Below are 72089 nucleotides of genomic sequence, written 5' to 3' on the forward strand. Positions count from 1 at the left end.
TGGGGTAATTCTTCAACCCATCGGGGGCTGCCTCCTCCCTCCACGCCCAAGGTGGAGCCGGCACCGCCCCGTGAGCTAGGTGTGCGTGGGGGGCGGGTCCGGGGGCGGGGCAGAGAGCCCTGCCGAGGCAGCGGGAGGAGGGGGAGGAGCTCGGCCGCCCGCGAAGTGGCGCCCAGGGAGGCAGGGGGCGGAGCCTGGGAGGAGGCCGGGAGACTAAGTGCAGGCAGTAGCTAAGTGAGCGGGGGAGGAGCTCGGGCCGACGCGAGGGAGGCGGGCCGGCAGACGAGAGAAAGTGGGGCGGGCTCGGGCTCTCTCCAAGTGGTTCCCAGTGTTGTGGCGGAGTGAGGGAGAAGAGCGAGGGAGAGGAGAGCAGAGGAGAGGAGAGAGGGAGGGCGAGGAGCAGGACGAGCAGGAGAGCGCGCTGCAGCGCTGAGCCTGCCGGGAAGGAAGGAAGCGGGCTCGGCCGCGGCCGCGGCAGGGGCAGCGGCAGGAGCGAAGGCTGCACCGCGCGTAGCCCGGCGCCTGCCCCGGCTCGGGTTCCCACTCCCGCGCGCCAGCCCGCACGCTCACACGTTTCATGGACTCGGCGGTCGGCCCCCGCCAAGTGTTCCGCGCGCCCCGCCACTAAGAGCGCCCCGCAGCTCCCCGCACCCCCTCGCACCCTCTTCCCAGCCCGGGCTTCAGCCCTCCCGTCCCGCGCCGCCCTCCGGGCGGACCATGGATGACAAATCCAACAAGCTGCTCCTGGCTCTGGTGATGCTGTTCCTGTTCGCCGTGATCGTTCTGCAGTACGTCTGCCCCGGCACCGAATGCCAGCTCCTCCGCCTGCAGGCGTTCGCCTCGTCCCATGCTGACCCGTACCGCACCGAGGACGAGAGTCCGCCCCGCTTCGTGGCCCGCCTCAATTTCACCGATGCCGAACTCCTGCGGAAGGTCGACTTCAACATCAAAGGGGACGACCTCATCGTCTTCCTGCACATCCAGAAGACCGGGGGCACCACTTTTGGCCGCCATCTGGTGCGCAACATTCAACTGGAGCAGCCGTGCGAGTGCAAAGCTGGCCAGAAGAAATGCACTTGTCACCGACCCGGCAAACGCGAGACCTGGCTCTTCTCCCGCTTCTCCACTGGCTGGAGCTGCGGCTTGCACGCTGACTGGACCGAGCTCACCAACTGCGTGCCCTCCATCGTGGACAGCAAGAAAGAAGTCAAGCTGCGACCGACCAGGTGAGCCAGGCAGGTCCGCACGCGCGGCCCGCCGCCGCGACTGCCGGGGCCCCGAGCTTGCAACTTTTGTCCAAGGGGGGCGGTGGGAGTGGGGGTGTGGAGGTGGCCAGCGCGACTCCCAGCGCCTTTCCCGGGGCTACAATGAATGCATTGTCTCTCCTCCCCTCCCTCCCTAGTTCTAGCTTTGTCGGGGTGGGGGCCCTTTGCTTTTCTGGGGGGCGGGTGACATCCCCTTTGATCGCGGGAAGCATGCAAAAACAATTCCCACCGAGAGTGACCGCAAACCGCCACCGCGGGCGAGGAAATTGCCTTCATACAGCTGCAGTAATTGTCCGCCGTCTGCGCGCTTCTCCCTCCCTCCCGTTCCCCGCCCCCCCCCCCCTTTTCCCTCTGCAGAAACTTGATGGGAAGGGGTATCCAGTCCATGGCGAGAAAAGACCATCCAGGGCCCTTTGGAACGGGTATAGTGGCAGGGACTGGTCATAGGAGTGGGGGTTGTAGCTGGACAGCTGTTTAGGCTGGAGAGGGAGGGGGACAGAGCTCGAACTGATTGCTATCTAAATACTGAAGCCGACCACCCCCCTCCCCGCCGACCCCCCACAAGCTCAGGAGAGCATCGCAAAGACGAGCTCTCCAGACACAATTTGATTTTTCTCTGCAGGTGTTTCTGGACAGCCCTACAAATAGCTCTCACTTCCCAGCTTGCTTCGTTGCAAACTCTAGTTATTTGTAGCAAACCACTTCTCCTGGTTGGGGGTGAAGAGGGGTGCCCGCAGCCTGTACACTGGAGGGCCTCGGCGGGGCTTCCTCCGCAAGCGTAGAATTACTTCACTGTATTAATGTGATAAGATAGCCGGGTGTCACCTGCGGGGATCAGCTGGCTTCGTGCCTCCCCTGATTTTAAGACTCCTCTCTGCCCAGTGGGATCGGGCCGGGGTGGGGGGTGAGCCTCCGAGGCTCTGTGGAGTCTGGGCAATATTGAAGGCACACAGCAAACCATCCTCCAGGAGAAATTCAAATGGAGGGCTCGCCAGAGGGTTGTAGAGTAAAGTTGTACAGTATTGGAACAAAGGTTCTCCCCTTTCTTTAACGTACCCTTTTATTGCTTGGCGGTTAAGTGGGGAGGGGGCCGGTTTCCTCTTCTCATCTTGGCAGGTCTAAGAGGCTGTGAACGAATTTGGTGGAGCCAGTGCTAAGGGGTTTTTTGGGAAAAAAAAAGCAGCTGCCTCCAGCCACTAATGGCCCTGGCTTTGAGGACCTCTGCCCTCACATCCTCCCCAACCTAAGCCAGCAAGAGAAGGGTGTAGGTCTTGGCTGTACTGTCACTCTTCTCCTTTCACCCTCCTCTCCACCCCAAGCGGATTACTTCTCCGTCTTCCATGATGTTATAACGTTTGGCAGATGGTTCTCTGAACTCCACAGTGAGTGATGGACCTTCTGTCTGATCGGAGCCAAATTTTGCCGTCAGGACTGAGCGACTAGACTGTTTCTGGAGAGCCAGTGGGAGGTCACCTAAATAGACTTCTTGGGGACAAGTTTCAACCTCCCCCAGTCCCCAACCCTTTACCCTACCCATAACACTTTTTCTCTTGTGCTTGAGATCCCCGGGAGTCTTTAATGTGCCGAAAATGTACGGGAAAGGGGCAAGAGGCATGGTCTTGAAGGATCAGGGAATTGGCTGCACAGACCTGGGGCCCTTGTGAGGTTTTTCTCCAAATCCTGTTGCCCTATGGGCTCTCAAAGGAGCTGGGGATGATAAAGATCACCACTTACACTGCCGCCTGCCTGAGAAGCTAGTCCTAGCCTTGTCTCTATGCTCAGTGCATGGCAATTTCAAACGAGATCTTCTGGGCAGACATAGCATTCCCAGCCATTGCCCCCTGGATGGCAGGGGGCCTAGGTCCTTATTATAGCCCAGCTCCTGAGAAGTTCTACAATGTATTCCTGTTTAAAAAGCTTTCTGAATGGGTGGGCCAGGGGTCTATGCGGTTGGTCCTTGGACACACCATTATTAATGCCCTACGGATTATTTACTTAATTGACCTTTGAAGAAATCAGACTATAGGAGCCTTTGTTGCGATTAGTCTTAACAGTCAGGACCTTTCAAGTAAGGGTTTTCGTCTATGGGGAGAACAGCTTCTCTCACTCAAATAGAAGCAAAAAAATGTGTTTGGAATAGAATGGAATGGAATTTCTCTGTAGTTTTTTTTTTCCGTTTTTACAAAGGGTGACACTACTGCCATCTAGTAGGGGGAAGAAGGTTTCTATCATTTTTCCTTTATCAAAGATGACTCTTTTTTGAAAGTCGTGGTTACGGGGTTACATGCTATTTTCAAGAAATGAAAATCTACCAGAAGCATTTCCACTTTCAGTCTCTCTCTCTCTCTCTCTCTCTCTCTCTCTCTCTCTCTCTCTCTCTCTCTCTCTCCCTCCCTCCCTCCCCCTTTCTCCCCCTCTCCCCCTCTTCCCCTCTTTCCCCCTCTCTCTCGCCCTCCTTTCCCCCTTACCCCCCTCCCTCTGTCTGTCTCTCCTCCCCCAGTCCCTCATTCTGAAAAGAAAGCTAACCTGAGAACTCCAGGATCTGGGATTTCCCACCATTCTGAGGTTGTCTCCTATTTGGGGGACTAATTCTCTCTGTTTTGACAACCTAGGTGAGCCCTCTCTGTGTGTCTTGGTGAATGTGGAATTCACAACTAACCAAAGGGTACTCTATTGACAGCCATAGCTCCTTAGATTGTGCCCCCCCCAATACAGAGAGATTCATTGATTTAAGACAGTAGTGGAAAAACCCTTCTACTGAAATGAACTGAGGACAGTCTCAGCAAGCCAGTGTGCATTGAAGTAGCAGTTAGGGCACCTGGGTTCTACTGCCTTTGCTAGCCTAGTCCTTAGGCAAGATGTTTTACTTTTCTGGGCCCCAGCTTATCTGTAAAATGGGGTTGTTAATATTGCTTTACATTAGTGGCTCATGTTTCCCTCGAAAGCTTGCAAAATCCTAAGTGAGGTAAGCAGTGCAAGCAAACATTCTTATCCTCATTTTATAGATAAGGAACCTGCCAGAAGCACAATGTCTTACCCAAGGCCACCCAGCTAGTAAGTGGCAGAGGCTGAGTCCACGTTTCCCGACTTCTGGTATGCTGCTAATTTACTCCACCATGTTGCTTCCTCCTTTAAGAGGAGGGCTCCTGCTGGAGAAGAGGCTGCCATGACTGCTTGATGGACCAGGCAGGCCTTCAGGATTGCCTGGGTGGGAGCTCTAGGTTAGCTAGGGCCGTGGAGTAGCAGCGAAAATTCCCCAATTCTTTTCCTTCTGATGTCAGGGATGTTCTCTGTGCACAGGGCCCATGCTTTTGTCTCCTTGGGCCTCAGGTTGACAATCAATCAGTGAACATTTATTAAATCTACCAGAGACTGAGCTAGGCATACAAAGACAAAAGTGACAGTTCCTGACCTCAAGGTCCTTATGTTCTATCCCGGGAGACTGCTTTACATAAGGGAGTATATAGGGAATAGATGCAAGCTAAATACAAGATACTTTGGGGAGAGAGGACAATAGAAGCCGGGAGGATTAGGAAAGGGGGTGCCTCTCTTAATGAGGCCAGCCAGCCTCAGGGAGTTGATGGGAGAATCCTTGGGTGCTTTGGAACTGCCAAATGGAAGAGAATGCCATCACATTGCCTGCCACAAGACAAAGAGAGTGCTCGGCCCGCCAAAGCCTCAAGATGTTCATTAAGGGGATTTTTTTTGTTTCCATTAGAAATGGCTGTTGAAGTATCTGTCACCATGTCATTGGGGGTTAGCAAATGGTCCTGCTCCTCTTAAAGCCACTAATAACATTTTTGAAATTGCATCCAAACACCATTGCCCAGCAGCTGTTGAAACTCCAAATCCTTTCGGCTGTTCAGGGCCACATTCACAGCTGTCTATCTAAGGGCGTTGACTTGGTGTAAAGAATTCAAGAGGGGGGCCTGCAGGGCTAGAATGATCTTCCTTTTCCCCATAAGGGAAATTTCTATTGGCAAAGACCTGGCTCTAAAAGCAATAAAATGTTTCTACTTTTAATACTCATAATCCAATTTGTAGGACCCTCATTCTTTGGTTTATTTTTTTAGACAACCTAACTGAGGGATATTTAATTGGCATGTGAAATTGGGTGGAGTATTGTGGGCATCAGATAGGGACTAGCCTCAAATTTAGGTGTGGATGATAATATTCAGAACCGAGGGCCTTAGAGATCAAGTGTAATGGTTCCAAACGCATGGGCTATTGTGGTGAGGGATCTATTTCGCCATTTCATTGAATAACACGACATATTCTATAGGCATCCATGATTTCTATGGGCTGAATAAGCAATAGATGTCAATACCCATGTATATGTGTTTCTGCTTTTCAAACCTTCATAGATGATGCTGTGTTTAATAAAATACAAACTCATTTCAAAGCTTTATTGAATTCTGAGTTGTCTTTTGTGGATATGGGTTTTCTCATATCAAAAGAAACTAATAACATTATTATGAGGGAAAGTACATGAAATGTTTCTGACTTTAAAAAATCCTCATGTACAAAAAAGGTTTGAGACTCCCAATTTAGTCTGATCCCCATCATTTTATAGACTGATCATTCACCAAGTCTTAGGAAGCAAGGACTAGGGCCCAGCTGCTGTGGTAGGTGCTGGCCTCAGGGAGCTAATATTCTATTGTTCACATGTTCACAGGATAAGTAAATGCAGATGAGGAAAGCTGCCATAGGAGAAATGATTTGCTGAAGGTAGACAGTGGCAGAGCTAGATCTCAAACCTAGACTCTCTGCCTCAAAACTGAATGTTCTTTTCACTATTTCATACTACCTTGTTCTTGATTTGTTTTTTTTAAATTTTTGAGCTAATTCTATTTGGCAAGAACATGAAACTTTCACATCTCAGATTCATGTGTACAGATCCTGAGCTTAATTCTCTCTCTTTTTTTCTTTTTTGCAAGAGTAGATTCCCTCATGCAACAAGCTGGGGATGCAGTGATTTGGAAAAGCTGGTATAGTCCTGTTTCATCTTGAGTTCAATGACTCTGCCTTTGTCCAGCTGTCTTTAGTGGGAGCTGTTGGAGCTGGGGGAGCTTTCCTCTCTTTCCACTGGCCCAGTATTTATTAGAAGGAAGAGAATTCATCATGGTAACACCTGAGGGACTAGATGGGTACCTAATATCATTTCAGGAAAGTCAAATAGCTGTAACTGGCCAGGCTTCTTCTACCTGGACACATTTAGGTTCACAAGGTAGCCAGTATGAGGGACACTCTAAACAAATAGTTCTTAAAAAGTTAGTGTAGAATGAGCCAGGCAGGGTTAAGAAATATTTATTTCAAGATCCGTAGCATGACCTTACATATATTACCATAAATTTAGGGCTGGAAAGGATTGTAGAGATCATCTAGTTCAACTCTCTCATTTTACAGCTGGAGAAACTGAGTCCACCAGCGGTTAAGTGATTTGTCTACAGTCACACAGGTAGTGAAAGCCTTGAGGCTTGAACTGAGGTCCCCTGCCTCTGAATCTAGCACCTCCCCCCACCCCTTGAACACACTACCTCCTCAATTTAGGCAATTTTGATGGTCAGAGACTTATTTTTAAAGAATACTTTGTTTAGAGAGAGAGTCCTCAAGTGAGGGAAATGGATTTTTGGTTGCACATGTCTTTTAAATAAATAATTAAAATAATTTAGATGTGCTTTGCAATATATTTCAGCCTGCAGTAAGTTGTTTGTAAGATTTAGGATTTTTTATAATGGAAAGAACACAGGATCTGGAGTTGGGTTCAAATCTCAGTTGTGTTCTTACTGCCAGCGTGACTCCATTTCTCTCCAGTAAAGGAGTGGGACTAGATAACCCCTAAGGTTCTTTCTGTCTTTAGAGTTATGGCCTAGAATAATTCCAAAACCACTATGGCCACCCCTGGTAAACTGGAGCTCTCAGCTAGAAGATCTCAAGTTTGCCCCCCCAGAACTGTCTTTTGCTTTTAGGCAAAAGAGAATAGTTTTAAGGTAACTTTGAGAGATCTTATGGATATACACTATGGTCTGGCCTCAGACACTGACTAGCTGTGTGACCCTGGACAAATCACTTAACCCTGCTTGTCTCAGTTTCTTCATCTGTAAAATGAGCTGGAGAAGGAAATGGCAAACCATTCCAGTATCTCTGCCAAGAAAACCCCAAATGGGGTCACAAAAAGTCAGATAGGACTAAAAAATAACTCAACAACAGAAGACCTGGAAGGGTCTTTAAAGATCATCTTACCCATTTTCCTCATTTGACAGAGGAGGAAACTGAGGCCCAGAGAGGGGAGGGAAGTTGCCCATTGGGCAAAGAACGAATTAATAAATGAACAATTATTAAGTGCTTATTATGTTACAAAATGATGCTAATTGCTAGGCATACAAAGACCACAATCCAAGACAGTCCATGCCTTTAAGGAGCTTACATTCTGATAAAGAGCTTTTCTTCGTCTGGCCAGCTCTTTTTTCGAGAACTTCTGAAACATTCTGCATTTTACCCAGAATTGGGGAAGTTCTTAACAATAACAGTAACCCCCCCCAAATTCTAGGTTTATTTCTTTAGGCATTATAGATAATTACAAATTTTTTACCTTCTCAAGACTTTCTTCAGAAGATGCTGATGCTAGAGGGTAATAGTATTGTTGTTAGATTGAAGATATATGATTAGTAAAGAGTAGTATCTAAGGTCCTTCTCAGCTGTAAATTCCTAAGAGGTGTAATTGGCTAGTGTGGCCTCCAGTATAGATTAGGAGAGCACAGACATTAGATTTTTCTATCCAGGTATTAGAATGTGCTGTCACTGATTAATACACATATAATGTACATATCATACATATATATGTATATGTATATACACATATATGTTGGGTTATATATTATAGATATATATATATTGTGAAATTTCATTTCATTGGTTAGATCTACTGTAGAGGGTTTCCTTCTCTAAAGCAGATCATCACCTGCTTATGACTTAGTATTTAAGTTCTACGGTTAGGGTTACCTGAGGCACTTAGAGGTTAAATAATTTGCCTAGGTAGGATACCATTGCTAGTCACTTGATCAGTTGATCAGTCAATAAGCATTTGTTGATCACCTACTAAGTGCCAGGCACTGTGTCAGATGCTGAGGATAAAAAGACAAAAGTGGACCAGTCCTTTAAGTGTCAGAGGTGTGATTTTGTTCATGGTCTTCCTGATTCCAAGGCCAGCATTCTGTCTGCCATAACACACTGCCTTTATAAACCATGATTCCTTTAGAATTGAAGTTACGTGACGACAGGGACCATTTCCCTTTTGTGTTTGTATCTCCAGGGCTTGGCACATAGTAAATGCTCAATAAATGCTCGATTGAATAGATTAACTTAAAAAATACACAGTAGCAGAATTAATATGAGTTTGACAAGAGGCAAAGGTATGTGATTGTGAGGAGGTCATTTGATCCCAGTAAATCTCAGTTTCCTTTGTAAAATGAGAGGTTGGACTATATTATAACTCTCTAAGATCCCTTCCACCTCTAGATTTTATTATGGAGAGTTCAACAAATACTGTGCACATCTTCGAGAAGTTCCCAAGGCTCAAAGGCAATCTTTCCTTCTTTGGCCTTTGCCTGGAGCTTCCTTGACCTTAGTGGTTGCATTGCCTGAACGAATTTACATTGTTTTAACCAAAAAAATTCAGCTGATCAGCAGACAATCCTGTTTCCTTCACATCCTCCTTAACTGAGGCCTTGCTACATGTTGGACGATTCATGATCAGCCCCCCAATTGACTTGCCATTGAAACAACATGGGTGCGTACAAGGGATTTTACAGCTGATAAATGAACCCTGACACTTCTGGATAAATAAACAAAATAAGATTATTTAATCACTGATGTTAAATTTTTTAAAAATTAGTTGTTTTTTTCTCCCCTTCTTCTAAATCATCATGGCTAATAAAGACGCTTAATGGTAAATGGCTCTTCTATTATCATTGTAAGCTCAGAGAAATGTTTATGTCTGGATGCTAGTAAAATATTTATTGGCCAAGTCACTCCTGTAGCGGGTACGAGGTATTGAGTGAAGTTCACGAATTCTTCAGCGCTCCTTATTTCATCTCATTTGTTGTTTCTGCTCCTTTGTCCCCAAGAAGGTGGCTGAAGGAAGGCTTGGCCACATTTTAGAGAGCTGGGCTAAGGAAAGCCAGCTGGGACATTCAACTTGGCCTTTTCTGGGATGCTCTACAACATCAAGTATAAGCACCAATGCAAATTCAGTCTATGAGATTCATATTTATAGCTCTGCAATCCTTTTGAACTGGTTATCCTGGGAGAGATATGGAAAGAACCAGGAAACAAAGCCTGTGCTAGAGAGATGTCAACTATGAGAGTTGAGGAAGAGGATAGTGATTGATATTCCTTTTCTGATGAAATATGGGAAGGTTGTAAGTCATAACTCAGGCGTCAGTGCTGAGGTATATTAACTGAGATTAGTTTGTACCTCGCTTATTTAATCTGAGCTGGTATGAAACCTGTTCTCCATTGACGCAGATGTCTGCCAAAAGGACGTCTCAGTCGATTTGATTGCTTTTGGAATTTCACTAGCGGAGATGCCATGGCGAGTCTAAGTGAATTGGTCTGATTCTTGTGTTGTGTTCAGTGTCTAATGAATCACTTCCATAGACTTTTCTGAAGGAATGGGTTGCGATTGAAATATGCGACACATTGATTTACATCAAATGAATTAGGCCCGCGTGTGCAATCCCTTGTATTAATTGCCTTTCTCCGCCAATTGTAACAGACAATGCTTCAGTACAGTATCAGCTTAGGTTCGCTCGTGCAGATCGTTGTGACTTGACTAGAAAAGGGAATGGTATGCTGTAGTACAAGAGACTGAACAACAACAGAAATCCCTGGGGTTTAGAAATCACTAATGTTGACCCATCTGCAAATGAGGGCATTCATAGGAGCAGAGATGTAGAACTGGAAGGGACCTTAAAGACCATCTAGGCCCACCCCCTCCTCATTTTACAGAGGAGGAAACTGAGGCCCAGGGAAGGAAAGTGACTTGCTTGAAGTCACACAGGTAGCAAGAAGCAAAGGAATGTTTCTCTGACTCCAAATCCAAAACTCTTTCCATTAAATCAACAAACATTTGTTAATTTATTTTGCTTCTTAAAGAATGCTTGGGTTATATGAGAATGGATTGTCAAAGCTGTAAGGACCATTAGAGATCATTTGATGCACCCCTCTCCCTGTCATAGATGGAAGAAAACTGAGGCCCAAAGGGGGGAAGTGATTTGCCCAAAGTTTGTGGTAGAATCAGAGAAGAATTGAGCCTTGTTCTGGCTCTTAGCTCAGTGCTCCTTCTGTGTCAAGAGGATGGTGTTGTCTAGTTGGCAAGTCAGTCAATAAGCATTTATTAAGTGCCTACTATGTGCCAGACACTGTGATATGTACCGAGGATGCAAAAAGAGGCAAAAGACAGTTCCTACTCTCAAGGAGCTCATATTCTAATGGGAGAAGACAACAAGCAAACAGATAAGTACAAATAAGCTATAAAAGGATAAATAGGAAATAGTTAAAAGAGGGAAGACACTAGAATAGGGATTGGGAAAGACTTCCTGTAACAGATGGGATTTTAGTTAGGACTTAAAGGAAGCAAGTAGGTGGAGATGAAGAAGGACAGCATTCCAGGAGTGGGGAACAGCTAGAGAAAATACCTGGAGCCAAGATATGGAGTGTCTTATATGCAGAACAGCCTGGAAGCCAGGGTCACTATATCAAATAGTAGGAGGTGGTATAAGAAGACTGGAAAGGTAGGAAGGAGGTAGGTTATAAAAGACTTTGAATACCAAGCAGAGGATTTTGTATTTGATCCTGGAGGCAATGGGGAGCCATTGGAGTTTATTGAGTGGGGGTGGTGGTGACATGACTAGCCTTTCACTTTAGGAAAATCACTTTGTTGGCTGAATGAAGGATGAATTAGAGTGGGGAGAGACTTGAGGTAGGCAGACCCACCAGTGGCTATTGCAGCAGTCCAGGAGTAGGTGATAAGTGTCTGCACCAGAGTTGTGACAGTGTCAGAGATAAAAAGGGGATGGATTTGAGAGATATTCCAAAAGTGAAATAGCCAGGCCTTGGTAATGGAAGTTGAACTTCTGCTAATAACCTTCCAGTTATCTGAATGCTTTACCTTGCAGCAAGGATATGTAGACACAGTCTTTGAGCCAAAGTCAGTGAGTTCAACCATCATCTCTCATTTAATCTGGGAGGTCGAGCATCTAGCGAAATCAGAGGATTGTAGGTTTAAAGCTAGAAAGGACTTCAGAGATCATTTAGTCCACTACTTCATTTCACAGCTTAAAATGTATTCTCTAAAAGTGAAGCAAAATGAGATAAGCAAAACAGTAATGCCCGTCACAGAATTTCAGAGTCGGGAGCTCAGAAGCCATTCTAGTCCAACCCATGCATGAACAATGTCTTAGCCAAGCAGTCATTCCGTCTTTGCTTGAAGGCCTCCTGTAATGGTGAAAACCAGTATCTCCCAAGGTTGCCCATTTCACTTTTGGTAGCTTTCATCGTTAGGAAGGTTTTCCTCACACCAGTCTAAATCTGGCTCTCTGCTACTTCTATCCAAATGGCTCCCTGGACTGCCCTCTGAGGCCCAGCAGAACTCTTTTTCAAATATTTGAAGACAGCTGTTGCATTACACCATCCTCCCAAAGTCTTTTTTTCCCTTTAGTCTAAACATCAGTTTTATAAACTGATCCTCATATGGTACAATATTGAAGTCCTTTTCTATCTTAGTCACCCACCTCTGATTGATTTCTAACTTGTGCTCTCCTTAATGTGTGGCACCTAGAACAAATTCAGTGTTCAAGATGTGGTATTCCCATGACAGTGATACTCTCAGTCTTGGACCTGGACCCTGTACCTTTCTTAATGGAGCCTTGGACAACATTAGACTTGTCTATATGATATCATTTGATCTCTTCATCAGCCTAAGAAGTTGGTAATTCCAGAGGTTGGTAAATCCCATTTTACAGATGAGGAAACTGAGTCCAAGAGAGGGGGGAGTGATGTACTCAAAGTTATCTACCTAATAAATAGAACTTGGATGTGAAAACAGGTTTCCTCACTCCGTATTTAGCACTTCGCATGCTACACCATGCTGCCTTGACCTGGGGCCCCTTTCAAATGAACTCATCAGGAAGAAAAAAATACCTAAAACATGTGTCTTAAGTGGAAACAGCTACCCAAAAGGGAGCTGTCCAAAATGGTTGGGCTTCTTTGAGATGTGGTGGGTTTCCCCTCCTCAGAGGTCTTTAACCAGAGCCTGGGTGAGCACTTGTTTGAAGGCATTAGTCAGTCAATAAACATTTATTAAGCATCTGCTTTGTTCCAGGTACTATCGCAAGTGCTAGGGATACAAAAACAAATAAAACCAGTCTCTGCCCTCAGGGAGTTTACTGTTTAAGGGGGGGCCACAAAGACACGATAGGAGAGGATGCTGAAAAAAGGGGAGCTTGGGGGGCATGATGGGGAGTTCTGAAGAATCCCGAAGCAGTGAAGCTGGTGGTAAATGAGGAGAAAAACTGATGAGCTCCCTCTTTAAATAGAGGTCCTAAAGCCCACGGCCCTTGCCCTCTATTCAAAGAGTTCAATCAGAGAGGGCAGAGGGTACTGAGGAGATGTGAGGATCAGGCAGATTCAATCTGGCAGCATAATAACATTTCCCAATGACGAGTTTGTTGGGGAAGGAAGGCGTGATAGAGAGGTCCAAAGAAGTCCAAAAGCAGTATAGCTTATGTTAAATGGGGGAATAAACTGTACTGAGCCCCCCTCTTTAAACAGAGACCTTGGCCCTGCCCTCCAGCCAAATAGCATTGGTTGCACTAGATGGCCATTGACGTCCCCTCCGACTGAAATTCCTTGATCTTATGAAATAGCCAGTAATCATAGCACTTTCCCTTGATAGCTACTGTTCATCAAAATTGATCCAGGAAGATTTTTTAAAAAGCACCAATTATAAAAGGGTGCACAAATGAATACCCTCTGGGTCTGGCTAACACTATTAGGGCAGATTTCAAAAAGATTAGTCAGAGAGCAAGGAAAACGGACAGCAATATTTTCTTTCTTGGACCTCTGATAGTGCTCTGTATTTCTCATTTCTTCACTGCATTTCTTTTGCATACATCAAGTGGGATGAGAATGGAGATGGGATCATGTTATCCGTTCCAACAAACATTAAGGAGCATCTGCAGGCTCTCGCCATGCCTTCCACTGAGACTTGGCCCTAGATCTGCACCATGACAGTGGTTGACACCTTTAGCAAGTATACCATCTTCCCATTTTATGCCTATCTGATAAGAATGATGAAAGGGGTCATTGAAAAAGATTATCCCTGTTATATATCTTTCAAGGAATCTTGAATATTTTGATGTATGGAGTTTGACCTAACCATCCACACCAGGGGGAAAAATAGAAGTGGATGAAAAATGCCTGTTGTCCAGATTGACATTCAATTCGAGGGACAACCTATGGAATTCATCCCTCGTTGTATGTATCTTGAACAGACAGTGCAAATAGACCATGAGCTCAGCTCAGAATTAAGCAGGAGGAGGAGAATAGGTTAGATTGCCTTTAAGAAATTACAAAGCTCCTTTAATGATTCCAGATTTTTCCCATACATGAAGGCACACCTTTTTAATACCAGTATATTCCAGGTTTTGTTGAATGGATGAGTTATGGAGCACTTCAGTCTCTAAAGAATTAAGGCATATGATCTTGGGTGTGAGCAGGCCGCAATACTTAACAAATGATGAACTACCAAAATAAATTGGGGTAAAGGATATCATCCGAGAAATATATGATGAAAATAGAAAATGGGCCTGTTATGCTCCATTGGTATCCCTCATGATGTCAGGAAAAAGCAGGAAGGCTCCCCGCATGTTGGGTGGACTTCATACGGTAAACTTATGTGAGTGTATGGACAAGCGTTGTGCGAGATGGGCCAGTAGGTATAGTGGATTATGATCTGTATTGTTGGAGGGAACATGCATATTAATGAGGTCACAGGTCCATCCCAGTGTGTTCAAGGCACCCATGCTAAGAACTGGTCCTGTTTAGAGCGACAGTGGCAAAATTAAAAGAAAAATCCCTGTCCTCAAGAAACTTACTTTCTGCTAGGCTGAGACATGATATTAGCATGTGAACAGAAATATATAGGCATGAACATTTGAGAAGGGGGAGAGCTCTAACTACCGTGAGAGCTGAAAAAGCCTTCCCCAGAGATAGAACTGAAACTCTGATTTTGAGCCCAATGGAAGTTCCCTGAGGGCAAGGATTGGTTTTGGTTTTATATCCCTAGTACTTTGCCTTGTGGCCAGCACATAGCAAGCACTTAATAAATGATTATTGAACTGAAGGAACTCAGAGATTCTGAGAGGTAGAGGAAAGTGAGGAGGGAGTCCATTTTAAGCTCTGGAGACTACCTGCACAAAGGTATGGAGGCAGGAATTGGAAAGTAGAGTTTGGAAAATCACAAGTGAGTCAATTCAGTAGGAATACAGAACGTGTGAAGCCATTACTTGGAAGCCTAATTTGGAGCCAGATTGTGAAGGGCCTTAAATACCAAGCAGAGGAGAGGGTTTTTTTAATCCTGGATATAGTAGGGAGCCTCTGAAGCTTCTTGACCAGGGGAGTGAGATGATCAGACTTTTACTTGCGGAATGTTATTTTGGAAACTGTGTGGAACATGGATTAGAGTCTAGAAACAGGCAGACCAATTATGAAGGAGGGATAATTCAGGTGAGAGGCAATGAGGGACTGAACTAAGTACAGTGGTAGCTTTATTAGTGGCAAATAGGATAAATGCTTGAGATGTTTTGTTGAGGTAGAATCAACAGGATTCCCATTTATCTTTTCTTCTCCATCACTTCGGAAGACTAGGCCCACATTGTGTTCTAGAAATTGTCCCTACCTGAGAGTCAATAAGACCTAGCTGTGACATTTCCTAGCTGTGGGACTGTGGGGGAGCCATCCCACTTTTCTAAGCCTTCCTTGTCTTACCCACAAAGTAGGGTCAGTAATCTTTGTATTCTCTACCCTATATCCTTATTGTAGTGAAAGTGTTTTCTAAGCCATAAAGTATCATAGAAATGGGCATGGTAATTAATGATAATCAGATTTGAATGAGGGCTTTCTCCATGGCCCCAAGGACCTATTCTATCTTAATTCAATCTCTGGCCAGGTGCACTGTTGTCAAGATTTTGGTAAATATGAGCGTAGCCAGCAAGAGTCACCTGGAGTTAAGATTTGAGGCAGACTTCTTTAGTATTGGGTGGGCTTGCTTTGCTAAATCTAGTTCAGTGTGTTCAGAGAGAGAGTCATGGGGCGGCCCTGAATCATTGACGTGGTATCACAGTGCAGCAGCATGTTGGGCTGGGTGATATACAGCCGGCTAGTGCTGAATAATTAACTCCATAAAGCCTTTTAAAATGGATATGTCGGAATGATTTTACTCCCTGAACACGAGGCAGAATTAATGAAAGATAATTAGTCTGACTAATAGGAGAATATGAAGCTGGAGCAACATTTTCTTTTTGCATCCTTGAAGAAAATGGTATGGGCATGTTCGACCTCTCTGGGAGGGTCTCTGCTCAGCTTCCACCATCGTGGATGTGGCCTTCTCTGGGTTCAGGATCTTGCTGGATTGGCTTCTCCCACCCACCAGTACAGATCATAGCCGTGCCTCAGTTTCTCATCCTGTTTGACTCTTATCTCTAGCCTTCTGTAAACCTTCCATCGAAGGTCCACCCAAAATTCTGGGGACTTTCCTCTTTACCTTTTCTTTTAAAAACTATGATTTAAAAGAAAAAAAGGACAATTTTTGCAGCAGTGTTTATGTGATCAATAAATACACATTTATTAAGTGCCTATTATGTGCCACATGCTATGCTAGGTTCTGGGGATACAAATATAAATGATGATTCAATGCCTATTCCCAAGGAGCTTATAGTCTTATGCTAGGCTAGCATTTGCTTGCCAGGGGGAAGAGTGCTGGATTTGGAGTCAGGGGACCTGAGCTTGGTTCTCAGTTCTACTGCTTATTAGTTGTGTGACTTTAGGGAAGTCACTTCTCCTTTCTGAGCCTCAGTTTTTTCTTCTGTCATTTGAGAGGGTTGGATGGCTTCTGTAGTCTTTGGCAAATCTAAATCTTTGATCTTGGAACTTTTAATGATTGCTTTAGAAAGAGAGGTTTCTCTTCTCTTGAGAACAGCATTGGAAATGCAGTGCTGATCAACCATGACCTTTGTGAAAGTGGGTCCAAGATTTCTGATTCTAGCCCTGGCCTCTTTCCTGGGCCACAGGATTGCTATATAAGCAACCTCCCTTGGATGTCCCATCACCTCCTCCATAAAAATCAACATGGGGACTCTTAACCTTCCCTCTTAAGCAAGCTTCTTCTCTGGGCTTCCCCAGTTCTGTCAATGATACCATTGTTTTCCTAGTCATCCAGGCTCCACTTTGGCCTCATTTGTAATAAAAGCAACCCTTCTCTTATTGTGGGTAGGAGTTCTCCACACATGTGAAGTATGAAGATTTTGTAAAATCTTGACTTGCAGGTCAGGCCTTTCGCTGCCCCCTTCACTGGGAGAATTGAATCCTCATCCACAATCATGGTGGCCTGAGCTAGCAGATGGTATTCCTTGGATCCAGCATGCTCATCATTTTACATTTTCAACTGACTCTAAGAACAAGAAGTCAGGATGTGATGGTTTAGAACCTGAGAGGGACGTTCCTGAGCACTCAACTGGTCCAGATTAGGAAGGTTTATAATAGAAATGGAACAACCAGCAAGAGTAAGATATGCTGACCCTAGCTGATGCTAGCTAGTGCTAAGCTGATTTTTAACAAAGTAAGACTCATTTATAGCTAAGTATGTTGAGAAGGGTCGGGAATGAAAAGAACACTTTCTACATTAGCTAACTGGGCCGCTGGGTGTTGTAGTGGATAGAGTGCTGTATTTGGACTTAGCAAGACCTGAATTAAAGTCTTGCCTCAGATACCGACTAGATTTGTGACTCTGGACAGGTTATTTAACATCCTCAGGCCTCAGTTTCCTCATCTGTAAAATGGAGATAATAATATCACCCACCACAAAGGGTTGCTCTGAGGATCAAATGAGATGTGTATAAAGTGCTTTGCAAACCTTAAAGCACTATATAAATGTTAGCTATTGGAACTATATAGGGTTAAACTACAAAAGAGCTCTGCCTCTGTAATATTAATTCTGTTCTTCTGTACATTATTTTCTTTGACTATTTTAATAAAGTTCATTAACTCCAGGGGATGAGAAGTGATCGGTTAATGATGTAAAGCAAATGTAAGCTCCTTGAGGGCAGGGACTGTTTCATTTTTGTCTTTGTACAGTGCCTGGCACATAGTAGGTGCTTAATAAAGCTTGGTAAATTAGATTAAATTCTTAGCATCTTTTGTTCCCCCTGTATCAACCACTGTCCCTGTAGAAGGGGCTCTTGTAGGACTAAGAGCTATTTTATAGTTTAGGCTGTTGTAAGGGTCGCCAGTGCCCAAGAATTCATCAGCTGGTGGCTAGCCTGCTGAACATGAATCTGTATCTAGTCTGGTACTCAGCCAGGAGCCTCAGTCTGCCCAGGACAGTATCTGGGATGCTTCCAGCTCGACAGAAAGTGCCCAGGGCTTATGCTCCAGTGACATGTAAAACCTTCAGGTGCTGGATAAATGTGAAGTGCAAGAAATGGTAAAATTTTTTTCATTATTCCATGTTATCTCTCAGCTCCATTTATATATAGAGACTTTGTGGCTATATATTTTATTTGCATATGCAGTTTCATATAAATGTTTATGGCTATGCGAAGATATATGCATAGAAAAGAATTAGGTGAATGATGTGTGTTTGGATTAGTGCCAACTAGGGGGAAAATGCCCAAAACCTTTCTTTAAAAAACATCCAATTGTCTCCATGCTGTTGGTGTAGACCCATAGTTTTCATGCTAGGGAGGGTCCTTAGAGATTGCCTAATCCAACACTACCATGTTGCAAAGAGGGAAACTGAGGTCCACAGAGAGGAAGGGATGTACCCAAGTTCACATGGGTGGAGCCAGGCCTTCTGATTCCTAGACCAGTCCTCTTTAGCTCTCCCTTGTTTTTGCTTCTAAGGACAGACACCATTTGCAGTATTGGTATTTGCATATATGCAGCTTTCACTGAAATGTCTCTTTATTCCAGAAGGCCTTGAAAGATCACAAGTGGGGTGCTTAGAGACCTGGATGTCAGAGGATCCATGAGAATGGGCTTCAAATCACACTTCTTGGTTTCCAGCAGTTCACCCTTCTCAGGAAGGGGTATGCTTTTGATGTGAGAGAGCAAAATGTATTCAGCTAAGATAAGACTGTTTAATGCAGCAAGATTAGCTCAGTTCATTTCAATGAAATGGTGCTGTGTAGTAGAAACCTTCCTTAAGCCCTTTGTAGGAAAGTGGGTCATAATTTTCCAGAGTCCAGTGGAATGCTAGGTTAAAGGCTGGGCTGGCAGAGGATCATTCCATTCAACCAACATTTATGAAATGCTTAATGTATGCAGAGCATTGGGGGAAGAGACAAAGATTAAAGAGAACTGGAAAGGACTGAACCCCCCCACCCCGACCCCCACTCCCTGTTTTACCAAGAAGGAAACTGAAGTGTAGCAAGGAGAAGTAACATGACCCAAATCACCCAGTGAATTAGTGGCATGTATGCTCAAAGATTCTGTGTCCCGTAAGCATTGACATGGGCAAACTATCCCTTTTTCATTCGTTTGGATTGGCATAAGTAACATTGCCACACTCACTCCTAATGATAAATTAATACACATTTCGTAAATGCCTACTGTGTACTTAGTGCTGGGTAGGATTCTTGCATTCTTAAGAGTTTATAATCTAATAAGGGGTAAAATAAAAAAAAAAAACCCTAAGTCATAACTGCCCTAGGAAGCAAGAAGGCTAAAGATATACACAAATAGGCACAATAAGAAAGAAAATGTGTTTCCAAGAGTTAAGAAGTGTTTGTTCTCTTTTTAAACCATGTTTACTGAAATGTGGGAGGTGGTATATTGTATAAGTAGGAGCAAGCTAGCCTTAGAATCCGGAAGGTCCTGGATTCAGGTTCCCACCCGAACCATCCGGGCTGTGTGACCCTGGGCAAGTCACTAAAACTGTCAGTGCCCCAGGGAGCTCTCTAAGACCAACTTAGAGAAAGCTTGATGATCTTCATTGGGGGAGGGAATTTCCTCACCAGGAGTTCCCTACACCAATGAAATCACAAGTTCTGAAAAAGAAAAAAAACCTTTTCTGGCAACATAGAAACACAAGATCATAGCATTGAGAACTGGAAGAGACCTTTGAGACCATTCATTGTTTTTTAACCGCGTCCCACTTGTCCACAGCCTGGCTGGGAAAGTTCATTTCAATACCAGTGGTCCCGTTGTGGCTTTGCCTAGGACCATATGCCATGGAGACTGTCTTGGTGTTCTAGTAGTAAAGCAGAGAAGCACCACAGTTTAGCGTGCACTGGTGCACCATGGGCCCATCAACTAGGGACCATCAGATCTTGAAGGGAGAATTGGAAGTAGATGCAGATGAACGTTGGGAGGTAGAGAGTGTCCTGCCCCTCACAAGTCCAGTGCCTCACTCGCTCTCCATGTCATTTGCCCAGCCCCCGATATGCCCCAACATGGAGAAGGGAGTCTTGGCATAAGGGCCATACTTGCTTGCATGTATATTGCATCTGACTGGAGTGTCTCCTTCCATGGGGTTAATCCTAACCATGGTGAGAGGTTGGGGTGGGGAATGTGGATCATGCCATTGGTCCAGTTTTTGGACATCATAGAGGCAGAAAGGACTTTAGGTTAAACCTAGTCCAACTTGTATGTTTTATAATTGGGAAAATTTAAATCCCCAAGGCCAAGAGACCATTTAGTGGTGGAGACATAAAACTTCAGTTAGAAAGAGACCTGCTATATCTAGTCTGACACTCTCCCCATTTTACAAAGTTTGACCACTACCACCACCACTGCTGCCGCCACCATCTCCCTTCAGACTCTGAATCTTGAGCCCAAGAGACTTGTGAATAGCAGTGCCATCCAAACCACTAGACCTGCTTTAGCCCGGCCCCTACAGTTCTCTTTGAGGAGAGACATCATGTGGAGAGGTGGCCCACTTTCCTCATCACTACCATTGACAACTGTTGACCAACTGCCACCAACAGTCAGATAGGCACAGGAACCCTGAGGGTGGCAACGTCTCCCAGACCACTGGTACTGCGTCTGGCCTGGCCTTCACATTTATCATCCAGAGAAGCAACATTTTGGAAAAGGGTGGGGCCAGCCATCCCCACCAAATACTGGGATCAAAGATTTGATCAAATCCAATTTAAGCAGGATTTTACATAGAAGGAAGTGAGACCCAGCGAGGTCACATAACTTGCCCATGAAGATCACAGGCAGGATTTGCATTTAGGTTTTTCTGGTGTCAAGACCAATGCTTCATCCATCATGCCACCTAACTGCCTACTTACTTGTGTGACCTTAGGCAAAGTACTTATTGCCTCTGGACCCTTGCTAGATGTATTCTGTTCTTGGCCAGGAGCTTGTCCTTCCTGTATTTTAATCTGTGTGCCTAAAATTCAGACCCATTCTCAGACATCTTCTTAGCCATCTGTTGGACACTTGTGCACATAGTAGGCTCTTAATAAATGCTTGTTGATTGATTTTCCAATTGGCTTTTCTTTTCCAATTCCCTTGACTTTGGGTAACTTTGATGAAGAGGTCACTTGTTCCCTTAAGATCTTCAATTTCTTACTCAAGATACCATAATCTATATAAATGCTCCCTATGTTTCTTCTGGCACCATCCTTTCTGCCCATGTGAATCCTAAGAATTAGGTAGTAGTCCATTTGGTTTGAGAAGGCTCTATGGTTCCCTGTTTTGTCTTCACTCATGGAACACAGCAGACCTCAGTTGTTATCAGGTTGATAAAGAACTGCCTTAATGTCCCTCTGGAGGGAGGCACCAACTCCTATGTGCTTTTTCTTCCTCTGACCCTTACACATGATCTCTTCTGAGAGCATCTGTGGTTCTGTAATTTCATTCCTTGGGAGACAGGCCGCTGCTAAGTCTTCAGTGTCCTTCTCTTTCCTTTTTGGGAAGAAATTTAGCTGTTTCTTAGTTCAAAGCCTTCAGTGGTCCTTCTTCTCCTTCTCCTCTGGGTCACATTCTTCCTCCAACCTCATCACACAGACCACGGTTTTCCTTTGCCTCTTCAGGTTCATTATTGTCTTTGTTTTAGTATCAGGGCCTTTCATTTTTTTAAAGGAATTTTCATCTTCCCTAATAGCCTAGAGATAAGATGAAAGTTCCTCAAGCGCCTTTTCCTTTCTCTTCCTAGAGGATGACTAACCTGTATTTTGAGCATGGATGGTAGTTATTCATCTGGGGAAGAAATGCAAACATTGAACACTTAATGAAACTCACATCCAATTCCTTGTGTTTATCATACTGGGAATAAGATGCTCAGTCCTTGTTGATCTCAGTAGTGATATTCCAGGAGGACACCATGGGAGGAGTTTATTCAGAACAATGATAACAGTAGCTCACATTTACATAGCATGTTTAGGTTTTCAAAACACCTTCCTTATAAAGTACCCTGCGAATTATGCTGCTTCTACATTGGGGAAGTAGGGAGCCCCATGAGACAATCAGTTTATATGCACATTCCTATTCAAGGTTGGATACTTAATGTTGGTTTCTTCAAGGGGCTTAGACAGTAACATTTGAGTTTGCTACCATGGTTGGGGAATAGGACATTCAGGTTAATGGAATTTCGCAGTTGCCAAGGGGGAGGATAGTCCATTTATGCATTGAAGCTACCACTCAGGGCAGTTGGCTCTAGGTATATTATGGGATATTATAGAGGTTGTAGTTAGTAGCTTGATTATGGATATGTAAATAATAATAATAATAATGGCTAACATTTATGTAGTGTTTATTATATGCCAGGCACTGTGCCAAGTGCTTTATAATTATTATCTCATTTGATCCTCTAAACAACCCTGGGAGGTAGGTCCCATTATTCTCCCCATTTTATAGATGAGGCAAACAGAGGTTAAGTGATTTGCCCAGGGTCACATAACTAGTAAGTATCTGAGGCTGGATTTGAACTCAGGTTTTCCTGACTTCAGGTCTGGCCCTCTATCCACTGCAGCGCCACCTAGCATCCCCAATGTAGTGGATCCAGAATTCAAAACTAGTTCTTCTGACCTCTGAAGTCTGACACTTAAACTTTCCTTCTCTTCCACCCCTTTCCTCTCAGCATAGGACCTCCCCTCATAATTTACTGGAAAAAATGGAAGCTGTCTGTTTTGAGCTCCCTTTTTACCCTGATTACAACTTCAAATCACCTCAATATCATTCCCCATTCTCTCCTCCCTTGCTCTGGTCTCAGAGGATAAAGCAGCCCTTTCTTCTTGCCAAGGCCAACTCCTCTGCTTTTACTCTGCATCCTAGCCCTTTCTGGCTCTTCGAGGACCATGCTCCTTTGATTATCCTTCATCTCCAATGTTCAGTTTCTCTGTATCAACCGCTTCCTTTCTTGAAGCCTCTACTCATGCCCGGCGCCTATTGGAACCTATTTTATCCTCAAAACAAAAACCTTCCCTAGACCTTTCCATTCCTTCAAACTATCATCCTATATATTTCTCCCCATTCACAATCAAATTCTTAGGGGAAAATACTCTCTACACTCATTGTCTTTACTTTCTCACCTCCCATTCAGTTCTTACTCTCTTGCAGTCTGGCTTTTGTCCCCACCACTCAAATAAAAATGCTCTCTGAGATGTCATCGATGATTTTTTACTGCTAAATCCAATAGCCTTTTCTCAGTTCTTTACATCCCTTCTGTACTTTTGCACAGCCTTTCTCCCATCCCTGGAATGGTTCCCTTGCTCACACTGCCTCTTAAAACTATAAACTCTCTTCAAGGTTTGGGTCAAATGCCATCTCTGTCAAGGGGTCTTTCTTAATCCCCCTAGTTAGTGTCCTGCTCTGCACCTAAAACTCACTTTGGATTTGTTTTGTGCATACCCTGCATTTACTTAACTTTGAATATGTTGCATCCTCTTAGTGGAATGCACACTTCTTGAGGGCAGGGGCTGTATTGCTTTTGTCTTTGTATTTCTCATACCTTGCATAGTGTCTGTCACCTAGGAACTTTGTGAATGCTGGTTGATGGATGGATTTATTGACAAATTTCATCCTTTTGGTTTGGGATTCTGGACTGTTTCCTGTGGTAAGCTACCTCAAACCTCCCTCCAGGTTGACATTGATCCATTAATCACCACTCTTTGGATGCCTTGTCCAGCCAACCTCAAAGCCACTTTATTATACTCTCTTCCAACACAGTGTTGCCATATCATATTATCCAGAAGATTCTTCCACATCAGCCATGCAAATATCCAGCAGGGACTTTGTACATTTGGATTTGAGTGAAGCATTTGGCATTATGATGGTCTGACCTAGAAAATCTACTGACCTAGGAAATAACCTTATTTTTATTTGTTGTAAATGTCCATGTGATCTAAGAGAGGAGGTTTTGGTGTCCAGGAGCTGGCCTAGAGAGGCTTCTTTTTCTAGGCCCTAATCAGAATAAATAATACATGGATGGTGTTTAGGGAGGCATCTCTTATAGGATGATTGTGACAGAAGTGCTTTGTAAACATGAATAGAAATATGAGTTATTAGTATTATCATTGGTAGTAGTCGTAGTCATGGTAATGGTCTCATAATAATTTGTGGATAACCAAAAATCTCTGTTACTAGGTGGTTTCAGTGTGACCAATGTAGCCTTGGTTTCTGACCTGAGTTAATTGGACAGAAGTGCCACAACTTCACATCTGTGTAATACCAGTAGCAAGTTAGAGACTATAGCTTGTTTTGTTGCCATACATCATTCAAAGAACAGAGGCTTCACCAGGTTGGATATTATTTGAAGGCATCTTGTCATCTTGTGTCATTTGCTAAAGGAAGAAACAATTGCCTTTTTGCAGACATTTTGGCACCACAAATGAGGCTTGTGGACCAACACGAACATTTCCCAATATCTCTGTATGTATGTATATGTGTATGTAGTTGTTGTCCATTGAGACACAACCACATAAGTGCTGTATTTCCCAGTGTTGTCCCCTATCTAGAGGCAGTAGCTGTGTGTAGTGAGCCTTGTTCATAGTAAGAGTGGAGTGAGCCCTTACTTGCAGTTAAGAGGCTCCAGGGTCCATTCCCATCTCGGCTCAACTTGCCAAATGACTCTGGGCAGAACAACTCAATAAAACCTTCTCCTTTGTCCCTTTGTTTTTGTTCATGGCTCCCCAGGATGTGAGGACAGGCCCACCAAATTGATCTGTATAAATGTGATTCATCTCACTGGGTTTGGGACCTCCTGGTCAACCATTTTGGGTTCCATTCGTGTCAATCTGTTTGTTGGTCATCCTGGCTGTATAACTTAGCCTGAGTCTTTTTGAGATAGGCTCTATCTAAAGTTCCAACCTTTATGTTCTCAGGTCTAAACACAGGTTTGATGGCCTGTATCTAGTTGGAGTTGGGGGTGGTACAGAGACCTGCAGGCCAAATAGTAGTCTTTAGCCTTCCTGGGAAAAGGGGGTTTGGAAAAAAGAATATTCAAAAGCATAAGAAAAAAGTTGGTCCTGTAGCTGAAGTGAGCTGTGTACATGCTGGCCAACTTTGGACAACATCCATGGCCTTGTGGCCTGAGTGGCTTTTGCAGCCTTGCTCCAAAACATGTAGGCAATGAATTGAGTCTGAAGGGTTGGAACTACATAGCAGCCATGAACAGGGGTTTGTTTCCTCCCATCCTCCCCGCTCCCACATACAGAGAAAAGCCTGTCCATGTCGGCCTTGTAACCCTTTTCACTTCTAATGACATTTTAGTTGGAAGGTATTGGTTGGCTTCTATTTAGAGGTTCTAGTCCAGGAGCTGACACTATTGTATGGACAGTCCATCAACATCTAATGACAGCTAAATTCTTTACCCCATGAACGATTCTCCTATATCCAATGTGAAAAGAAAATGAGCAGGGTGCCTGAATAAGTCACTTACACACATGTGAAGGAAGAGGTATGACCACTGGGGAATTGTAATGCTATAGGGACTTTAAAGTGGCTTTGAGGAGAGCTTTAAGTTTGAATTTGTGCCTGTATGGGCAGTCTTATGTTCTCTGCTCATGGCACTAAAACAGAATGCCACACCTGGAAAGGGCCCTTAGAGATCATTTCCTTCATTTTATACATGAGGACACTGATGTCCAGAGAGGGGCAGAGACCTGCCCAAGGTTATACATTGTTAGTGGCAGAGCTGAGATTTGAACACAGGTCTCCTCATTCCCAGTGCCCCAGGAGGCCATCAGATAGCGTGTCTAGCCTGTTGCAGGTGTGGCAGGAACATCAACCAGGGAATTGGGAATGGCCATCATTTATTCTGTTAGAACAGAAAAAGGACCTTGGAGAACATCTAGTTCAACTCTGCCATCTCACAAATGAGGAAATCAGTAGAGTCTGAATTGGAACTCAGGGCCTCTGACTTCAACCATGTCACAAGGCTGCTAGCTGTTTGTTCTTTAGCAAAAATACCGGACAGGCTGGAGCCAGTTAATCCCCAATCCATCTTTCCTGTTCCCTTTGCATTTTGAATTAATGAGGTTTTTCCTGTACAGTAGCAGTTTGTGTTACAAGCCCTGTGCCTCAAAGATTGTCTGTCTGCTATTTCCATTTTCCTTCTGTTTGCTTTTCATTATTTATAAAAACGTTCTAAGAGGTATGCAAATAGCAGCTTTCTCTTGCTATGTCTCCAACCTGCGTCTGGTCTGCAGTGCATGTACGTGTGTGCATGTCCTCACAGGCATTGCTGATGATACTGGTCTAGTCCTGGGGTCTAGGTTGGGTTTGCTGCCATGGCAAGATGGGCATATGGTAGCCTGGTAGTTTTTGATTTGAGTGTGGACAAAATTCATGAGTCCACCGAGTCACAGAATGTCAGATTTGGAAAGGCCCTTAGAGAGCATCTAGCCCACCCACCCCATTTTAAAGGATGGGGAAACTGAGGCCTGAAGAACTTCAATGATTTGCCTATTGGTACATGGCTAGAGTGTGAACTTACTGCCAGCTCTCCTTGTTCCCAGTCTGATGCTTTTATGCTAACAGCTGCCACTATAGATAATTGATTTACTGTGTGTTCTTCACAAGTAGGTGCTTAATAAATGTTTGTTGGATAAATGAATGATGGCCTAGTGTTATTACCAGTAAGGATGGTCTCTTGATTGTTTCCAGAGGCTGCATTCCACTCGGGTAAAGAGGAAAATATTTTCCAGGAACTATTTCCTTCTACCTTCATTGCTGCCTCGCCCCCCCCCCCCAATTACCACTTGACAGCCTTCTGTTTTTTTTTTAAGCTGCTAGAGTTTGGCAGGATTTCAGGGAGGCTACAGAACTCTGGTATTTGGTTGAGTTTGCTTTCCTCCCCCTTTAATTTAGCATTTCTTTTTTGGGATTGGCTCTTGGTCGTTTTTTTAGGATTTTTTTAAATGCTGACTAAAATATACACTAGTCTCTAGAGAGAAGTGCTGCAAAGATCAATCATAGAAGATCTTAAAGACTGCATTCTGCCCTTAAATGCTCTGGAGCTGTTTCTATCCAGTTCAGGGGCCAAAGTTTGCCCAATGGAATGCATCATGACTCGCACCTGGGGCCTTCCTCAGAAGGTGCGTCCTGTTCTGCTTGGATTCAGAGCTACTATCCAAATTGTCTTGAGAGTGAAAGAACATGCTTGAAGAAATTTGGAAGGGTGGACAGACCACTAAACAGGGACCCTGGAGACCTGGGTTTGAGCCCTGGCTCTGCTGCTGACTCACTGTGTGTCTTTTGGTAAGCTACTTTCGTCATCTAGGACCTCAGTTAGCCTGGCTGTAAAATGAAGACAGCAGGATATGGTGGAAAGTGTATTGTCTTTGGAGGCAGAAAACCTGGGTTCAAATCCTAGCGTTGCTATTTACTAGCTGTGTGACCTTAGGCAAGTCACTTCATTTCTTTTGGGCCTCAGTTTCCTCGTCTGTAAAAAAAATGGGTTGGACTAGATGGCCTCTGAGTTCCTTTTCACCTTTTAATATATGATCTTAAGACTAGATGATTTCTAGAGTTCCCTTCAAACTCTACTGTTTTATGGCTTAAAAAAAGTTAATTTGCTAATGACAGGTCCAAATTTTAAAAACGTTTTATCTTCGGAGGCCCTTCCTTTTTCCTGCTATAGCTATATGACCATGGGCAAAGCAAAGAATGTACATTGCAAGGGGCCTCAGAGACCAGCTAATCCAACTTGTACCTGGCCAAGAATCCCCTCCACAGCATCTGCCACGAGTGGTTTCTCTGGCCTCGACTTGGACCTCGCCGAGTCCTTCATTCTACTCTGGGCCAGCTTTCATTGTTGGGAAATCTCCTTTCATTGAACCGAGCAAGATGCTTTTCTACAACTTCGGCCCATTGTTCCTAGGTCTGCTCTCTGGGGGTCAAGTAGAACAAAGCTAATCCTTTTTCCATGTGAGATCCTTTCAAAAAATCAGAGCCAGTGATTATGTCCCCTCCTCCCCTTCCCTCACATAGTCTGTTGGTGTTTCATATTTAAATGTTTCCTCTTATGGCATATTATTCCACTATCCCAGCTACCCTCCTGGCTGTGTTGCATCTTGTCAATGTTCTTACTAAATTGGTACTCAGAACTGATTACAATACTTCAGTTATTCTTCCTCTCTGAATGTCAATTTCCTCTCTGTAAAATGGGGATAATAATCCTTTCACTACTGATAGAGAAATGAAAGTTGTTAATAGTAATAAGGAAATGAAACTGGCAAAATATTAGAAATTGAAATCAGGGGAACAATGTGAATTATTCTTATTTGGTGTTCTCTGTAAACCACACAATCACTCTCCTCCATTATACTTCAAAACCCCCGCGACTTTATTGATGCACTCAATCCCTTCACCGGTGCAGTTCACAATCTTTCCATAATCAAGTGCATGCTCTTTAAGAGTTTCCTTGTCTAAGAAAATTCATTTCTCTGCGACCAACTTGGAGATAAGATTCTTAAGTGTTAAAAATTTAGCTAAGCTGATCTTTTATCAGTATACATACAATGCATTACTGAGATCATACTCCAAGCCTTTCAAGCATATTGTAGGACTTTCTTGAGCCTTGTTTTTCTGACCTAGCTGTTTAAAGCCCGGGCTCACCTCTCTATCCCAGGGAAGCACTGGAATTTTCAGTCTCTCCATTATTAGCATGAAAAAATATTCAGAACCTCTAAAATATGGCCAATGATTATGAAATCTTGTGCAAGAAATTGAAGATAATAAGGGTATATAGGTTGTGTTTTTCTCACTTTTGCCCATTGAAGGCAAGGGATACAGAAGAGAAAAAATAATTTGAGAAGGGAACAGCTGCTTAAGAAGGTAATGTTTGAGAATGGGGTTTGGATTTCTGGATCATGGCTTATAATATAGGGTTGACAGATTCCTGGCTAGAAATGGAGCACAACAAAAAAGGCTGGGAAGACTGAATTTGCCATCCCAAAAAGACCAAAGAAAGAGGAAAAGGATCACACACACACATCTATATATATGAATGTATATATTGGCAAAGATCTGGAAACTAAGGGTGTGCCATCAACTGGGAATGGATGAACAGCTTATGGTATGTGAATATAATAGAATACTGTTGTGTTGAAAGAAAATGGTGAAGAGGAGAGTTGCAGAGAAACCTGGGAAGATGTGTATGAACTGATGGAGAATGAAGTGAGCAGAAGTAGAAGAAATAATTTATACAATAACAACATTGTGAAGACAACTTTTCAACTCTTAAGATCGCTGATCTTGATGAATGACAAACCGTGATTCCAGAGGAGCAGCCGTGAAGAACACCACCCAGTTTTTGACAGAACAGTGATGGACTCAAGGTTCAGATTGAGAACTAATTTTTTTGGACATGAGCCAATGGGGGAATTAGTTATGTTTGACTCTGAGTATTTGTTAAAAGAATTTTTTCCTTTTTTTGAGAGAGTAAAAGTGTGGGGAAGGAAAATAGATTTTTTGTTAAATGAAAAAGATGACATTTAAAAGTTTTACATAGAAATAAAAGAATGTATTTACTTGTCTTGCAAATCTAATTAAAAGCACTTTAAATTAAAAAAAGGATGGGGGATGGAGAAAGCTACGTACCTAGTCTTTTAAGTTAGATACTAGACAGAGCAGACGCATAAAAGGAAGAAGAAACCCAGAAATTCACAGGAGACAAAATCCAAGAAAGGAGGCAGTAGTAAAACCTACAGCCTCAAGTGTCTATGCACAAAAGCCCAAAGTTTAGGCAGAAACAAGAAGTAGTAGAAGTCCTCATAGAGGTAAGCAAAATTGAACTCAGAGGTATCACTGAGACTTTGTGACATGAAATCTATGACCAGAATATGGCTATGTATGGGTCTAGCCTATTCAAAAGAAGCAGGATAGGTAGAAGGGTAGGGGGTGGACTAGCATTGATTATTAAGAAGATCTCCTCATGTGAGGAGATCCAGGCAGTAGAGAGGGGAAAAATATGATAGTGAATGTTTGAGTACAGGTCAAAGGAGGGAAAAAGAGACGTGATTTTTTTCATTGGAATATACCACAGACCACTTGGACAGAAAGAAGAAATAGATGAATTTGGGATACACTTAACCAGCCTAGCACTGAGGCATGCTGCATTAGTGATGGGAGACTTCGATGAAATAGCCAGATCCTGCTGGTGCTCACTCTCTCCTAAAAGCAGAGTAGTTAATGACTTCTACACTTGCCTTAGGGATAATTATTTCCTTCAAAACATAGAGAACCAGAAAGGGAAAAATTCTCTTTTGGACTTGATCCTCATTAACAGGGAAGAGCTGGTTGCTGAGGTGGAAATGATGAGAACCTTAAGGGAAAACGATCAGTCCATCCTAGAATTTATGATAGAGGAGAGGAAAGTGAGGCATAGGGATACACATCCAAGATTTTGGGAAAAGAAATTTCAAGGAGTTCAGAAGAAATGTTGACAGGATCTCATAAAGTAAAATGCTTCAGTGGAAGTCAGCCCAAGGGGGAACAGGGGATGGTCAGGAAAGAAATTTAGAAGACACAGAGGAAACAATTTCAACAAGGAGGAAATGTGGGACTTGTTTGAGGAGAATGATGGGGATATACAGGGGACTCTGAAATCAACTTAGATTTTAAAATAAATGTAAAGAAGATGAATGTGAGTGTAGCACAATCTCATAAAAATAGTATCAGGAATGCTCAACCTGGTGAGGGAAGCACAAAGGGTTTTTAAAGATATACTGGGAGAAAAAGGAGGAAAAAGAGAAAAAGAACTTTATAAATTATAGGTCAATGATGTTGACTTTGATTTTTCGGAAAATCCTAGCATCATTCATTAAAGAGATGGTTGATGAACATGTAGAAAGGGAAGCGGCAATTACAAGGAGCCAGCAGGGCTTCATCAAGAATAAGTTAGGCCATAATGTGGAAATATGTTTAATATGATTGCACATGTATAACCTATATCAGATTGCTTGCCATCTTGGAAGGGAGGGAGAAAAATTTGGAACTTAAAATCTTATAAAATGAATGTTGAAAACTATCTTTACATGTAATTGAGAAATAATAAAATACTATTTACAAAAAAAGAATAAGTCAGGGCAGACAAACTTCATTTCCTTTTTTTTAAAGCCAAGATTACTAAACTAGTAGATGAGGGGAATGTTATGAGCATAGTTTACTTAGATCTTAGTGAAGATTTGATAAAAACAATCTTGTATTATTCTTGTGGAGAAGGTGGAGAGAGGGATAATACAGTAAGATGCTTTCACACCTTGTTGAATGGCTGGCCAAATGTTAATGGTTCAATGTCGATGTTGCAGGATGTCTCCAGTGAAGTGCCCCAGGGATCACGACTTACCCCTGTGGATCAAGATTTTCATCCATGACTTGGATAGTTATAGATAGTATACTCATCAAATTTGCAAATGCCACAAATCTGGGTGGGATAGCTAGCATACTGGATGACAGCCAGGGTCCAAAAGGATCTTGATAGGCTATAGTACTGGAATGACGCTAACAAGGTGAAATTCTGTAGGGATCAATGTTAAATCCTTTGCTTGGATACAAAAAATCAGTTTTACAGTTATAAGATGGGGCAGGCAATAGTAAATATTTTGAACGATATCTGAGGAGATGTGAATTACAAGCTCAAAATGAGGTAGCAGTATGATGGAGCAAGCAAGCACACTAATGCGATCTTGGGTTACATTAAGAGGGGCATGGCTTCCAGGAATAAGGATATACTCTCACTGTCCTCTGCCCTTGTCAGACCTCATTGGAGCATTGCATTCTGTTCTGGGCATTGTGGTTTTAGAAGGACTCTGATAAGCTGGAGCACGTCCGGAGGAGGACACCCAAGATGGCAAAGGGCCTTGTGTTCATATTATTTGAGAATTGGTTGAAAGAAATGGGGAGAAAAGAGAGGGAAACAAGCATTTTTTGTACCAGGCACTCTACTAAGCACTTTAGAAATATGATCTCATTTGGTCCTCACAACAGCCCTGGGAGGTGGATGATATTATTAGCCTCATTCTTCAGCTGAGGAAACAGAAGCAAATGGAGGTGAAGTGACTCCCCCAGGGTCACACAGCTAGTAAGTGTCTGAGGCCAGGGTCACACAGCTAGTAAGTTTCTGAGGCCACATTTGAACTCAGGTTTTCCTGACTCTAGGCCCAGCACTCTATACACTGTGCCACCTTGTTATTGTATCTTTTCAGTCATGTCTGACTCTTTGTGACCCCATTTAGAGTTTTCTTGGTAGAGATACTGGAGCCATTTGCCATTTCCTTCTCCAGCTCCTTTTACAGATGAGGAAACTGAGGCAAACAGGGTGAAATGACTTGTCCAGGGTTACACAGCCTGAGGTTGAGTTTGAACTCAGTTCTTCCTGACTCCAGGCCCAGTGCTCTATCCACTGAGCCACCTAGCTGCCCCATGTCACCTAACCTTAACAGGGAGACTCTCAACAGAAAAGACAACTCAGGGGGAACATAATAGTTGTCCTTGAGTATTTGAAAGGCTTTCATGTTGAGGGGGGTTAGTTGTAAAAAGGCAAATTTTGACTCAACATCAAGGAAAAAACCCTTTCCTAACAATCAGAGTTGTCCCAAAGTGAAATGGGCTGCCTGGAGGAGAGGGAATGGTAGGTTCTCCCCCTTCTTGAAGGTGTTTAAATATAGGCTGGATGTTCACTGGCTGGATATGTGATAGCGGGGCTTTCTTTCATGTGTAGAGTGGACTTGTTGGCTGTTCAGGTCCCTTCCAACTCTCCAGTTGTGTGCTTTGGTAATTAGAGTGTTCCGGACAATGCAGTTTGGGACTGATTTCTGAACAGGAACTTGGCAAGGTTCCTTCTCTCTGTAACTTAGTTTCCTTCTCTGTAAAACCAGGGAGCTGGTTGTATACACCCTTTAAGGCATCTCCCAGCCTTGAGATTCCATGTCTAATGTGCTCAAGTCCCTCTAGAGCACTGACATACAGGAGTTAGCTCTGTTTACAGTTGTCATTTGTACAAGTAGTACTTACCTTCATAGTAGTGACTTCTGTTGAGGTCATGAATAGGTGGCAACCAGTAGACTGTGGAGGCCTTCGAAAACAAACAGAAAACCAGTCCAGAGCAGAGCTTTGGCTGTGGACCACCCAGCATGTGGAAAGATTTCTACCTGACTGTATTTCAGACTGTTTTCAAGCAGTAATAGATATGCATATGTAATGGAAAAAGGGCCCAATTAACAGAAATTCTAAAAAAGCCCCTTCCTTATGGAAGGGCATACTGTCCACCTATTATCTTGAAAAGCTAATAGCTATCCCCGATCTTAGGTGCTACTAAAAGATGGTGTTTTTCTTTTTTTTTTTAAAAAATAAATTCTTATTGATTGGTATTTTTAAATATCATCTAAATTTTCCCCAGTATCTCTCTCTCTCTCTCTCTCTCTCTCTCTCTCTTTCTCTCTCTCTCCCCTCCTCTTCCTCTTCCTCCCAGAGAGCCATCTCATATAACAATGAATATTTTTAAAGAAAAAAATAGAGAAAGAAGTAAAAAAAATCAGCCAAACTGATTAATATATATATAAAAATCTGAAAATATATGCCATATTCCACACCCATGAACTTTATAGTTCTACAACAAAGTGGGAGAAAGTGTCTTCTTATATTTCATCTCTGAGGCCATGCTTGCTTTTTATAATTTCACAACATTATTTTTTTTATTGTTTTGTGATTGCTCTTTCCATTTACACTATTGTAATCACAGTTTATTTTTTTTTTCCTGGCTCCATTTATTTTGTATCAGTTCACGTAAGTCTTCTTATGCTTCTCTGTATTCATCACATTCATATTTCCTACAGCAGAGCAGTATTCTAATTATATTCATGTGCCCCTGTTTGTTTAGCTGCTCCTGAATCCATGGACATCTACTTTGTATTCCAGTTTTTTGTTTTTGTTTTTGCTAAAGGTAGTGTCTTTCTGATCCTTCTCTCAACCTCAGCTTCCCCAAATCCTCTTTCCCTCCATGAGAGATTGCCACCTAGAGTACAGGGTTTATTGTGCCCTTGTGGGCTTCAGCTTTTGAAGGCATTTGACTGGGTGGCCTTCCAGTTCTAATTCTATGCTTTTGTGGCTTAAAAGACCATTAAATCCAATATGTGGGGAAACTGAGGCATGGGTGGCTGAGTTGACTTTCTTTGGATCACTTCGTCTTGTTAAGTTAGTGGAAGAATCAGAACTAGTAACTGGGTTTCTTTCTGACCAATTTCATATACTATGCTGCCTCTTGGTCACAAAACCCATTTTATCCCAGACTTCCCTCTCAGTTTGTGCTCTGAATAATAAGTCTGTTTTATTATTGGCCAAAGTTAAATCTAATTATAAATCTGCTGCAAAGGATACTCACTGGAACCTTGCTTTCACACCACTTAATATAGAAGGTAATTTGGGATTAAGTTGGCCCTTCTTGGGCCCCATCCAAGGCAGGGGTGGGGGTGGGATTTAATTTCCTATGTAATGGAGAATTTCTGATGCAGGATGGCTTGGCCCATAAGGTACCCCCACAGCATAGGCCCACAAGATCATGTACACACTGGGAACCGAATACAATGCTCACAGCTCCAGCTTTCATTTAACCACAGGTTAATGTCTAATGACTGCCCAGCAGGTTAATGGCTAATGTTAGCCTGGGATACAGGTTGGCAGAGTGGCAACAGCAATAGGGAAAAGTGCTGGGCACAAAGTGAAGGGAGTGGGCGGGTGTCATTCCAGTAGAGGATAGAGGGGATGTTGACAGACCTCTAGCTCAGTCAAAGGTAGAGAGCCTTACATGAGCGGGCCTCAGTGCTACCAATTGGTTTGATCCAGTGGAAACCAACTGAAGGGTAAGAGAGGTAGCATAGATTAATCGAAAGTCCTGGGTTCAAATTTTGCCTTTGGCGCTTATTAGTAGACTGCAGAATTTTGGGTCAGAGGACTTGGGTTTGAGTAATTCTTTTGACATGACTTGTATGACCCTGAGTAAGTCAGTTTCTCTTTCTGTGAAGTGAGGGGGTTAGACTAGATGGCCTTTGAGGTTCCTTCTAGCTCTACATGGATGCTCCTAGGATCTCAGGTCTCTCTAGAGACTCACGGAGTCTCGAGGAGCACCAGCAGAGCGTGTCCAAGAGAGTGTTGACCTTAGACTCACAAGATGTGTCTTTGAGTCATGAGTCTGCCATTTTCACTGCCCTGGGCAAGTCAGTTAACATCCTTGAGCCTTAGTTCCCTCATCTTTAAAATGGAAGCAATTATACTTGGACTATCCTCCTTACGTGGTGGTTGTGAGGAAAGTCTTTCGGAAAGTGCTGGAGAAATGAGTTGTTTCTGTTGCTATTAAGAGACAGGCCCAGTATTCTTTGTCCTCCTCAGCTGGCTCTACTTGGGTTTATTGAAGATGCTCTTCCTCTCCCCTTCCACCATTTTACAAAGGGGGAAACCGAGGCTCAGAAAGTTGAAGTGACTTAGATCTTCTGACTCTTGTTCTATTGCTTTTTCCATTGTACCCCACTGCCAGCCATCCCCAAGCTGGCCAGGAATCAAGACCTGGACCATCTGGGTAGAGGTAGAGTAGTCACATGGTTAAAAAGTTAATTCATTGGCCTCAAAAGGGAGCTTGTCTCCCTGTAGATCTTTTGGGGCATATTTGACTTGTCACTTGCCCCTCAGACTCGGTGTCCCCCTCTGTAAAATCACCTGTTGGACTAGCTGACCTGTTAAGGTCCCTTCCAACTTTAGATCTATCATCTGATGCGTGACCTTGGACAAGTCACTTTACCTCCTGGACCTCAGTTTCCCTCTCTGTAAAATGAGATGTTCTACTACAGATCCCCTAATGTCCTTTCCAGCGCTAGGTCTATGATTTTCTGAGCAGTGGTGATGGTAAAATCTTATTTTTTCATTGTGTTAAGATTTCTAGAGCACATTTCCTCTTTGTTAGCTAGTAGAAAGGTTATTTTCCAATTTTGCAGAGGAGGAAACTGATATAAAAAAGTGAAGTGACATGCTCAGGTACACACACACACACACACACACACACACACACAGATGCACACACACATGCACGGGTCGCAGCAGTGAGGTTCATTGAAAGCCAGTTATATTCATGCCAGTAGTTTTATGTCTGGGTTTATTGCCCAATTTTCTCTTCAAAAAAATCTTATTTGCAGAGATTCCATTAAAGAGCTTTGCTTTTCCTAAGTGTTAAATGCTTGTTCATCTTGGAGATGGCAAAGACATATTTTAAAATGCTAATCATTTTGAGAGAAAAAGAAAGGGTGAGGATGGCCCAATTGACAACTGTTTGGTCAATTCCCTGAAATGAGTCAATGTTGCCACTGTTTCTTGGCCCACATCCACAGCTCAGCCTGCCCCTTTGATGCCCATTGCCATTCTGGAGCTGAGCATCCTCATGGGCCAAGACGTCAAATTTTCTTCTCCCCTTGGCTCGGGACCTCTCAGGTCAGTGCTGGCCTAGGCACGGTCACTTCTCTGGGCCTGGAATATTAGCAGAAGCTAGCCCTGCTGTCTCCATGACACAGACGAAGAGAACATTTTGCTTTTTTGATCTGGCGAGCAACCACACAAAACAGTGGTCATTTCATTTCGCATCAAACCACAAAATAAACCTTCATGCTGCAAATCACCCCAGGGTCTGTCTAATATTTGTGGGTTCAGCCATGCAAACACCAGCAGGCTGCTGGAGGGCAAGCGCATGGAAGGTGGTTGGTGTACTCGCAGAACAGAAAGCTAGGGCCCAGCTCATTATCAGAGGACTGATTTTTAGTAGACTTAACTCATTCGTTCAGCAAGCTTTTAGTAAGCACCTATTATGTGAGTGTTAAGGATAGAAAGACAAAAAGGAAACAGCCCTTGTCCTCCAAGAATTTATTGACTATTGGGGGGAAAGAACACATACCCAGACAAGTAAATAAGAAATATATGCAGAGTAAATATAAATACATTTCCTGGGGTGGGAGGTGATTAGCAACTGGAGGGATCAGGGATCAGGTTAGGCCTCTTAGAGGAGGGAGCAGTTCAGATGAACCTTACAGGGAACTAGGGATTCTAAGAGGTGAAGATGAGGAGGGCAAGCATTCCAGGCATGGAATGCCTGTGCAAAAGTATGGAGATGGGAGATGGAGTGTTGTAGACAGGGAAGAGGAAACAGGCCAGTTTGATTGGATCTTAAGTGTACATGAAAGACAATAATGTGCAAGAAACCTAGAAATCTAGGTGGGGGCCAGGTGGTGAAGGGCTTTAAATGCCAAATAGAAGAGCTTGATTTTAGAAGCAAGAGGGAGCCTCTGGAGCTTCTTGAGCTGAGGAGTGACATTGTAAAACCTGGGCTCAAAGCAGTCACTTTGGTAGTGTGGTGCAGTGGACAGAGCATTGGCCTTGACACCCTGGGTGCTCATGCTTTCACCTTCACATTCCCATATATTTGTTTATGTTCATGCATTTTATTGGTGACACAAAATGGAAGTTCCCTGAGGGCAGGGGCTGTTTTCTTTTTGTGTCTCTATCCCCAGCCATTTGCATGTAGTAGATATTTAATAGACGTTTGTTGAATTGAATTGAAGTTCATCTCACCTCTGCCAGTTATTAACCATGTGACCATGGGCAGATCCATTTGGAAGGGCTCATTTTTCTTACCTACAGAACAAAGGAGTTGGACCAGAGGATCTTAAGGTCCTTTCTAGCTTTAGAGCCTTTGAAAAAGAAATTGTACATAGGTCATACTAACCATAGTGATATTCTCAACATTTATATAGTCTTTTGGCATTAGTTGACATCTGTTATCTTCGTTGATTCCCACAATAGCCCATGGAGGTGGATAGTAGAAGCATGATTCTCCCCATTTCACAGATGAGAAAACCAAAGTTGCCAGAGAGAGAGAGACAGAGGGAGAGGGAGACAGAGAGAGACAGAGACAGAGAGACAGAGAAAGGAGAGAGACAGAGAGAGAGAGAGACAAAGAGAGAGAGAGAGAGAGAGAGAGAGAGAGAGAGAGAGAGAGAGAGAAAGGAAGAGAGAGAGAGAGAGAGAAAGAGAGAGAGAGAGAGAGAAAGGAAGACAGAGAGAGAGAGAGAGAGAGAGAGAGAGAGAGAGGGAGAGAGAGAGAGAGAGAAAGAGAGAGAGAGAGAGAGAGAGAGAGAGAGAGAGAGAGAGAGAGAGGTGAAATAGCTTGATTGGAATCACACAGCTAAGCTTTCTCCAGTACCACACAACTTACACCCTGAAATACTGTTGGTAAAATGACATCCCAACATTTCACATTATCAGTATAGAAAAGGGGCCTATAGTAGCAACTTAATAGCTTCTCTCTTCAGGAAAGCAGAGCAATGTAATTAGAGATATTGGACTTTGTTTATTGAAATGAAAAGTCTCATTTTGGCCAAGTGAAGTTGGTGAATTGTATTTAATTCATTTGAAATGATCCCATGCTAAAGAGACAAGCGGAACGCTGCAGAAAGGGGAAGGGACACCATTTCCACTCAACCAGAGCAAGAACGTGAGGAAGCAGGGATGGGGGATGCTGGGGGGAGGAACAGATATTTTCATCTTCATTCAACAACATTGATCAAAATAGCAGGTAATCACATGGAGGTGGCCACACTACTGCCTCCCCCCTGAATGTCCAGCTTCTAATCTGGATTTTGGCAAATGCTTTTGTGGCTGTTTTAATCGCAGAGATCGGAGTAATGTTGCCTGACTTCTTGTGCTCATAGGGTTCTAGACCTAGAGCTGAAAGGTACCTCAGAGGCCATCTGATCCAAGGCCTCTCTTTTGAAAGTGGAAGAAACTGAGGTCCATGGCGGGGCACTGATTTTCCCAAGGTCACACAGTAGATTGTAGACCTACAGCTGGAAACAACCTCAGTAGCCATTTTGTCCTCTCCTCTGTATAGATGGGGAGACTGAGTCAGGGGTGGGGGCAAAGTGACTTGTCCAAGTCTCAGTCTGTGACAGAGGCAGTATTTGGACCCAGGTTCTAACTCCAAATCCAGCACTCTGTCTGTTCTAGCATACTAAAGGATAACACATGTATTTCTATTGGGCCTTGAGTTTGCACCTGAGTGAGAAGATCGAATGCTTCTGATTGATTCTATATGGTCTCAGAAATCAGTTCCCTCTCTGTGTTTCCCTAGTGCCTAGAATGTCTAGACCTATATGGAAAGGCACATTTTTTTCTCTTATGAATCCCACAATGGTTTTTACTTTCTTAATTTTTCTTGGTTTTTTTTTTTGGTCTCTGTTTTCTTTTGCAGCATGGCTAAAATGGAAATATATTTTGCGGGACTTTACATGTATAATCTGTATCAAATTGCTTGTCTTCTCAAGGAGTGGAGATGGAAGGGAGGGAGAGAAGTTGGAACTCAAAAATTTCAAAAACGAATGTTAAAATTTTTACATGTAATTGAGGAAATAAAATAAAATAAAGAATCCCAGAATGTTGGAGTTGGAAGTGACCTTCTAGACCATCTAGTTTAGTCAGAGCCATAGATATGGATTTTGTGCCTGGGGCAATGGGAGAGGGTGGAGGGGAAGGTTGGGGAAAAGCTCATCTGTGCTTGGGCCAACTCAGTGAAGAACTCAGGACATTAGGAGATTTCTATGCTGCTAAAGGGCTGACTACTGCTGGGTAGGGGAGGAGGTCAGGGGGCCAAGGTGGGAGGAGGCTGCTGGGAGGAACATGTTCATTCTGGAATGGTTCTGTCAGTATTGCCTCCTCAATCCCAGCATCCTCGGACAAAGCTCCCTTTAACCCACCCTAGTGATGGTTCTGAGTCTCCCTGCAGCCTCCCCAGCTCTGAGTCTGACCTCCAATCTCTTTTTTCAGAGGAGGAAACAGACCGAATAGAAATGACTTGCCCAAGGCCACACTGTTCTAAGGGACAGAGCAAAACCCAAGTCACAGAATTTTAGAATGTCAGAGGTAGAAAAAGGTATCTTATGAATTATCTAATGCAGCCTCTTCATTTTACAGATTGGAAAACTAAGGCCCCAGGGGTAGGGAGGGGGAATCTTGTCCAGGGGTGAGGAATTGTGGCCTCAAGGCCACATGTGGCCTGAATCCAGTTCTGGATTCAGTGAAAGGGCCACACTTGAGGACCTACATGTTCCTTGAGGCCGCAGGTTCCCCACACCTGGTCTTGCCTAATTTCATAAAGCTAGCTAGTGACAGAAATTCTGGGGTTGTGCCATGCCTGACTCCACCCCACCTCCCCAGCCTTGGTTTTGTTCTCTTTTGAGTGGATGTTCAAGGTAGCTCATCCCGTAAGTGCAGCATACATGTCTCAGATGAGCTTGACTTACTGTGGTGACAGTCTCTGGCTTGAAGGGGTTTGCCAGAGGCCCTGTCATGAAGCCTGCCTTCTCCTTTTATTTTAGTTGTTGTAAGAGCAAGAAAGCTCACTGCGTCTGCAGAGACCCCAAAGGAGCCTATCAGAGGCGAGGAGCAAAGAAGAGAAGGTAGGCTGGGAATTGCCTTCAAAGTACTTGTGAGACCGACTGACTTGTAAAGCTTTTAGAACATTTTGGTTTGAGACTGGAACTCAGTTTCATGCTGGAAGAGGGGAAAATGTTTTCACTGTGCATTTTTGTCTCTCTGAAACAAACAGTCCAATTTTTACTGTCCAATATTGGCCTGCCCAGGCATGATCAAAGCTGTTGACACTATGGGAGAAACTTGGTGAGGTTGTCACGGCATGGAATGGGGTCATGATGCATGGAGATCTTAGAAACCTGAGGTTTGCAAATAGCCCAATAGTTGCCTTGCTTGAGCCTTTGAACGTCCCACCTACTGAGCTTTCTGGTCATTTGGCTCTCCTGTCCATAATGGTCTCCATCAGCTTGCTGTGTTACTTTGGACAAATTGCTTCCCCTCAGTGGCCTTCAGTTCCCTCCTGTCTAAAATGAGGGATTGGACTCACCAATCTCTAGGGTCCCTTGAAGCTCAAGTGCTGATGCCATTCTGTGAGACTATTATTTCCTGTAAGTACTTAGGGAAGGCAGGAAGTAGGGAAATAGTAAGTCCAGCATAGCTAGCTTTTAGTTGGTGATTGGGGCTGAGTGTGTGTGTGTGTGTGTGTGTATGTGTGTGTGTGTATTTGTGTGTGGGGTGGGGGGATGCTAGCTGAGAGTCTGTTGAAGTTCCAGCCCCTGTTGCTTTGAGATGAGTCTGAGCTCTTGGCATCCCTCAGTCCTTAGGATAGTACTGGGGTTTTTGCCCATGCCCTCGATTCTCTTCCTTTTTGGATATTGCAGAACACAAAGCAGCAGAGACCAAGGATTGAAGAGGCAAGAACAGGAATTGTTTAAATGCAACCTCCCTTAGCAAGGAATATGGGTATCTTTAACGAAAATAGGCTCTTTCGGCTGATTTACTTCTCTTGTTTATTCCCTCCCAGAAATCACAGGACCAGCCAAGTTTCCATAGTAACCAATTATTGTCACAAGCCTTAGAAATGACAGAAAAAGCTTCAGCGACAAGTGAATCGTTCAGAGGAAAATTAACCTGCTGTGTGACCTTGGACAAGCCACTGGCCCTATCTGAGCCCGTTTCCTTCTCTGCCAGAGGAGAAGCTCAGAATTAGATAATGCCCAAGGTCCCTTCCACTTCTGACTTTGTAGGAAGACCTTGGTTTTGTTGAGATGGGGAGGAAGACTCATAGCTAGATTCTTGATTTCTGAATTTTTTTATGGAGTAGTGGAGATGCCAGTGGGAATTTTCATTGTTTGTTAAAAAGAGAGTTAGGTAATAACTTTAATTCTTATTTTCTGCTATTTTCCCAGTTGTATAAATAAATGATGCCCTCCTTCATCCCCCTTGGCAGTTGGAATATGTGATACACTTACTCCTCAAGTGTCCCACTACAGAGCAAAGGGAATTATGGGATGTTCCACTTTGATTTGCTTCTATGATGCTGGCTCTGGGTACCAAGATCAGACCACAAAATGGAGTCCTATATATATTTTAATTTGAAAAATAGTTGGTGGGAAAATAACTATGTTCAACCACAGTTGGATGGATAAGGTCACAATTTGTCCTTTGCCCCATTGCCCTTTTTTGAAACTAGCTTTAAGAGGCCATTCCATTTCAGGAAATAGAACTGGCAAAAGATTTGCTTGAAAATTGTTCTTGAAAATCAGTTTAAATAAATAGTACTTACTAGAGGCACTTCGATTGTGTCTGCTTTTATAAGATCTACCTCTCTTCCTCAACACTTGTGTGTTATGCACACAGTAGGCACTTTAATGTTTTATTCGGCATATTTAAATTTTCTGAAGGGGCTGATTCTTCCTTAGCTATTCGTTGAACATGCAGAAGATTAAGAGCCAGTGGGCTCATTAGCCATCTTAGCTCTGGAGGATAAAATGCAGATTTCTTAATCTGATATTTAAGGCCTTTCACAACCTGGCTCCCACTTACCCTTCCAGCCTCCCCAACATGATTCCCTTCCACTTACTCTACCTTCTGACCAAGCTGGATAGCTCCTCTTAGTCTCTACCGCCTCTATGCATGCACCATGTAGGGAATGCACTCACTCCCTTTTAAAGTTCCTACCTGTTGAAATTGTTCTTTTTTCAAGCCCTAGCTCAGGTGTCTCCTCTTCCATGAAGCCTCCATATGCCTCCCTTCTGTACTATAAAAGTGATCCAAAATAACTGTTTGGAGATTCTCAGTATCCAGAGCTTTAGCTCATCATATTATAACTAAACAAACTCAAATCCACCTTTTAAGAAAATTTTATTGATGATTAATGATTTCTTAATCACTGGCTTCCCAATGGCTACACCCCTGTCAATAGAATCTTCCTTCATAATGTATAAGTATATTTGAGCAAAGTAACTTTTAAAAAAGAAATTGGCAATGTCTGAAGATATTTGCTTCATTCTTCCCCTATAATTCCCCACCTCTCTGCCTAGAGGCAGAAGCCAAAATTTCATCATCCTTCATCTAAAGTCATGTTCGGTCACTGCCCAAATTAGAGTTCTCAAATCTTGCTTTGTTAAGTTTCCTTTACCTTATTTTTGACATAATGTAAATTATCTTCCTGGTTCTGCTTATTTGTTTCTGCTTGTTCTGTTTTGCATCATTTTATCAAAGTCTCCTCGAGTTTCTCTGAGGACTTCACATTGACCATTTTGATAATTATATAAATTCAATAATTTTCCAGCACATTGATAGAACAGAATATGTTCGGATGTTCTTCAATAAATAAACGGGTACCAATTTTTCTTCCAGTTCTTTCCAAACCTTCTTTAACAAAGAGAATCCCAGTACAGTCAATCTCTTGTCTTAGCACCAAATGAAGAGGTTTGGAGAGCAGGGCTCAGTCACATTACCTCTGATACTCCAAACTTCTTCTTAATCTGGGAAGTCACTGAGGAAATCCTCTAGAACATGCCCACCCAAACAATTCCATCCTTTTTAAAGACAGAGAATAGCAATGTAAGGGACCAACTCATTTCATGTAAAGCTTTTGACTTTGACCCTCAAGTGCCAACTTTGAACTTATAATAATGCAGGAGCTGCCCTGTTCTTCCCCTTCCTTCCCAGCCAGTCAATAAATTGAACACGTAAAAGTGGACACCAGTTTTGAAGCTCCTCGTCTATGGAGGGCCTAGAAACTGAACATCTTGTTTTCTGCAGCAATTCTGCAGACTTTAAACCAGGGGTGGGGAACCTGTGGTCCTGAGGACACATGTGGCCCTCTAGGCCCTTGGGTGCGACCTTTTGACTGAGTCCAAATTTTACAGAACAAATCCTTTTATTAAGAGGATTTTATCTGTGAAGTTTGGATTTAGTGAAAGGGCTGCACCTAAGGACCTAGAGGGACACATGTGGCTTCCAGGCTGCAGGTTCCCCACCCCTGCTTTAAGCCATTTGGCTCACTAATCCCTTCAAGCTGAAGACAGCCTGTTGAAGAGAGCTCCTTTGCACAGGGCATGAAAAGTGTGGATGTCACACATCTAAGGTTATACAGTTGTTGGGATGGGGGTTTCCATCTCTACCCTCAGTTAATGTAATCCCAGAAGGTATAGATACCTCAACTGAGTCAATCACCAGAGTAATCTAGGTATTAAAGAATATATCTCAATATGTGGACAAGTCCTTAATTGATTTGAAAGAATCATGGGATTGTCAGCCATTGGATGAAAACTAGATGCCAAACAATGGTGAGTTCTGCAGTGAGCCCATTCAAGAGATGGATTGGCCTAGTGGTGAAGGATTCCAAGTTTGGACTCCTGAGAGGCGGTTGCTCTTGGCGGAAGGAAGAATCTGTCTCACTGTTTCTTGTCCTCTCTTCTTCTTTACCCTTTCCCCTTTCTATCCTCCTATGACCATGTTACCTGAGAGAACTGACCAGAAGCAGATCTTAAAGGCAAAAGTATGGTCACCCAAGACAGGAGTTCCAGAGAGAGACACACTGAGGACAGACACAGATAGATACAGAAAGATAGCCTCCCATCAGAGGAATGTGACTCCCCAAAGGCATGCTGCCCAAGAACAAAGAGAAGATTTTGAGCAGCCTGGAGCTGGGAGTTAATACTTCTAACACACATAGTTGCCATGTGTGTGCTTCTCTCAGTTTCAGGCCACTTATCCCCTGGACTTTTCCTGCATTTATGGAAGAGTGCACCCCAGGTTTGAGATGAGTGTTTTGTGCCACCTTAGTAAACCTTTGCTAAAAGCTAATCAATTGGGCTTGGCTGATGTTAACAGGAAACACATTGATGAGACCTTTTGAGCTTGGTAGGAAGCCCAGCTTCTCAGCATTACCCCAAGAACTCTGAGTGAAGTAGTAAGCATCCACCTTGGGGTCCCCAAACTGTGAGTCTGAGCTTGGGACATAGCTCTGGAAGGGGTGCTCCACAGTGAATATGCTGGTTGCCTTGGGTTTAGAGTTGGAAGACCTACATTGTTAAGTTCATCTCTCACTGGAGGTATGTTGGGGGGGTTGGAGTCTTCATGGGAGAAGGACCTTCTGATTTGTAGCCTTCTCAGAGTAGTGAAGCAACTTCCCCTGGATCATATAGCTACTTAGTGTCAGAGCTGGGATTTGAACCCAAGTTCAGTGAGTCGCCAAGGATTTATTAAGCACAGTGCTAAACCCTGGGGATACAGAGGAAGGCAAAAACGATTGATCCCTTCAGAGAGCTCACACTCTAGTGAAGAGACAACATGGAAATGACTACATGACATAGTAATTATATAATTCATTAACAGGTATTTATTAAGTGCCTATTGTGTGCCAGACACTGTGCTAAGTATTTTACAAATATTATCTCATTTGATCCTCATGACAATCCTGGGAGGTAGGTGCTGTTATTATTATTATTGTTGTTTTTACAGGTTTTTACAAATGAGGAAACTGAGGCAGACAGAGCTAAAGTGGTTTGCCCATGGTTGATCTTCCTGACTCCAGTCCCAGTGCTCTAGCCCCTGTGCCATGTAATCCCTCCCCTCAAGGAGTTTAGATTCTAAAGGAGAAAACAACACAGGTGGAGTGGTCATCAGAAAAGGTTTCACATAGAAGGTCTTGCCTTTATTGTTGTGTGTTTGGTGCTGAAGTAGAATTAGAATTCCAGTCAGGGAGACAAATGATGAATGAATTCAGAGTAAGGGAAAGATTGTGGGGTGAGGCTGAGCAGCAAAGACTTCCTTGGAAAAGGAAGATCCTGAGTCTTGAGCAGGGCCCCTGTCCAGAGGCATTGTGGGAAGAACTTGAATTAAACTAACCTAGCTTAAACCTCCTGCCCCCCCCCCCCCCATATTGACAATAACAGTTCATCTTATTCCTTGTAATCAGAATCTATGGTTTTAATTAAATTCTTTGGGTTTTTTTAACCATCTCTTTAGTGTGTAGATGAGATTCTAGCTTATAGTAACATATGTAAGCAAGAAAGAGAGGAAGAAAGGAGGGAAGAAAGAAAGAAAAAGAAAGGAAAGAAGGAAGAGAAAGAAGGAAAAAGAGAGAGAAAGAAAGAAAGAAAGAAAAAGAAAGAAAGAAAGAAAGAAAAAAAAGAAAATCCTGGAGTGGCAAATTGATATCATAAAGTCCATGCAGTTGGTTGTAGGTATGCAAAGCCTCTCTCAGGCATAACTGAAGACAGGGATTACAACCAGTAAGACAGGACACAGTGACAGATCACAGAAAAAGGAGGTGACAGAAGAAATCTACAGGCATAGTAATCTGGGGCCATTTTGTGGAGGGGAAAGTAGCATCCCTCTATACCTCGCTAGTTCCCGATGCATCATTGTATCATGGGGAAGCCTAATGCACTTTTCTTATGACCTTGGGAGACAGAACAACTATAATACCCAGTTTACAGATGAGGAAATGATGTGTCTAAGAGGTAAAGTGGTACATCCAGGGTCACACAAATGGCTGAAGTGGGATTCGAACTCAGGTCTTATGACTCCCAAGTTTAACACACTGTCCATTCCATTTTTTGCCATGACCTTCAAGAAAAGATAAATGATGGCCCAAATCCCATATAAGAAGGCAGGAAAGCATGTGATGCATTTCTGGGATGAAAAATTGTTAACCCAAAACAGGGCCATTGCTTAAAGTGGGCCAAGAAGTGGGGAGAGGTCCTTTCCTTATCTAAAAATCCACATTTGTGGACTGGCTAGAAAAACGAAGCCCCGCTGAATTTAATAAAGTAGGAATATTCTTCTTAATTCTGTTTACCTGGTAAAGTTAATGAACCTACTTTAAAATAAAATAAAAAATTTATACAAAAGCTGCTACTTTTTCCTTTTTGGCAGCTCTCCTCTGTGTTAATCAAAGAGACACACAGTAGTGGGTGAGGGGTGAAAAGACAGTATTAATTTCTTAGTTAAAGTTCTGAAGCCCCGGGGAACAGTGGTGGGCTTTAAATTGAGCTCTAGGAGAGAGGATGAGGTCTTGTTTTCAGAGCTAAACTGGAGCCTGGTATATAAAGTGAAATTTTAAAAGCTATATTACACACATTTTCTTGGCAATAACTTACTGTCATTAAACTGGGCTCCCTGCCCTTCAGCCTCTATTTATCCCTTTTGGAAAGTGGATCTTAGTCTTGAATAAAGAACTCTTTTCCTTCCTTAATAGTCCTTTGAATGACATAAAGAGGCCTCTTCTCCATTTGGAAGTTTTGGCGACTGCCATTGGGTTGTGCCTGTGTGCCCTGATCTCTTGACTCCAGTAGGTGATACTGGCCTTAGCATGAGCCTACAGAGAAGGCCCTCATAGATGAGGCTGCCCCTCTCTCTAATAGAGATAGATTTCCTGGAGAGCTTGTCTTAGAGCAGGGATTCTTAACTTGAGAGACATGACACGCCCCTCCCCCGCCCCCCATCACATGTTTGTGGATTGATTTCAGGGAGTCCCTGAACTTGACTGGGGGAAAATGACCTTGAACTGAAATTTAGCATTCCCTCCAATTATTGATGAATATTATTGTGAGAAAGTGCCCATCCATAGGCTTCATCAAGCTACCAGAGTGGTCCAAGACACAGGAAGTCTACCCTTGTCTTAGAGGTGATCTGGGAAGAAGGGAAAGGGCAGAGGTAGCTTGCTTGTTGGAAGAAGGCAGCGTGCTGAGGGGGGTTGGGTGGCACACTTAGATTAGAGTGCAAATGAGACTATGGCCATTGGTTTGATTCTCCTTGTTAGAAGTTGGTTGATAAGTTAGTCTTGGCAGCCTGAGGCTACACTCTTAATTCTGTGAGTCATGTTACAAATAGATGCCATTGGCTACACTGGGGACTTCGAAAGAATGTGGACAGCTCTGTGAAGCCAGCTCTACCACTGGAGACGCCCATCAAGCATGTGCCTTAGTGAGACCTGCCATCGAGATAGCGCTTTGAGGTGCCTGCTGTTACTTGGGCCTCACAACAACCCTGTGTGGTAAGCAGTGTGGGTACTATTTTCCCTATTTGACAGAGGTAGATGTTGAGGATTGGAAGTGGTTAAGTGATTTGCCTGGGGTCACAGTGGTAGATCCAGAATTTGAACTCCAGTTCTTTGACTCAGAATCTGTGCTCTTTCCATTATATGACCCTACCTCCAAGAAGCCATTTCATTGTTAGAGCACTTTTAGTTAACTTGATACCCTATGGATATTCAGTGAAAGGTTTATGAAATATTTTGTTCTCCAGATTAAAGCCTGTCTTAGGGTCCTAGGATCATAGATTTGCAGCTACAAATCCAACCCCCTCATTTCATGGACCACATGTGACTTCCTGGAGGTGTTTTGTGGCCTAGGGGCCCAGAGCTGAGAGTAGAAGCCGGGTCTTGTTCAATTGAGCATTTGTTCAAGTATTTTGCTCCTACCATGTGCTTCACACTGGGGTGGGAAAATATGTACCCACACAAGCAAATAAAAGTAATTTTGGGAGGTAGAGCATTGGCATCTGGGAGGAATGGAGAAAGTCTTTATGTAGGAGGTGGCAGCTGAGCTGAACTCTGCAGGAAGCAAGGATGCAACAAAGTGGAAGTGAGGAGCAAGTGTATTCCAGGCTTGGAGTAACCTGTGCAAAGATATAGATACACGAGTTGAGATGAGTTCTATGGGGAACAGGAAGTAGGCCAATTTGATGGGAAGCAGACCAGATCAAGAAGAGCAATATGCCTCTAAAGATAGGCTGGAACCAGATTCTGAAGGGCTTTAACCAGGGACCACAGAAATTAGTATTTTATCCTAAAGGGACTAGAGAGCCACTGATGCTTCTTGAGAAGCACTGTGACACACAGTCAGATGCATATTTTAGGATTGTCATTTTGGTAGCTGTTTGGAAGATGGGTTAGAGACAGCAGAGACTGGACTTAGAGGGAGATTCCCACGATCCTCTGTCTTCTTTCCTTTGCAGTGGGCTTGTTGCTTCTCCTAACACCATCTATTGCTTGATAACATAGTAAAAGTACAGGTTTTTACAATATTTTAAAATTACCTGGGAAGAGCTTTGTGAAAGAGGAAACATCTAAGTAGGATGTAAATTGACACCCCCTCCATTTCTTTGTGCTCAGTATCTCACTTCCCCTTGCTGCTGCCTATGTTGTTGCAGTTTATCGAAGAGTACTTGTCCCCTCACTCTCCCCAGCTCCCAAATTGGCCACGATTAAGTAAAAAGACAAGCAGGAGACACCACGGAGAACTTTTCCCCCAGCAGTGGCTCCCAAAGCTCACCCACACTGCAGCAGTCCAAGGTTTTCCTCCATCTTTCCAAACAATACCTTTCAATGTTCATTCACTGGCCCAGTGATTTTCCTTAGGGTCATGCGGGAGATCTGTCCCCCATGCCAGGAATGTCCTTCCCTGCTTCCTCCTGGCTCCCTTCAAGGCTCAGCTCAAGTGCTACACATTCTCTGGCCATTTTCCTTTCTCTCTTTGGTTCCCCAGCTCTTGGTCAGCTCCTGACACCTGGGAAGTGTTCACTCCCCAGTTGTTGACTGAATAATAACTGTGTTGTGGTAGCAATGCAGCGTAGCCATCAGCAGAGAGTTCTGTGTCCACAAGCAATCTTCCATTACAAAATGACCATTCAATTGCTGTTTAGTTATCCATGATCAGAAGGTAATTAGATCACCAAAATGAAGAATATTAGAGCCAGAAGGGGTCTTAGGCACATTTAGGGTTAGGGGTCTTAGGGTCATCTAGTCTAACCCTCTCCTTTTATAGAGAAGGCAACAGAGGACCCAAGTGCCAGGATTTGAATTCAGGTCCTCTTATGGTTTTTCCTCCTTTGCAAAATGGACTAAATGGCAACTTCCTATATGTAGAGCTACAAGGGACCTCACAGGCCATCCAGTCCAACCATTAATTTTGCAGGTGAGGAAACTGAGATGTAGGGAGGGGGGACATGACTTGCTTAAGATACTACAGGTAATATATGGTAGAGTCAGAATTTGAACCCAGGTCCTCTGACTCCAAATCCAGTGCTCTTTCTATTGTACCATGCTGATGATCTCTAAGGACCCTTCCCTCTCTAAATTTTATGATCATATGCTCAGAAGATCTGTGTTCAAGTCCTGGTGCTGCCAAGTCCTAGCTGTGTGACCTTGGGCAAGTCACTTAACCTCTGTCTGCTTAGTTTGCTCATCTGTAAAGTTCAGGAAGATGGATTCTGTGACCTTTAAGGTCTTTCCCAACTCTATGAGTGCAATTCCAGGGTGGCAGGGAGATAATGCTGGGCAATTTCCCAAAGGCAATACAGCCCACTTTCTTCCTATTCAGCCATGAACCTAACCCATTTCCACCTGCTTTCTATCTGAAATCTGTGTGTGTGTGTGTGTGTGTGTGTGTGTGTGTGTGTGTGTGTGTGTGGTGTGTATCTGTACTGTTGGATTCACGCAATGGGCTGCCCATCTAGCTACTTGCTGTATTTTTGACAAAAAGCATTTTTCATCCATTTTTCTTTCCCGTGTGGATAGTTAGCCTGATCTCTTTAGAGTGCTTAGAGATCTCATTGTGGAGGCTCTTCAGTTTTCCAAGGTTTGCTGCAGTCAGCCTAGTGTCATCCACACACAGGAGCAGCTGGACAACCTCCCCATCTGTAATGAGTCCCTTTTCCACTTGGACTTTGTGCTGGTCACACTCCTTGACAAATGGAAACATTTTTTTTGGTGAGTATATGTTGTTTTATGCTTTGCTTGATTTTGATAATTAGGGGATCATTGAACAAACAAATCAAATAAATATTTATTAAACACTTACTATGTGCAGGGCACTATGCTAAGCACTGGTGATTACCTCCCCCCAGGCCCCAATAAAGACAGAAAAGAAACAGTTCCTGCCTTCAGAGAGTTTACAATTCACTGGTGGGTTTGGTGGGGCCCGTGTCACAAAAATATAGAAGTAATACATGAGGTAATTTGAGTAGAGACTAACAGTGGAGAGGCATCATGGAAGGCTTCCCATTAGAGGCAACAATGGACCTGAGTCTTGAAGGAAGGTAAGGATGTTGGGGTGAGGGGTGACACATGCAAAAAGCATGTGCTTTTGGAAAGTTCTCCTGGCAGCTGTGTGGAGGCTGGACTGGAGGAAGAGGAGAGACATTGGAAGCTGGGAGATCCAGTTAGGAGTCTATTGCGGTAGCCCAGGTGAGATGATGAGTGCCTGACCCAGGCTTATGGCCTGTCAATGGAGAGAGGATAGTCAGATGGAAGAGATGTTGTATAGTTTGAATTGACCACATGGTCTGTCTTGGTGTTTGTCCAGAAACCTTAATGTGATCTTGATATACGCATGGGAGATATCTAATTGTACCAGAGCCTTTAAAAGTTGCATTTGGCTCTACTGAGTCAAATGCTTTTTAAAAATAATCAACAAGTAATATAAAGGAGGGGGGAGGAGGTTACATTTGTATTCTCTGCACCTGTCAGGCAGTTTTGTGACTGAAAATGTGGTCTGCTAGAGAAATTTATTTGCCAAAGCTTGCCCTGTTGCCTTTTCCTATTTTCATCAAGGATGCCCTCCATACGTGTGTGGATTACACTCATAAAGATTTGATGGAGATGAGAGTAGACATATGGTTTGGTAGTTACTGAGGCCCTTTTGATTCTCGCTCCCCCCCCCTTTTTGGTAATGATACCAGCTGTGACAGACTCTTATTTGGATGCCTCATTGTGGTGAGGAGGTGACCCTGGCTTCTCAAAGCATATGCTGGGAGAGCTCAGGCTTTAACAAGGTAGTCTCTGGTCCCAGACCAGCTCCACCTCAGTATATTAAAAGAACTGGTGGGTGTGGCTATAGAGCTGCTTTGAAATTGCTCAGGTACTGCAGGCCTAGAAATGGGTAGATGTTACAATTTTTCAAAAAAGGGAAGAGCCTGGTCAATGAGCTTGACTTCAATTCTTGGCAAGATTCTAGAGCGTGTTGTCAAAAGAATAGTCTAGTGGTGATTGCTGAGATCAAGCATGACTTCATAGGATCAGAAATACAGAGATGAAAGGGACCTTAGAGGTGAAAAGCAGCTTATGGTCAAAATGGCCTTCTTTCTTCCTCCTTCCCCCCAACATTACTAGCATGGTAGATCTGGAGATATACAGCTAGGTCTCGATTAGTGTGAATAACAAATCCCCTGAAGTGGCCACATATGTATTTGAATTGATACTATTTGAAGTTATAATTACATGAAGTACAGTAATTGGTTCCAGCCCAATGGAAATATGCAGTGCAAATTTGAATATATGCTACCACTTCAGGGGATTCATTACTTCTACTAATCAGGACCCAGTTTACCTAGATCATACAATCATAACATTAGAAATTGAAAGGACCTTAGAGATCGCATAGCCCAGTGGTTGGCAAACTTCAGTGACTGTCTTTGTACAGCCTGTGAGCTAAGAATGGTTTTTGCTTTTTTTTTGGAGTATTCTCGATTCATGGGCTGTACAATGCAGGCAGCTGGTGGGATTTGGCCTGTGGCCTATGGCCTATAGTTTGCTTACCTCTGATCTAGCCCAACTGCATCTTTTATAGATGAGGAAACTAATTTTTAGCACAGTATTTGGCCTAGGATTTCATGCTGTTCTTTTGAAAAGGATGGAAGGACTTGAACTAGATGGTATTTATAGGTGGGTTCAGACCTGGTTGAGTGACCAGGCACAAAGAGTTGTCATTAATACGTAGGTAGGGACTTGGAAGAAGGTCTCTAGTGGAGCACCCCAGGGATCTGTTCTTGGCTCAGTACTATTCGAACATTTTTTATCAGTGACCTTTGGATAAGGATTTAATTTATGCCTTTATCCATTTGCAGCTGGCAAGTACTCATCAAGCCTTTGTTTGACCTGTGCTGAGTGCTGGGAGGGATAGCTAACATGCTGGAAGACAGAGTCTGGATCCAAAAAAGATCACAACAGGATAAATATTTGTTGAGCCAAATCTTTATTTTATACATTTTTGGTGGCAGAATCTAATGAGATGAAATTTAGTAGGGACAAATGTCAAGTCTTAACCTTGGATTAAAACAAATCCACCTTACATATATAAGATGGGAAAGCATGGCTGAGACAATATTTCACCTGCAAATAGATGTGGACATTTTGGTGTCTTGTAAGCACAAGGGTGCTCTGGCCACTAATAGCACTAGTTCAATCTCAGCCTGTACTGATGGAGGCTTGGTGTCTGGAATGAGGAGGAGGTTATAATCCCATTGTACTCTGGTCTGGTTAGACCACTTCTGGAATACCCCACTCTTGTTGCCTCTGATGTTTCACTTTGTCTTGCTTCCTGCCCACTACACCCCCAGTCCGTGTTGAGGGAAGAGCTATTAGCCACCGCCTACACATCCTACCCTTTGCGGGAAGAAGCCAAACAATCTGTGGTTGCTTAGTATATTTCCCCTGGACCAAAGGTGCTTAAGCCTCAAATTGGAGACTCAAAGAGAAAGGAAATTCTCAATGTCAGCACCACCTGTCAGCCATTTTAGAATTCTCTCTCTGTCCTTCCCCAGCCCTCTCCCCACTTTTTGCCTCTCAAACAAACATAGAGACCTCATTTAAAGCTCTAAGCACCCAAGGAACAGCTGAAAGCATAATGATAATAGGAAGAATGGAACTAGCGTAACAGTGGTGACTTTGACCAAGTTCTTCTAAATATTTGTAGGAAGCTTTATGGGCATTTTTGTTAATGTTTTCATTGAAATTCCTTCAGTAAACGCAACACGCCTGCTCTATTCCAACCCTGTGCTAGGCGCTATGGTAAATATGAAACAAAAAAAGGATAACGAATGCTTTTTGTCTTCAATGAGTCTGTAACCTGCTTGGGGAGACCAGGCATATGTGTGTGAAAAGCTCAAAAGTATTTTAGGACACTCTTCCTGTCCTTTGAAGTGTGCCACCTACTATCTACTGTTTTTGGAAGGCCCCAAGATTCTTCGAGGGGACCTCTGGTAGTCATCTCTATGGTTCATATTCCTACCCAGGTTTTCCCCTTGGAGCATCACAAGTTGGCTCATGCCTCTCCAAGGACTTTTAATTCCCCTGCAAGGATTCAGGCTAACAAGACATTGGATATAGGGTAGGTTTTTACTTACCCTTGTAGCAGGTCTTCTGACTTGCCATCCAATATTTTTCTTACTACATCAAAATACAAGGTCAGGGGTATCTAAGAGTAGGACAGCCCTGGAAGACTTGGCTGTGTCTCCCCACCATGTAGAGGGAGAAGGGGTTTGTGACTTTGACCTGGGGGTTCAGTTTTTAGTTTCCCCTCTATCACTACTCTGCTGGCTCAGGTGGGTGGGAGGTCCCTCTCCCCATTTGCCCATCCTGAGACATCTCCAGTTGTCCTGATGAATATCTGGCCACTGGACCCAGATGACTCTGTAGGAGAAAGTGAGGCTGGTGACCTTGCACAGCCCTCCCTCACTCAAATCAAAGTCAACTGCAAGTCATGATATCATTTCCCTGATGCCATGGTACTCTTCGAAAATGAAGGACAAACACAACAACAATCCTTTTAGAAGGTTGCTTCACTGCCTTATGGCTGGGCCAGATGGCCTGATCTTCTCCTTGCTTCACAACACTGATGGGTTGAGTTTCTAAGTCTGGAGGTATACTTGTATGCCAGTTGAGTTCCAACCCCTGACACTAGACTGGGTTCACCTTGGGGATCTCTGGCAATCATCTCTGTAATTCATGTTCCCAGTCAGATTTTCTCCTAGGACCATCACGGTTTGGCTCATGTCTCTCTAAGGGCTTTTAGCTCACATGCAAAAATTCAGGCAAACGATTAGACATTGGTAGAATGAGCTCAAACAACTCTCCTTCCTGGTTGATCTGGTCCCACCTTCCCCTTGGACCTATTGCAATCCCCACAATTAATGGCTCTAGTGAAGGGATAGTTTCAGGTTGTTTCTTGTTCTGTGTGGTTCACTGTTGTTCCAATCATTGGGACCACTCAGCCTACAGACTTTTTTTGCAGGAGGCTTGCTAATCTCTGTCTCCTTTCCCACCTTCTCTCATTAAGGTTCCAAAGCCCTTTCTTTCCTTTCTGTATCATTTCCTTCTCCTTCTATGTCTGGCACCAGCTCCTAGGTACATGTGATTCTCTATAGAGTAGGACCTGGGGTTTGTGAACTTTGTTTTTAAATTGGTAGTTGTATTTCAATATAATTGGTTTCCTTATGTACTCTCATGTATTTTATTGTATGTGTTTGCAAACATTTTTCTGAGAAAGGGTCCATAGGTTTTACCAGATTGCTAAAGGAGGCCAGGATATAAAAAAGAGTAAAAATGTCTCTAGGAGAGGGACACATGGATATGCAGGACTTTTTAGGTTTGTATGTAGCTTGGTATATCTGTGTCTATATTCTTCCTTTCTCTGTCTCCTTTGAGGGAGACTTTCCCAAAGATAGTATATCTGGAGACTATTATTCAGGCCTGGGCAAGTCACTTCACCCTGTTGGCCTCAGTTTCCTCATCTGTAAAATGAGCAGGACAAGGAAATGGCAAACCAATCCAGGATCTTTGCCAAGAAAACCCCAAATGGGGTCATGATGAATTGGACATGACTGAAATGACTGAATATCAAAAAAGGACGTGATAGTTTTGGTGGTAGACTCACATGTAGAGTATTATTTTTGGTTCTAAGAGGCCACATTTTAGGAAGGATGATTGCTGATAAATTAAAGAGATTCCAGAGGTGGGCTACCATGATGATCAAGATCATACCATCTTAGAATTTTTTGAAGGGATTAGAGAGATGTTCATTTTTGAGAAGATACGATGGCATATGAAAACCTTCTTCAAATATCTAAAGGGTTATCTTATAGAGGAGAGACTAGACTATGTTTTGTGTAGCCCCAGAGGTTAGAACTAAGAGCAGTGTGCTGAAAATTTCAGAGGAATGGATTTAGGCTTGATGTAAGGGAAAAAAATCTGTAACCATTAGAGTGGTCCAGAAATGATATGGGCTGCTTTGAAAGGTAGGGGGTTCCCCATCACTAGGGGTCTTCAAGCAGAGGCTGAATGACCACATGTCAGGGATGTGGTAGAGGGGAGAGCTTTACAGATAAGGGTTGAACTTAGTGATCCCTTCTTCCCTCTGAGATCCCATGATTTTGGCCCCTGCCTCAATGTTTCTCTGCAAACCTTTCTTGTGGCTATGAGGCAGGGCTTTGGAATGACCACTCCCTACTTTTCTCTAGTTGTCTGTTATTGATGTGGATCAAAATAAGCCATCCAGAGAAACTCTAAATAAGTTCTTCATATCACCTGTTTAAAGGGAACATCATAGAAAACACAGAATTTTTTAAAAATTTATTTAATATCTTTTCAAGGAATAAAAATCTATTTCCCCTCTCTCCCACACTCCCCCCTCTCAACAAAGAAAGGAAAAACAAAGAGGAATGATAGAATTTTTGAGCTAAAAGGTAGTCTTAGAGATCATCTAGTTGAACCATCCTCTGATTTTGCCAGTAAGGAAGCCGAAGCTTAGGGAGATGAGATGACTCATTAAGCTGGTGACTGAGGGGTGGGGCTGCTTCTTTACCCCAGGTCTTGAGATTCCCAATCCCTGACTTCTTTTCTCCTGCACATGATCCAGGTGGCTTCAAGGAGGCCCCTGTTGATTGGATGGCTTTTTGTGTTTCTCTCTTTCCAGCCATTGCGGGTAATGCATCAAAAGAATTTGACAGGTAGTTTCTCATTAAGGCAGAGGGAAATATGATGTGTCGTCATCCTAGAAGGTAAAACTTCCTTTAGAGCTGATATATGGAAGTTAGCATTAGCCCCTATCAGATTGTATCTATGGAAGTGCTCCTGCCCTTAGGTTGTTCCCTAGTTGGATCCAAAAGATTGGGATGATACCAGAGTTTACAATTGTTCTAGCTGCCGCTTTTCTTCTTGGAGTCTTAGATAGCTACAGCTTCTGGCTTCACATACACTGTATTTATTTTCACAACCTTCCCTCACCCTAGCAGCCCCCTCCTTTAGTTGGAGATTTAAAAAATATGTTTTCTCTATTTGATTTTTCTCCCTCACTTCTTTTTTTTTAACCTTTGAAGCAGCCCCATGGCCTAGAAAGGCAAAGAACAATGGACTCAGCCTCTAGAGACCTAGTTTTGTAATAACTAAGTGACCTTTAATCTTTCTCTGCCTTTGTTTCCTTCAGTGTAAAATGGGGATCATTGTTCTCTGCCTTCTTTCTTTCTCTTATCTATTGAATACTTACAATAAGTATTCACTAAGTATTTTCCAAGTGCTGTGCTTAGCACTGAGGATACAGACAAAAGTAAGACAGTTCTTACCCAGAAAGAGTTATGACAACAACAGCAATAATAATAAGGGAAGGGAACAAGCATTTGTATAGTGTCTACTATGTGCCAGGTACTATGTGCCAGGTACTATGTGCCAGGTACTATGCTAAGTACTTTTTACAAATATTATCTCATTTGATCCTCACAACAACTCTGTGAGGTAGGTGCTATTAAGTCCCCATTTTACAGTTGAGGAAACTGAGGCAGACAGAGGTTAAGTGATTTGCCCAGAGTCACCCAGCTTATAAGTATCTGAGGCTAGATTCAAACTGAGGTCTTCCTGACTCCAGGCCCAGCCCTCAATATGTTGTGGTCTAGGGATGCTAGGAACCTGAAATGCAAGGGTACAGGGAGGGTCTACCTCGAAAGAATTCAACCACTCAAGCCTTCTTTCAGTCCAGGTAAGGAGTTTATTATGATACCAATTGGGTGGTGTAGTAGATTCCCAGTGAGTCTGGCTTAATGGGGGTGAGAATGAGACTTTTATAAAGAAAAAAGGGAAACAGGGTCAGTGAAAAGATCTTGATGGGATTAAGGAGTAATAGCCTGGGGTGGTCTGGGAAGTAACCATAGAGATGACTACCAGAGGTCCCCAAAGGTCTTAGACCTTTGCATTTTATTCATTTTCTGTGAGGTAAAGTAAAGGCTGTCCTGTGCATAATAGCTGCATGATTGCCTGTACAGGTTCTGAGAAGACCCTTTTACTTATATTTATGGAGACCTAGCATAATGAACCAAGGAGCCAGCCCTCAAGATCAGACATGTTCCCAGTAACCTCTAGCTTAGAGGCTGTATGTATGTATTTCAGGACACTCCTCCTGTCCTTTGAAGTATGTATATTATATCAATCTGTAGAAGGTAGGTAGGTGACATAGTGGATTTGATGGGGGATCTGGACCCTTGAACTTTCCCACAAATTTCAGGAACCCAGTCCCTGGCATTCACCTGAGGCATCTGGCCCATCCCAGTATAATCCTTTCAACTGTCCTTTCATTGTGGGACTGAGCAGCAGTGGTATATGGGGGAGACAGTGTCCTTGGTCTGACTCAGGACTTAATGAGTTAAATTGCAGATAAATGGCTTGGGGGCAATGGACAGAGAGGAGGGAGAAAGGAGGAAAGGGAGAGGAGGTAGAAAGGGGGAAAGGGAGAGGAGGTAAGGGGAGAGAGAGAGAGAGAGAGAGAGAGAGAGAGAGAGAGAGAGAGAAAGAAAGAGAGAGAGAGAGAATGAGAATGAGAATGAGAACTCTATTGGGTCCCTGGAACCTTCTTAGAACAAAGAACTACTAGTTCTAATGGCCTCTTTAAGGACTAAGAAGAGTTTCAGAAATTCCTTAACTTCTTCTCCTCATACCCAATAACAGGTGCTGTTAAATATTCTTACTTCCTTTAGCTAAGTGTTTCCCATGTCCTGATTTTGCTTTATGTCTAAAAAGCCCCAGAATTGGTCATGGGAGCCTGTATTGTATACTCAGTCTCTGATGAAGAAAGGGGAATAGAAGAAGCCATGTGTTGCCTGAAAATAAACAAAATTTAAATTTGGGCAGAAAACCAAACCTATGTCTAAATGTTAGGGATTTTTTTAACCGGGGGCTCTGAGCTATTAAGATTGTATTAATGACTTTTCATCTTATATCAATTCCATAAAATAGCAGAGAAAGGAGCCACAAGAAGCAGAGGACCATTATATTACTCCTAGGTTAAAAGAGCCCTAATTATTATAGCATTGTGTGGCTGATTAATTCTCCAGAGAAGAGGAAGATCTGAGAGGGCATTGACCCAAGAAAAGATCACACCCTCCAGAGAGGATAAATTGAGACTTTGGAATGATTGACTTCTCTGCTTTCCAGAAGGAAGGAGGGAGCAGCAAGGATCAAGTCCTGGCTGGCCAACTCTACCCTTCACAGTGACACCTACTGGTATTACAGATAAGGCATTAAGAGAAGTGTATCACATAGCTAGTAGGGGGTTGAATTGAGATTTGAACTTAGGTCTCTCCTGATTTTAAGCCCAAAGGGATTCAAATCAACTCAACAAATGTTATCCCATCTGTTGCCAAGGCCTGTCAATTTTACCTTGGCAACATCTCTCAAATATGCCACTTCTCTCCTCTGACACTGTCCCCACCTTTATCATCCCATGCCTACACTATTACAATAGCCTGCTGGTGGGTCAGACTGCCTCAAGTCTCTCCCCATCAAACCCACCCTCCATTCAGCCACTAATGTGATTTCCTAAAGCACAGGTCCAACCATATTACACCTCCTTCTCAATAAACTCCAGTGTCTCCCTATCGCCCCCAGAATCAAATACAAAATGCTCTGTTTGGCATTCAAAGCCTTCATAACCCAGCCCCCTCCTACCTTTCCAGTCTTCTTATACCTTACTCTCTAACACATACTCTTTGATCCAGTGACACTGGCTTTCTGGTTGTTCCAGGAACAAGACACTCCATCTCTCTGCTCTGGGTACTTTCCCTGGTTGCACCCCTTGAATTCTTTCCCTCCTCATTTCTACCTACTGACCTCCATGGCTTCCTTTAAGTCCCAACTAAAATCTTATCTCAGACAGGAAGCCTTTCCCAATCCCATTTAATTCCAGTGCCTTCCCTTTGTTAATTATTTCCTATTTATCCTGTATATAGCTTGCTTTGTATATATATTTTTGCATGTGGTCTCCCTCATTAGATTGTAACCTCCTTGAGAGCAGGGACTGTCTTTTGCCTCTTTTTATATCCCTATCACTTAGCACAGTGCCTGGCACATAGTAAGTACTTAACAAATGTTTATGAATTGAGAAGTGGTCAATTGATATTAAACACCTATGTGAAACACAGTGTATCAGTGGAGATACAAAGACAGAAACAAAACAGACTCAGATGTCAAGAAGCTTGCTCTCTATTGGTTGTATACTATGGTATTTGTGCAAATATTTTGTTACTTTGTACATCCTTTGTATTTCTAGAGAGAGAGCATTAAGTGGGAGGATCAAGAAAGGCCTCAGGTAGGAAGGTGGTACCTGTGCTTCAATGGAAGCTAGAATTTCTAAGGCATAGAAATGAGGATGGAATATATTTCTGGCATGGGGGACATCCTGTGCATCCGCATGGATATGGAAGCTGCAGTGGCCCCTAGAAGGAATAAATAGCAGACCAGTTTGACTGGAAGAGAGGCTATTTGAAGGGGAATCATATGAATTAAATCGAGAAAGCTAAGTGAGAGCCACATTGTGGATTGATGGGAAATGCTGCCTTGCCTCTGTGTCTAAAACTAACATTTTTACTGATAAAATCTTTGTGGTCACTCCATGGTGTTTTCTGATTTCTTCCTGAGCCATCTGTCATCCCCACCTTCCCTACCTGTCCCCCAAGAAGTTAACTAGTCTTAAAACTTGTTTGTCTGATTGTGATGGGTCCTGCAGCGGGGTTGGCAAACGTCTATGACTCTGTGTTGTGTTGAGCAGCACCCTAACTCTGAACAGCTCTTAGAACTTTGCTCTGATTGCCCAGAAAGAGCCTGTTTGATTGATCTTAACATGGATGTCTTTTCTTTTTTATGAGGAAAATGACCCATCCCCCCAAACCTCTTGGAATAATATCATTCTGAAAGCACCTCGCATTGATTGTTCCATTTCTTTCTTTCTCTCTGTCTCTCTATCTCTCTGTCAGTCTCTCTACCTCTCTCTCTCTGTCTCTGTCTTTCCAAAACAGACCAATCTTAGTAGTTTCTCAGTGTCCCAAAGGGACAGGGAGTGAGTCCACTTACCAGTAAGCTTTTTATGGGCTGTGAGTATTTAATGTAAGTATAAACTTTATGTCCCTATCCTAGTAAAAGGGAAATCTACAGTGTTGATATGATTTCATCAAGGGGCTCTGTTAAAGTTTATGAGGAGTTATAATGTGTTTGAAATGTTCCTAACGTTCTTTATTTTGCCCTTTATGAAGAAAACAACTTGCTCATTGAACTGGGCAGCAGGCATCTTGGCTTCTAAGTTCTAGGATCATGGATCTAGAGTGGGAAGAGATCTTAGATATGATCTAGTCTAACTCCAGCCATTTTACACAAGAAAAAATGGAGACCCAGATAAGCGAACTGACTTGGCCAAGGTCAGATAATTAGAAAGTGAGAGGCAATATGAACAGAGAAAAGAGCACTAGTTCTAAAGTCCAAAGCCCTGAGTTCAGATTCTACTTTTGATACTTAGTAACTGTGTGACTTTGGGCAAGTCACTCAACCTCCCTTGGCCTTAGTTTCCTTACCTGTAAAATAAGAAAGTTGATTTAGATGGCTTCTAAGGTCCTTTCCACCTTCAGCTCTATGATCCTAAGAAGGAGGCATGGGACTTGAACCCAAATTCATTATTTCTTTTACTTGCTGTGTGGCCTCAGGCAATTCACTTCCTTTCTCTGGGCCCTACTTTCCTCTTTGTAAAATAGAATTGAACTAGATACACTGTCAGGCATCTTCCAGCTCTTCTTTGTTAAGAAACCACCCAAAGACTCATTTGTTTGTGTTACTGGGATAAAGAATTCTAAGACAGATTGACTCACAAAATTACCTATTTGTGTGTACCTTTGTGATGGAAACACTGAAGTCCTATTCCTGGCTCAGCTATTTATTACCTACAAAAAGTCACTTAAACTCTGCAGTATCCTCATCTGTAATGATGAGGAGGTGGGATTCTTAAGTCTTCTAAGAATCTTTCCAGCTTTACTGTAACTCTTACCATTGTTCATCCATCACCATAACTTAACATACTATTATGAGCTCCTCGAGGGCAGGGACTGATTTTTGTCTCTTTTTGTATCCCTAGTGCTTAGCACAGTGTCTGGCACATAGGAGGATATGGTTATTGTGTTAAAATGCAATTAAATTAAAATTTAAAATACATGTTTATTGACTTTCAATTGTTGTTCAGAGATGGACAGGGCATAGTGCTGAACTTGGAGGTGGGAACTAAATTCATACCCTAATAGCTCTGTGACCATGCGCAAGTCACTTAATCATGCTAAGCCTGTTTCTTCATCGGTAACCACACTTGTGACTAATAACATCCAGGCTTCTTGTGAGGCTTAAATGATTTCACATATGTAAAACATTATGCAAATTTTAGAGTGCTATATATGTGTCAGTTGTTTAAAAAAAGCCTACCCCTTTAATTTATACTTGTACCCAAACTTCCTTTTAGTGGAATCCTCAAGTCTGATTTATCATTTTCCAACAGATTGATATTAATGAGCCCATTCTGCTGTATGTGAGCTGCTTGTGGTCCTGACTGTAGGGTTTTGTGTGCCTTGTCTGGGCTACCTGGTGGCTCTTTGTAGTGTCTGGGATTCCAGTCTCTGACCTGTGGAGTTCATCTGTTATCTTCACATGAAGCAGCAGATCTGGCCCATCTCCTCTTGTAATACAGGTGATTTATGATGCCATCAGTCACCCCAGTTCACTGCCTTATTTCTTCATTTGCTATCAGGCCCTATAAGGAGGCATTGCATATCTTTCTTTCTATTGCTCTTCATCTTGTTAACAATTCGCTCTTATCTGTGATGAGTGTAGAGGACCAGCATTCTGCAGCCCAGAAGAAGCATTGTGAAGCACAATAGTTTTCTCTTTGTTTTAATCAGAAACTCTCAATCCAGCAGCAAAGTGTTTATCTTGTCAGCTTGCCTAGGCTACCTCTTTTCTATTTTGACCTCAGAAGAATCACAATTGTAGGTGCTCCTTGGGTTAATTAAAATATTCATGTTAGGCACAAGTAGGAGGTAGCAAAATATGCTTAATTTCTCAGACACAAGATATGGTTTAAAAAATATCATTGAGGGTATGAGTGACCAGAAAAGGAGGTGATCTGTTTGGTTAGCTAGAAGGATACCTAATCCTATCCCAGTATCTATAAAATAGCAAAAGGTCTAAAGTAGGGCTTTTTAAGATGGAGCCTTTAGATCCTTAAGGATCTGTGGATAGATTTCAAGGGGTCCATGAACTTGGATTGGGTAAAAATCGTATCTTTATTTTCATTCACCTCTAAATGGAATGTAGTGTTTTCCTTAATTATGATGAAAAAAGGCATTCTGCTGAGTCTGATACCCATATAATGAGCCTCCATGTCAAGTTACATCAGATTGCCTGAGAATGATTGAACAGGCCTAGGTTGAAAAATGGAGCCAGTAAAAACTCCCATGCCTGTCAATAGTGGTGGGATTAGGCTCATGGGTGGCCACTGCACTTCCAGTCTGGGCAAGATAGGGAGATTCAATCTTTTATAGAAAAAAAATCAATAAACAAACAGAGTTCTAAGAAGGGGCCCATAGGCTTTATCGGACTGCCAAGGGAATCCATGCCACCAAAGAAAAAAGGAGTAAGAACTCCTGGTCTAAATGATGGCTTCTATCGTAGTGGATGGATGCTCTATGGGGGATTTATTGGGGACAAATGGACAAGAAATGAAGAAGATGGTAACGTTAGGATGGGTTGTGATCTCCCGATAAAGGAGAGCCCACTTTGATAAGATCACATAGATCCATCAAAGTATTGAAATGAGTTTTCCCGTAAAGGTATTGCCATGTGTTTAGCACATGCCCCAAAGTGGGAGTAGTAGTAGTAGTAGTAGTAGTAGTAGTAGTAGTAGTAGTAGTAGTAGTTGTTGTTGTTGTTGTATTGTTGTAGCTAACTTACTATGTGCCAGGCACTATGCTAAGCACTTTACAAATATTATCTCTTAGCGATCATAGGATCCTAGATCTGATAGAGCTGGAAGGGCCCTTAGAGGCCATCTTTAGTCCAATACTGTTATTTTGTAGTTGTAGAAACAGTCGCTAAGAGATAAATGACTTGCCAAGGTTACGGAGGTAGTATCAGAGGTGGGATTTGAATCCAGTCCTCTGACTCCAGAATCAATGTTCTTTATACTCAGATCCAGTCTGATTTCATTCAATTTTTCTTAGTGCCAAGCCAACAAACATTTATTAAGCATCTCCTATGTGCTAAATGCCTTTCTAGATGCTGGGGATATGAATAGAAAAGACTTGTAAGTAAATAAACACTAGTTTGAAGAGGGAGTGAGTATTGACAGCTAAAGGGATCAGGGAAGGCTTACTGAAGGAGAGGGCACTTGAGCTGAGCCTTGAAGAAAGCTAGGAATGCTGACAAACAGAGGTGAGGAGGGAGGGCGTCTCAGGCCTGTGTAAAGGCTTGGAGGAAGGAGCTGGAATGTTGAGGTAGAGAGCAGCAAGTGGGTTGGTATGTCTAACTGCCTGGAATGTAGTACTGGAAGGCCAGTAACATACAATAAGCTTGGAAAGGGAGGCTGGAGCCACCTTGTGAAGGGCTTTAAATGCCCAGCTAGAGAATGTCTATCTCATTCTAGAGGTTATAGGTAACCTCAAAAGGTGCTTGAGCAGGGAAGAGACATGGTCAGACACATGCTCTAGAAGTATAAGCTTGGTAGCTAGATAGGATTTGGATTGGAGAGAAGAGAGACTGGAGTCAGAAAGACCAGTGACAAGGCTGCTACAGTGACAGTGGATAAGGAGCTGAACTAGAGTAGTAGTCATGTGACTGGAGAAATGATGATGAATGCAATGCTAGAGATACTGTGTAGGGAGAATTGACGAGACTTGGAAACTGATTGGATATAGGCATTGAAGGAGGGTTGAGAATCAAGTATAGGGCAGATGGGTTGTTCAGGGAGGACCAGCACCTCTGGTGTGAGGGCTTGCTGAGCCCTTTTCAGGGCTGCTCCTTCACCTTTGGCTTCTACTTTCACCCAACTTTCACCTGTGGCTCCAAGAAGCTATAGCATGCACAGCAGCCACACCTTGGCAAAATTGTCTCAGCAGGCAAGCTAAACCTGGTTGAGGGTAACCGATGGGCCTCAAACCCATTGGTGAAGTAGGGGGATGTCTACCCCGAGCATGTGAAGACTTCCCTAGGTGGAGTGGACAGATGAGAGCGATTTGTGTCAGTGGTCATGAAGGCGGCTGAAGCAGATGCTATGGAAGTGCTTAGAACTTGGTCAGGCATCGAAGATGCCAAGGTCATCCATTGCATCCTGGGCCATCACCTGGCATCTTGACTTTTCTCCTGCCACTGGACTTCAGTGACTCAGGAAGAGAGAATGATGCAGACTACTTTGCACAGCTCTGCATCACTGAAATAGAATTCATGCACAAGTCATCACCTGTGATGTCATTGGTTCTCTCTGAAAAGCGAAGGATGAACGATAACAGAATCAAGTGTGACTCTGATTATGAACCTGGTGATTAGGTTGGCGGTGCTGGTGTGAACTGGATAAAAGATGTATGGAGAAGGCAAAAGTTCTGGGGAGTAATGAGTTTTGTTTTGGACATGTTGATTTTAAGATGCCTTGGAGATATGACATTCAGATGATAATGTCCAGAAGCTATTTGATGATACGGGACTAGAGTTCAGGCTGAGACTAAAGCTGGGTATGTAGATTGGGGATTCATCTGTATAGAGATGATTGAACCCATTGGCATCTATGAGGTCACCAAGAGAGAGATTATAGTGAGAGGAGGGTACATTTTATGTGTCAGATCTATCTGTAGGCTCTCTGACAAATCCAGTTGTCCATGAGGAACAAATGTGTCAGCTGTTCTTTCTCCTCTGGTTACACTTTCCCACGCTAGCCTTCTGAAAACTGCTTCTAGCATTTGTGCAAACAGTTTTGGAGAGATGGCGTCACCTTGGCACACAGCTTGCCTAACATCAATAATACATGGATCTTTGAGTGGCATTATTACCATTGTACAATCCTTGTTCATTTCTGCCAACAGGTTGATGTATGCCAGGCTGAATCCACTGTCATCAGGAGCATTGAGCTCCACTGAATCAAAGGCCTTTTTGTAGTTGACAAATGCATAACCAGGCAGCTTTTCAGATTCTTTGCATTTCTCGTTTGGTTACCAGAACACATGGATGTGCGCCATTGTGGAAAAAGGGGATCAGAAGCCCACTTGTTCTTCTCTGCATATCCCAGTCATTATTTATGCCATATGCCATGTGGGTGAAGGCCCTGCATACTTGACACAAGGTCGTTCATGGGCGGCTCATTGTTGAGGTTGGATCACTCTTCTCCAGGAGTTCAGAAGGTCTTAAGCTCAGGGTACTTCAGTTTCTTTTTCATATCCATTCCGAACAGTTGCTCCCAGACCTTGTACAAATGGATATTTTCTTCTGTAAGCACTAGGGAACCACTGAAGCCTTTGGAACAGACCAGAAATGGGCCAAGTGTGATGCAGAGATGTTTGTGTTCTCTTCAGGCCTGCTTCATCTATGCTGCTGATTGCTCGTTTTCATAAATTTAGAGCTGGAAGGGACACACCCCAGAGACCATCCAGTCCAACCCCCTCATTTTGCAGATGAGAAAACTGAGGCCCAGAGTCACATGGATAGTAAGTGAGGGAGGCAGCATTTGAACTCACATCTCATGATCACTGGAGGGGAACTTGGACATCATCTCATCCAATCTCCTTATTTTACAGATGAGGAAAATCAGGCCCAAGGATGGCTTGTCCAAGGTCACTCAGAGTTGTTTTGCTTTGAGAGTCGGGTTGTTTAAAGCAACATTTCCCAAACTTGTATTCCATTCTATGTGAATAGGGACTCTGGGAGAAAATTTAAATGCTGACAATATGTTCTCTAAAATATTAAATATGAAATCGAATATGTATTAGAACAATTTTTGCTTGTAGCAACTTGGGAGTATGAAAATAGGCTTAATTTTTTTGACACTCCAAATTCCATACACTGTTACCCCCTCACTTTTTTTGAGGGGGGGGTATTCCAAACTCTAGACCCAGCATTGATGGTTACATTTTTTTGTTTCAAGCCCCAAAGCATTTTGTGGCCAAATTTGTTAAGAAACTGCTGGCATGTCGTTGTACATGTGAGGACAAAGTGTGGGCTTTGTTAATTCCTTGATGACGTTAATTCTTTTTTCCTCTTGATCTTCCATGAGGGCTACTAGTTTCTAATGCTTCAAGGAAGGGGCTTCTTAACTGTTTCAGGCTCTTTCATTTCCAGGCCATGCCTTTTCACCTGTGCCTCTGGAGTTCTTTGGGCTTTCCCTACACATCCCTCCTTCTTTCCATCCTGAGTTCTTTATATTTTGCAATTTTTCCTCTGCCTTTATTCTTCCTCTTGGACCCATTAGCTTCAGCATTTCTTCACTTATTCAATGACTCCTTCTTTCCCCAGGCACGCTTTGACTGCTCCCATTACAGCGCTGATAAATCTGTTGTAATCCCTGTCTGTATCGAGTTCTTCCTTGTATTTCAAGTCCCTTTCTGACAGCTCAACTGCAAATGAGTTTTCATCGAAACTGTATCCCTGCGGTGGTTTTTTTATCTGCTTGCTTTATTCCATTTTCCTGAGAGATGTCCACGTAGGCCATCATCTGTGATATGCAGGGACCCAATCTGGTTTGAGTGGCACTTTTCACAGAGAGTCAACATATCTCAGGTCCTGTGTGCTGCTTTGTGAGTATAGCTTTGCTCAAATTTAATATAATTCCATATGGGCTTCCCTAGGTCTACAATTTTCAAGTTTTCTTCTCTTATTTTGTGTTAAGCTACAGAGTGATAAACTCATTATATTCTCCTTCCCCCCTAAGCCCAGTGGCTCCTTTAACCTTTCCAATCCCAGGTGAGGGTACGTGTCTCCCTCGTTACCCCTATTCTCCCCACCTCAGAGTCATTCTCTGCTCATTTCTCTCCCTCATATTTGGTAAATGGCCATGGTTTATCAATTGTACCTTCATGGCATCACTTGTATCCATACTCTTCTCTTTATCCACCTTGTTTCAGGCTTATAGCACCTCTTTTCCATATCCTAGATCTCCCTACCTCCAGTCTCTTCCCCTTTCCAATCCATTTTCCACATAGCTATCAGAGAGAGATTCCTGAAGTAGAGGTCATTTGCTCAGTAACCTTTGTTATTGTTCAGTCATTTTCAGGTGTGTCCGATTCTTCGTGATCTCATTTGGCATTTTCTTGGTAAAGACACTGGAGCTGTTTGCCATTCTCTTCCCCAGATAATTTTGCAGATGAGGAAACTGAGGCAGGGAAGGAAACTTTACAGGGTAAAGGGACTTGCCCAGGGTCACACAGCTAGTAAGTGTCTGAGGCTGGATTTGAACTCAGATGTTTCTGACTTGAGGCCCAGCACTCTATCCACTGTGCCACCTAGCTGTCCCTCAGTAACCTTAGTGGTTCTCTATTACCTCCAAGAGAAAATCCAGACTCCTCTAGTTGGCATTTAAACTTCTCTATGATCTAACTCCAGATTACTCTTCCATACTTACTGCACAATATTTCTTCTCATGTATGCTACTTTCTAGTCAAACCATTTGATTTGTGGTTCTCTATACAAGATATTCCATGTATATCTTAGCATCCCTACTTCCTTTATGGCTCAGATCAGATGCCACTTCCTCCATGAGGCCATTCCTGATTATTCCTAGTTATTCCTACAATTCCTGTGCATTTATTTTGGGCATAACTTGTACACACTCATATGTGTACATGTTGTATCTTCCCCAATAGAGTGTAAACTTCTTGAGGGCAGGGGTTATTTTTTGGCTTTGATTGTTGTGCCTAACACAGTTCCTTATACATAGTAGGTATTTAATAAGTCCTTTTTGAATTGAATCACCTCCCCCTAAACTCTCACAGACTATCAGTTGCCACATGTTATTAATTCTACCTCAAACACATCTTCGAGTCAAAAGACAAAGCAATGAACAAGCATTTACCAAACCCCGTACTATGTTGTATGACCATCACTATCCTAGGGAAAGATCCCCAGTGAAACAACCCCTCCCTTTTAGGAACTTCCACCCTGACTGGCAGAGAAAACATGTGCATATATGCAAAATATATATTCGATAGAGACAAGATTTTTTTTGGAGAGCGGGAAGGCAGGGCAATTGGGGTTAAGTGACTTGCCCAGGGTCACACAGCTAAGTAAGTGTGTCAAGTGTCTGAGGCTAGATTTGAACTCAGGTCCTCCTGACTCCAGGGCCGGTACTCCACTCACTGTACCATCTAGCTGCCCCCACAGACAAGATAATTTTTGAGGGAGGACATTAGCAACTGTGGGTGGGGGAGGGGAATCAGGAAAGGCTCCATGTCGAAGCTGGCACTTAAGTCAAGCCTTGGAGGAAGCATAGAGTACATTCCCAGCATAGGAGATTTTTGTTGTTGTTTTTGTTGTCATTCAGTTGTGTCTGACTCTTTGTGACCCCATTTGGGGTTTTCTTGGCAAGATACTAGAAGAACTTACCATTTCTTTCTCCAACTCATTTTACAGATGAGGAAACTGAGGCAAACAGGGTGAAGTGACTTGCCAAGGTCACACAGCTAGGAAGTGTCTGAGGCCCGATTTGAACTCAGGAAGATGAGTCTTCCTGACTCCAGGCTCAGCCCTCTATCCATTGCAACGCCACCTAGCAGCCTAGCGTGGGAGATAGCTAGTACAAAGGTCCAGATATAGGGATTGAGGTGTCTTATGTAGGAAACAGCAAGGAGGCTAGCCTTGGCTGGTCCCTAATGTGCGTTGAGGGAAGTAGTGTCAGGAAGTTGGAAAGGTAGGTTGGGGCAAAGTTGTGAAGGATTTTAAATACCTCACAGGGAAATTTATATTTAAATATTATAATTATATAATAGTTATATTTATGTTGCCAAGTTACTTTTCCTAAGGCATACTTCTGCTCAGAATTCTTCAGTGGCTTCTTGTTGCTTCTACAATAAAATCTAAACACCTCTGCAACATGACTCCCACTCCCTTACCTGGACTTAATTTGTATGCCTCCCCTTTACATTCTGTATTCCAGAGAATTTGGACTCCTAGTCATTTCCCCAACTTGACATTTCCTCTCCTGCGTGACTGCTTTTGCATAGGCTTTTTCCTGTGTCTGGGAGGCACCCCTTTCTCAAGTTGGCCTCTTCGAATCTGCTTCTCTTAAGGTCTAGTGTCACTTTCTAAGTGAAGGCTTTCTCAACCACACCTCCCCCTATTTATCAGTGTTCTCACCTTCTTCAAATTATATGTTTTTATGGCTAAAATGGAAATACGTTTTGCATGATTTCACATGGATAATTGATATCATATTGTTTGCCTTCTCAGTGAATGGGAGGGAGAAAGAGAATTTGGAACTCCCAATTTAAAAAGAAAAGAATGCTATAAACAAATAATAAAGTTTAAAAATGATATATATTTTTACTCATCAATATGTATTTTGCTTCATCCAGGAAACCCTAAACTTTGGGGGGGAAAGGGCTATTGTATTTTTATCTCTTAGCATAATAGTTTGTAGAGAGCAGGCAACTTGATAGATATTTGCTATGAATTAGTTGGTCAACATCAAATTGGGTGAGAACAGTGACAACTTGGAAGAAGATTTCTAATAGATGGCTCCATTGATCTGTGTGTGCTTGGTCGTCTATTGTTTAGCATTTTTTATAAATGACTTGTATAAAGATATAGAAAGCATACTTACCCGATTGGAAAATGTCACAAAACTAAGAAGGATAGCTAAGACTTTGGATGACAGAGTCAGAATCCACAAAAGATCACAGCAGGCTAGAATGTGGGCCTGAATCTAGTAAGAAGAAATTTAATCAGAATAAATGCAAAGTCTGACTCATGGATTCAAAAAATCAGTTTCCCAAGTACAAGATGGGAAGGGTATAGGTAGATAACACATTGGAAAAAAGTACTGAGGGTTTTAGTGGTCTGCGAATTGGGCATGAGTAAACAGTGTGATATGCCAGTTAAATAAACTAAGATGATGCTATTATCCTGGACTGGAAAAGTTTTGTATGCTTCCCTTGTATTCTATCATGGTCAGACCACATCTGGACTCTGGTGTTCAGTTCTGAATGTGACATTTTAGGGAGGACAAGGACAATCTGGGAAAGTGACTTGGAAAGAGAAGGGCCTTATGATCATACCTGATGAAGTTCGGTTGTAGGAACTGGGGGTTTTTAGTGTGGAGAAGAGAAAACTTATGGGGGACATGCTAGACATCTTGGAATATTTGGAGAGCTGTCACATGTAAGGGCAATCAGACTTGCTCTGCCCTAGCCCCAGAACACAAAACTGGGCACATTGGGTGAGACTCCCAGTGGGACAAATTTAGGCCGGATGTCTGGAAAAATGTCCTAATAATTCTAGCTGTCCCAAAGTGGCATGAGTTCCTTCAGGAGGTAGCGGACTCCCTATCACTGGTTGACTACTTGTCAGGGATATTATAGGAAAGATGGAGCCCTACTCAAGCTAGAGGTTAGGTAGATTTTGAGGTCTCTTCCAATTCCAAAAACTTACATTCTTGTGAAAATTCCTGAGCGTGCTCTCATTTCATCTGGCTTTTTTCTTCTTCAAACAGGCCCTCTGTGCTCCTTCACTATCTTAGCACCTTCTGGTTGGGCAAACACTAACAAAATGGTTGTGAGAATTGCCTTGGAGACTTCACTCTGCACAACACTTGATCAAATTTACATCTCACAGGATGTAGCATGTAGCCTGATGCCTCTTCGGGTCCAAATCAGAGTTTCCTCCTGTGTGGCCTCCAGTTGTGGGTGACAAGCCCTTGCCAAAATCGACATCTGTATCATCCATTTGTTCCCATGTAGAATGTGTGGAATGTGAAACTTTTGCAGCAGTACATTTGGGCAGCTCTCCTTCCTGGCCTATCACTTGCATATCCTCTTATGCTGGAGAGGGTTTAGCCTCTTGGGCATGGCCTCCCCGTCTCAAATTCTCCCTTGACTCTTCTGTAAAATGAGCTGGGTGGGACTGGATGATCTCGAAGG

The sequence above is a fragment of the Trichosurus vulpecula genome, chromosome X, assembly GCF_011100635.1.
Source record: "Trichosurus vulpecula isolate mTriVul1 chromosome X, mTriVul1.pri, whole genome shotgun sequence".
In the NCBI taxonomy this organism is placed as follows: Eukaryota; Metazoa; Chordata; class Mammalia; order Diprotodontia; family Phalangeridae; genus Trichosurus; species Trichosurus vulpecula.